General features: G+C 36.5%; 5 protein-coding genes, 1 long non-coding RNA gene and 1 pseudogene across 11 annotated transcripts; 5 read left to right on the forward strand and 2 right to left on the reverse strand.

Annotated features, from left to right (window-relative positions):
* The first annotated feature begins 451 nt into the window (after positions 1–451).
* LOC148293472 (uncharacterized) lies at positions 452–2,232 on the forward strand (annotated as a pseudogene). Its single transcript, XR_015836736.1, has 3 exons — positions 452–1,080; positions 1,165–1,816; positions 2,081–2,232. The product of XR_015836736.1 is annotated as an uncharacterized LOC148293472 (transcript).
* Positions 2,233–9,231: 6,999 nt separating this feature from the next.
* Positions 9,232–15,209, reverse strand: LOC110759649 (Metallopeptidase M24 family protein). The gene is made up of 13 exons (XM_021961731.2): positions 14,775–15,209; positions 13,878–14,003; positions 13,555–13,674; positions 12,941–13,216; positions 12,566–12,738; positions 12,035–12,289; positions 11,338–11,489; positions 10,924–11,114; positions 10,426–10,534; positions 10,172–10,326; positions 9,915–10,007; positions 9,558–9,638; positions 9,232–9,479 (listed from the first exon to the last, which is right to left on the reverse strand). The coding sequence occupies exons 1-13, from the start codon at positions 15,090–15,092 to the stop codon at positions 9,408–9,410; spliced, it is 2,121 nt and encodes a 706-aa protein (XP_021817423.1). The 5' UTR covers positions 15,093–15,209; the 3' UTR covers positions 9,232–9,407.
* Positions 15,210–15,322: 113 nt separating this feature from the next.
* On the forward strand, positions 15,323–17,303 carry LOC110759648 (uncharacterized). Of its 4 annotated transcripts, none has more exons than XR_002527167.2 (4): positions 15,323–15,498; positions 15,887–16,101; positions 16,588–16,659; positions 17,018–17,303. It is a non-coding gene; the product is annotated as an uncharacterized LOC110759648 (long non-coding RNA). The 4 variants fall into 4 exon arrangements; XR_002527165.2 differs by having other exon boundaries at positions 15,887–16,054; XR_002527166.2 differs by having other exon boundaries at positions 15,887–16,004.
* Positions 17,304–19,376: 2,073 nt separating this feature from the next.
* Positions 19,377–22,144, forward strand: AXR4 (alpha/beta-Hydrolases superfamily protein). The gene is made up of 2 exons (XM_021961842.2): positions 19,377–20,750; positions 21,666–22,144. The coding sequence occupies exons 1-2, from the start codon at positions 19,536–19,538 to the stop codon at positions 21,891–21,893; spliced, it is 1,443 nt and encodes a 480-aa protein (XP_021817534.2). The 5' UTR covers positions 19,377–19,535; the 3' UTR covers positions 21,894–22,144.
* Positions 22,145–23,403: 1,259 nt separating this feature from the next.
* LOC110759717 (peptidoglycan-binding LysM domain-containing protein) lies at positions 23,404–24,708 on the forward strand. Its single transcript, XM_021961820.2, has 2 exons — positions 23,404–23,872; positions 23,949–24,708. Exons 1-2 carry the CDS (start codon positions 23,471–23,473, stop codon positions 24,342–24,344), a joined length of 798 nt encoding a protein of 265 aa, XP_021817512.1. The 5' UTR covers positions 23,404–23,470; the 3' UTR covers positions 24,345–24,708.
* Positions 24,709–24,809: 101 nt separating this feature from the next.
* On the reverse strand, positions 24,810–27,922 carry LOC110759716 (vacuole membrane protein KMS1-like). 2 transcript variants are annotated; one of them, XM_088255386.1, is made up of 8 exons: positions 27,655–27,922; positions 27,023–27,222; positions 26,849–26,918; positions 26,452–26,751; positions 25,982–26,139; positions 25,685–25,801; positions 25,416–25,595; positions 24,810–25,293 (listed from the first exon to the last, which is right to left on the reverse strand). In XM_088255386.1, exons 1-8 carry the CDS (start codon positions 27,704–27,706, stop codon positions 25,090–25,092), a joined length of 1,281 nt encoding a protein of 426 aa, XP_088111512.1. In that variant the 5' UTR covers positions 27,707–27,922; the 3' UTR covers positions 24,810–25,089. The 2 variants fall into 2 exon arrangements, with proteins under 2 accessions (XP_088111512.1, XP_021817511.1); XM_021961819.2 differs by having other exon boundaries at positions 26,849–26,927; positions 27,655–27,921.
* A 5,306-nt stretch (positions 27,923–33,228) lies between these two features.
* On the forward strand, positions 33,229–38,082 carry LOC110759647 (putative linoleate 9S-lipoxygenase 5). Its single transcript, XM_021961730.2, has 9 exons — positions 33,229–33,662; positions 34,670–34,959; positions 35,121–35,361; positions 35,535–35,873; positions 35,987–36,072; positions 36,197–36,304; positions 36,397–36,701; positions 36,795–37,058; positions 37,183–38,082. Exons 1-9 carry the CDS (start codon positions 33,299–33,301, stop codon positions 37,934–37,936), a joined length of 2,751 nt encoding a protein of 916 aa, XP_021817422.2. The 5' UTR covers positions 33,229–33,298; the 3' UTR covers positions 37,937–38,082.
* Positions 38,083–51,139: the final 13,057 nt, after the last annotated feature.

Consider the following 51,139-nt stretch of genomic DNA (forward strand, 5'->3'; position numbering starts at 1 on the left):
AGAAACAAAGCAAAATCACTAAGTAAAGAAGGCAAGCAAGTGTATGAAATTATGGACTTATCAAAACAGAAAATGGATTAAAAGCACAAGTTTAACTCAATAACATAACCAAATCATAAGCTAGAAGGGTACAAAATGATATACAATTATGAACCGATCATTAGTTATATTAAAAATTAGGTCAGATAAACCAAGGTGGTTGGTGTGAGTGGTTCGGCACTCTCATTCCTTAAGAGAGGTCAGGGGTTCGATCCCTATTCTCGTACGGAGTCACCACTTTGGCCAACACTTTACCCCTTACGGGCCGACCCGGTGTGAGTGGGGATTAGTCTGTGTTGTGGTTAAGGCTTAAAGGTGCCACCCATAGTTGGGGCCCATCCAAGATCACCTCATGATTCAGACCAAAAAAAAAAAAAAACATTAGGTCAGATATCTTCTTCTTCCCAGCGTCCCTTCTCCTTCCTCTCTCTGTTTCGATTTCATCTCTCTGTCTCGATCTCTCTCTCTCTTTCTCTCCGTCTTTCTTCCTAACAAGCAGCGGCTCCTGCGCGATTCAACCGCCCTTCGTCCGCCTAGACCCGCCTAGACAAGGCTAGACCAGCCTAGGCCACCTAGACCAGCCCAGGCCGCCTAGGCGGGCGCCCAACCCTTGGGAATTGGTTGCATGGACAACATATATGGAAGTGTGGAGAGCTCTGACTCACAGCTTTTCCGAACTGAAGAATGTAGAGCCATGCTGTTACGTCCCTGCAATAGGACAGAATATCTCTTGGACAACCTGAAACTGAAATTTGATGATTGCGAACCCACGCGGTTCTAATCCACATTGAAGAAATTTTCGGAACAGTCTTGTTTTTAGTTATTACCAAACGGTTCGTTGTCATCGTTGTAAGCGTCTGGTGCTGAAGATGGTGAGGTCTTTGTAAAAGGTCCAGCCAGAATTATTTATAATTAGTGATGATTTACAAATTACAAGTGATGCCCCCATTTACTTGTACAAGCTCTTCTATAGTTACGAACCTCGGATTCACGGGATGGAATAGTATTGAGGAGTTGACAGTCAATGTAGGAGTTGATGAGGTAAATGATCTGTTATACCACCAAAGTTAATTTTCTAGTAAGAAATGAAATGCTAGTTTCTGATGATCTTTTCACTTTCTTCAGGTTTTGTAGTTGCTTATGTGCTCATTAGTATCAAAGATGCCTTTGACTGAAACTCTGCTGAAGCATGTTGAATCTCGAATGTTAGGAGACGCCACGAATGAGGAAGAAGAAAAGATTTCTATTAAGCTCATAGTTAGCAAATCTAGGAAGTTTGTTATGCAGAAGCAGGGGAGGAGTTTGTTAATTTACTCTTCAGTTTCTTGACTCTTCCACTCAGGTTGTGAAACAGATGCAGGATAACTCTATGAAAGGATGCATTGGTCAGTTGTACAAAAGTGTCCAGGATCTTGATGAGCAATGCTTGAAGTCAAATCACCATAAGAAAATGCTAGTGAGTCCCAAGCTTCTCCCTGGATTTGGCTATAAGAACCGTCCTTTGGGAATAGAGGAAGCCTCGTATCGGCTGGCTGTTGATACCACCCTTATCCACTCTAATAAACAAGCGAAATCAGTTGAATTCGTAGACCCCAAATCCCACTGTAACAAAGATGATAACGCTCTTGGATTTTTTAAAGGACCGGCGATGTTCATGATAACTGACAGTCTCAATGTAAGTCCGATCTCTGCAATTCTTGGCCTGTCAATTTTATGCGAATTGAACGTACCTGTCACTGACATTGAGGTACAAGTTGCTCAAGTGGGCAAGAAGGAGGTGAGTTATATATCATTTATGTTTATCATTTGTAATTTACCTTAAACTACTCTGGTTGAATCCTTAGCTGTGAGTTTCTATTTTGTTTGAAATTTTAGGCAGTTGGTTTATGATGAATATTCAATAAAGTGTTGCTGCTTGACCACGGTTGTTATTCAACATGGTTAAAGCCCAAGTAGCTAGCATGTGTTGAAAGTGGTTGATCTATTTGTGACAGTTTTATAATCTCTTTCATATGTTGAACAATCTTGTTTCTTACTGCAGGCACTCCGTCTTTTGGTGGCTTCTTTTGTTTGTGACTCTGCTCTAACCTGTGTCTTCCTTAGGAAGCCAAATCAAGGATTTGGATGCCTTAGTTTTCTAATTTAAGAAGAGGATGTATTTTGTGTTGCAGATTAATTAATTTTTAGATTATTATAAATAAACCCAATCCTAGACATGTATTTATAAAAAAACCCACGCACTATTTAAACATAGAAACACACCCAAAAGCAACCCCAAAATCAACAATTGTATATTTTTTGGGTGTGTTTATAAATGGGTCTTGTGTGTGTGTAATGATGGGTTTTGGGTGTGTTTATAAAGTGTTTTGGGTGTTGGGTTTTTTTATAATTTCAACCCCCATTTTTGGTGTTTTAGTGAAACTCCCATTAATTTTCTACTTTATGTATTGTTCTCTGCACACTATTGTATGTTTTGTGTTATACAACTTGAAACGCTTATGATTGTTGGATTGCTGTGAGATATTGCTTTGTATCTGTGTGCCCTGTGTCTTGGTTTCATCTTGCTAAGGAACACTTTGCTAAAGCAATATTAACCATGTATTCTGAGCTATCTGATGCTGTACCGGCAAAACTGTGATGATCCGAAAGACATGGAAGCAGGATGAGAAAAATAACCATTCTTTTCCTTAGCCAAGAAATGAAAGAAAAAGTAACTATAGTATCTATAAATAACTTCAATTCCTGCATTCTTCAAGTGATCCATCACCTCTGCGCTCACTTTAGTATCTATAAATAACTTCGCTTTATCAGTCTCCACAATCCAATATGCATACATCACTGCCTCTCTGCAAAACAAAATTTAGCACATCATTTGGATTTACACAAAAGCATGAACATTTATGAATAATTTTGAATTACAATTTTATATTTGGTTAAAGAATCAAGAATATATGAGAATAGCTGATAAACGGGGTTAACATGCATCTTTGACAAAAAAACCAACCCACAGATAGGTTCAGAGGTATAACTATTGCAGACGAACCAGCATCAGCAAGTTCAGCCCTCAGAGACAACAATTTGGATGCGACATCTACACCAGCATACTTCAGATCATGTACTCTATTGGGTTTGTTTGGAGGCTTCGGTCTTGATTCGTTCCATGGAATACTAGAACCCAGAGCAGAAATGCTAAAACACCCGAGCTATATGCAAAATAAACATAGAACTTAGTGTTTGAAAAATCGGCCGTCTAGGCACCCGCCTAGGAGCTAGTAGCTAGTCGGGTCTTTTTGTTAAAAAAGTAAACTAGTGATTTACCCCTTGAACTTGTACCTAACTTTTGATTTGCCCCTATCCCTTTTTTTTGGAAAATTAAGGATATGAACTCTCTTTTTTCGCCAATTTCCCTCCTGCCATCTAAATTGTCAACATTTCATCTAATTTGCCGTTAAATATAAGGGCAAATTGGTCAATTTATACATTAAAAATAACTAAATACTGAAAAATAAAATAACATTAAATATAAAATACAAAAAATAAAAGAATGTTAATAAAAATCAACCCACCACTTCCACAGCCTTCTCTCTCTCTCTCTCTCTTCCTTTCCTCCTCCCCCAAATTCCATCCAATTCCACTAGCCACTTCCCTAATTCCAACTCACGAAGCCATCAACACCCACCTTTAATTTCAAAAACTCAACATGATTTTTTTGTTTTCACCAATTGAAGCAATACACATTTGTTATTTTAAATACCCATTTGACTTGGCCATTGATAAGCTAAGAGACATGGAGAAAAACATTCTGATCATGTTTATGGGTTCTATATGAGCTTTCCTTTACTCCCATTAACCATTGAGAGAGAGAGAGAGAGAGAGAGAGAGAGAGAGCTGGGGGATGGGGAGGTGGGTATGAGTGGGGGAGGAAAGGGTTGCATCCTTTGGAGGAGGAGGAGGAGGGAGGCGATAATATTGAGTGAAAATACAGCCGGGTTGAAAGAGAGAGAGAGGGAGAGAGAGAGAGAGAGGGTCTGAGGGGCTGAGGGGCTGAGCTGGAATCCATGGGAATGGGCTGGAGTCACTGGGTGTGGGGGAGAAGCGTCGGGGAGAGGATGAGAAGTAGAAAAAAACTAGAGGGGAGGGAGAGGGGCGATGGGTTTGTGGGTGGGGTAGGGTAGGGTTTTTCTCTTGGTTCTATTTTTCTATTTTTTCAACAATAAAAATTATATTTTTAATGATTTAACAAAAAATTGGATGAAATGTTAAGGATTAGACGGAGGGGGGGGTGGGGGTGGGGGGGAGAAATTGGCGGAAAAAAAAAAGAAAGAAGTTTGTATCCTTAAATTTCTATATAAAAAAAAAAAGGATAAGGGGTAAATCGAAAGTTATGACAAGTTTATGGGGTAAATCACTAATATACCCTTGTTAAAAAATAGTATAGGCTATACTACGGATTTTGTTTTTTCAAATAGTATAGTCCACACCCTAAAAAATAGTATAGGCTATACGCGGTTTTATTAATGTTTCTTGAAAAATGGTATACCCGGCACGGCTATACTACGGTGTTTTTAAAATAGTATAGCCGCGCGGGTATACTTATTTTGACACGTGGGCGCTAATCACTAGGCAGGTCCCTTTGTTTTCATATAAATAGTCTAGCCGAACGGCTATACTCGATTTTATTAATGTTTCTTAAAAAATAGTATAGCCGATTGGCTATACTCTTTATATATATACAGTTATTCTCTTATTCGGATGTCCGCACGTTATTATCGTGCGGATTCTATTGTAAATAGGCAGGAAAGTAGAGAGGGGTAGTACAAAATACATGGCGTCCGCACAATAATAACGTCCGGATACGATAATAACGTGCAGACATCCGGATAAGAGAATAACTAATATATATATATATATATATATATATATATATATATATATATATGGCGCATAATAGCTATGCGGGTCCTCCTTTTTTAAAATAAAAATTGTATAGCCGCACGGCTATACGCCATTTATTCAATGTTTCTTAAAAATAGTATAGCTGCAGGGCGATACTATGGCCTTTTTTTATATTAAAAAAAATAGTATAGTCGTGGGGCAATACTTATTTTTATACATGGGCGCATAATCACTAGGCAGGTCCCTTTTTTTTTTCTTTTTTTTCTTAATAGTTTAGTTGTGCTGCTATACTCGGTTTTATTAACGTTTCTTAAAAAATAGTATAGCCGCGCGACTATACAAATTTTGACATATAGGTGCCTAATCGCTATGCTGGTCCTCTTTTTTAAAAAAAACATAGTATAGCCCTCAGTTTTATTAATGTTTCTTAAAAATAGTATAGTTGCGCAACTATACTGTTTTTGACAAGTGGGCGCCTAGGGGCCATTCCTTTGTTTATTTTATAAATAGTAGCCAAGCAGCTTTACTGGGTTTTTTGTTTTAATTTTTTCAAATAAATAGTATAGAGCATTTTCCATTACTATTAGGCCACTCGAGTCTCTATTGTCCCTTTTTGATTTTTTTACTTTTCTAGAGTTATTACTCGTATAAATAATTAAGTGTTTTCAACTTTAATACTCGTATTATACACGCACGTATGTATTTTTCAACAATACATTTGTTTTCTGTACACTTCTTAAACAATCGGTAAAATACACCTTTTTAGAAAAAGCAACTCATATTTTACACATACGCACGTACTTATTTTTCATATTTAATACACATTTTTTACAACGTTTTCAATAATACACACAAAATTCACGTAATATACACATAATTTTAGCATATTATTGAATAAAAATAATATATATTTTAAATTTTAAATAAATTATATTAAAATATTATATATTGGCCGAACTTGTTAGCCAAAATTTTGCCGAATAAAACATGTACATATTTTATTCGTATTTTTCCGTTCCATGTTTTACTAACTATGAACGAATGTAAGAAGCTAAGATTAATTTTAGCAAATTAATATCTATATAGTATAAAGTAATGCAAGAATGAGGGTACTTTAAAATATATATATATATATATATATATAATATATTCAAACCGTATAGCCATGCGGCTAAATTTTGGGCTTTTTTTAATAAAATAAAAAATAGTCTAAACTACTTTTGATAATCGCTAGGCGGGTCCTTCTATTTTTTACAAATTATAAATAGTATAGCTGCACGGCTCTACGTGGGTATTTTTATTATAAATAGTCAAGCCGCGCGGCTATACGCATGTACTTTTTTTTAATATATGAATAGTATTGCCACGTGGCTATACCTTTTTTTTTCTCACACTTTAAATAGTACAACGCGCAGCTATACTGAGTATTTTTTATATATTAAAAACAAGTATAGTATCGCGACTATATTTCGGTCTTTTTTAATTAAAAAAATAGTATAGCCACGCGGCTATACGGCTTTTGACACGCAAACACCTTAACGCTAGGGGGGACTTTATTTTATTTATAAATCGTATAGCCGCGCGGCTATACGTCTGTTTTTTTTTTCTTCTTATTTATAATAGTATATTCGTGCGTCAGTACTTTAGTTTTTTTATTATTTTAATAAATAGTATAGCCGAGCAGCAATCCTCTTTATAATACATACTGGGATCATTTTTAAAAACAAAAAATAAATTTCCTCGATTTTCGTTTAATGATAAGAGTAGTTTAGAGCATTAGGCCATTACTCGCGTCTCTATTGTCCCCTTTTGATTTTTTACTTTTCCCGAATTATTATCTGTATAAAGTATTTAGCATTTTCAAGTTTAACACTCATATTATACATGCACACACGTTTTTTTTCAATAATGCATATGTTTCCTTGCACTTCTTAAAGACTCGGTAAAACACACCTTTTTGGAAAGAAAAAAAAACAAACGTACAATACTCATTTTGTACACGTACATATGTATTTTTCATGTTTAATACACATTTTTTACAACATTTTCAATAATACACACAAAATTCACGTATTATTTATATAATTTTCATATATTATTAAATAAAAATAATATATATTAAAATTTTAAAATAAATTAAAATAAAATATTATATAGTGGACGAACTTTTCAGTTGTAATTTGCCAAAATTTTGCCAAATAAAACACATATGTATTTTTTTCATATTTTTCTTGTTTCGTATTTTACTAACTATGAACGAATGTAAGAGGCCAAGATTACTTATAGCAAATTAATATCTATATAGTATGAACTAATGCAAGAAGGAGGGAACTTTTTATAAAAAAAAAATTAAATATAATACATTCAAAGAGTATACCGCAAGGCTATACTTTGGTCTTTTTTTTATATATAAAAAATAGTATCGCTGTTTGGCTATACTGTTTTTGACACGTGGTCACTTAATCGCTAGGCGTGTCCTCCTATTTTTTATAAATTACTAGCCCCTAGCATGTGCCAATTGGTTTTCTTTTTTCTCTTTTATTTTATTTTTAGAATTAAGAAAAGATAAAGTAGGACCTATTATCTTATTTTGTTTATATATTTATTTTTTTTAATATGAAAAAAAACTGAATTTACCATATTATCCTCATTTAATTAATAATTTCAATTCTTAATATTTGAATTAACCGATGGCATTTTCTGGTATTTTGAATGTTTCACCATTCTCTACCTTTTACTCTATATATATAGATAAATAGTATCACCGCGCGGCTATACTCGGGTATTTTTTTAGTTAAAAAATTAATTAACATAATAGTATAGTAGCCCGGCTATACTACTTTTGACACGTGAGTGCCTAAACGACAGGAGGGACTTTATTTATTTTATTTAAAAATAGTATAGTTTGGCGGCTATACCTTCTTTTTTTTCAAGCTATAAAGAGTACAACCGGTCGGCTAGACTTGGGTATTTTTATATTTAAAAACAAGTATAGCCGCTCGGCTATACGTGGGTATTTTTTATATTAAAAACAGGTACAACCGCCCGGCTATACCGCGGTCTTTTTTTAATTTTAAAAAATATAGCCGCTCGGCTATACGACTTTTGATACGTGGGCGGCCAAACGCTTGGAGGGACTTTACTTTATTTTATTTTATTTATAAATAGATTGTTTTTTTAATTAAAAAAGTAGTATAGCCGCGTGGCTATACAGGTTTTGACACGTGGGAGGCGCTATTCCTCTGTTTTTTATAAATAGTATAGCCGTTTGGCTGTACTCCATTTTTTCAATTGTTTTTTAAAAAAACATTTTTTTTTGTTTTAATTTGTTTAATAAATAGTATAGCCGAGCTGATGTACTCTTTATATTTATACTGGGATCCTTTTATCTTTTAAAAAAATTTCCCCGATTTTCGTTTATGGATAAGAGTAGTTTAGAGTATTATCCATTACTATTAGGCCTTTATCCGAGTCTCTATTGTCCCCTTGTGATTTTTTACTTCAAGAGTTATCACCCGTATAAAGAATTTAGCGCTTTCACGTTTAATACTATATTATATAGGTACGTATGTATATTATTATACGTATTTTTTAATAATATATCTGTGTCCTGTGCACCTCTTTTTTGGGTATGCCGCAACCCCTCTTCTTCTGGAGACCCTCAGAAAGCTGAACAATAGGCACGAAATCAAAAGGATCCAAGAGTCCAGTTGAGAGGTTTTGAATTTGCAAAATCTGTAAGTTTGGTTCTTGAACCTTTCACATCGGAAAATGGCCTGCTTACTCCGACTTTCAAGTAAGCTTCTATTTTACTTGTCTTGGATATCGAAAACGATGAAGGAAATATGAGTTGAAATTTATATATCCTAGTGTCACTGCATTGACTTGAAACGCATTCCAGATCAAGAGGCCTCAAGCCAAGGAACACTTTGCAAAAGCAATATCAACTATGTATTCTTCGCTATCTGATGCTGTACCGGCAAAACTGTGATGATCCGAAAGACATGGAAGCAGGATGAGAAAAGTAACCATCATTTTCCTTAGCCAAGAAAAGAGAAGGAAAAAATAAAACCGTCTTTGATCGGATGATGTGAAAAGAAAAAAAAAACCTATAGAAACGTTTGATTCTTTGTGGCCCATGCTTGGGCCAGACATTTGTTAGTGAAACATGGAAGGAATTTATTTAACAAAGGCTTCCAGGAGAATGCAGAAAAAATTACGGAGGACGGAACCACCAACTTCTCCTATAAATTTTTTTATATGGCCTTTGATGCAAGCGAAACCTGAGCGCTTGCAAAGACAAAATTTTATATGGCATGAAACTTTAAATTAATAGGATTTAACAATCATGATACAAGTTTGTATATATATTTTTATTTATTTGTCTCATCACTGTAGTAAACTGGTGTGCTTGTATACAAAGGGGGTACATGAGAGGAGAATGATCGATGGATGGATGGATAAGAATCACATCACAGCTTAACAAGTGGTCTGGTGTTGTTCCAAAGCCATTCACGAGCACAACCATCCACAAGCGGGGACACCTGTGAGACCTTAAGGTTAGTTATAATATCACAAATGGAAAATATTGTAAATAAGGTGGTTTCTTGATCTCTACCAACCTTCTCCCAAACTCGTGAATGATAATCGTTAAGCCAATCAAACTCCGCAGCAGAAAGCAAAGATAAGTCAATCAATTTAGCCTGCATGGTAAAAAACCACATGAAAAAGAAATCATAAAATGCAGGCCTTCTTTTAAGAACAAATCACTGAATGAACTCATTAGGGCCAATTCTAGCTCAGCACCAAAGTCATGCTAAAAACCAATGTGATAAAGGGATTGCTCTACTTCAAATTGGGTTTTCTTGGTCGGAGGCGAACCAAAACTATTCTTGTAATAACATATTGGTTCTGCACTCACTTTCAAAGGTCATACCCATAACCAGTTAAACTATTATACTACGTCACCATATGCATACCTGAATGGGGACAAATGTGAGTTTTTCAAATCCCAGGTATCCAACTCCTCCAAAACGATTTGGCGTTTCAACTTCTTTCACAACGAGGAGATTCTGTATGAGAATGAACATGTGAATTACTATGGAACAAGAGCAAAAGACATGAGCAGAAAAATTGTCAAAAGGTACAGCAACAAAGAGAATTAGCATCAACATTATTGATAGAGATACAATTAAGTGCACAGAGAGAGAGAGAGAGAGAGAGAGAGAGGAGGTACCTCAATCCGAATGCCAAAAGCATGGTCTTCATAATAGCCAGGTTCATTGCTAACAATCATGCCTTTCTGTAAGGGAGTCATATTTCCAAATCGAAAGCTAATACCTTGAGGTCCTTCATGAACATTTAACGCAGCTCCCACACCATGCCCAGTTCCTACCACATTAGAGAACAAAATACACATACACTGAGCTCATCATCAATTCAGCAAAGACAAAAGTTCATGATGAGTTGATAGAAATTCAAGGAAAATACCATGCCGGTAATCCAGTCCTATCTTCCAAAGGGAAGAACGAGCAAATGCATCCAAGACAAAACCGGGTGTGTTTTCAGGGAATACTGCTTGATCAAGAGCTATATGACCCTGCATTGCAAACTCTATCAGAAAAGTCAAACACAACCAGGGATCTCAAAAACAAAATTGGTCAGTCTAAGGAGTAGAATATCAAAATGCATTAATTATGTAAATTGCATAACTGTATGTGTTGGTTGAGGATCTGGAGTACAATAAATACTATAATACTCTAGTTATGCAAATAAGTATCGGTTAATTAAAAGTACATCAACAATGCAAATAAGCACACCATTGCATAATTGCCTGATATCCCCAGAGAAAAAAACCCAATCTTTAGAAAGTATTGAGACCTTTGGCCCTGCCCTCTTCAGATATCTTTACCCAATTTATGCAGCCTTCAAGTAAATAAATTTCAAAAGAGTTTATTACCCAGAAAACCAAAGGAATGTACTTAGTACCTGTAAAACTCGAGTAAAGCATTCTTTTTGTCGCGAGGCAGGTTCTCCAAAATGTACGGTCCTCGTTATATCAGTTGTTCCATCAACATACTGACCACCACTATCCAATAGGAAGAGTTTCTTGTCATCCACAACACTACAACTATCTGGTTCTGCTCTGTAGTGTATGATAGCACCGTTTGCACCAGAACCTGGAAAAGCATTCAAATTGTGAGTAGAGAAGTTTACGAAACCGACAAAGGAACTATTGACTCAAAAAATAAGAAAAGGACAATAAAGAGAAGAAGCAAAAAGAAAACATCCATGTAATAAGCTTTAACTTAGGGATAAGAACATGCTTATCTACGGTAATAAAAGTAAAAATCCCAAAGAACTGTAAAAAAAGGTAAAAAACAATAAAGGTTTGACATGTACCACTTATGGTGTCAAAGCTTGTATCTAGGAAACCAGGCTGCGCCGAACGAAATTCAAGAAGTTTGTCTGCAACCTCTACCTCAGTTAATTTCACATTCTTTTTAATTTGCTCTTCCATCCAAACCCAAAACTGCACTAGAGCAGCAGCATCCCTGCACAGACATTATCACCTTGACCCATATCCTTAACTTTTAAACCACATATGTCTTTGTAATGAAAGTATAAATAGAATTTCTCCCTATAACAGAATTTCCAATATGGTTTATCGGGAAAGAAAAGCCACATGCATATATGGAGACTATCTTGCTACCAATCCCTTTCAAAATATTCTTCATAGAGTGATTAAAAATATTGTTCTCACCTAAAAACTCCAATGACTGTCAAATTTGACCCCATCTACACCCTCAGGCTCAACAGCACAGGAAAAAATCATGGACACGTAACTAGATAATATAATATCTAATCCACCAAATTTATACATGTTTAGCTATAACTTAGGAGGTATTTTCTTACACAAAATTCATATACATAACCCAAATGAGAGCTTAAATTTTTAAGGCATTCTACTGATCAGTTGTCTGATGATGCCAACAACTAAGCTTCAGTATTATCAACAAAGAAGTCAACCAAACACTGATATGGAGAGCGCGCACATATGATTATGCATCTAATCAAGTTGGAGGGTGGAAATAATTACCTTAAATGACAACTCCGCATGCCTTCTAACTCAGAATCATTTTTCACTGCCTTTGCTAAAGAAATAGGGGACACTCTGTAAATTCCAGTGGGTCCTCCAGACCAACCATTTGAGTCGTCATACATCTTAGTCTTACGTTTTGGTTTACTTTCAAGGCTCTGATAATATCTTTCACAAGCAGAGTTAAAGGTTTTGACAACAGCAGCATTAACAGAAGATATATCCAACCAAACGTTAGCCCCTTGTGCTGCCAGGCTGAAAATGAAAAAAAGGTTTTAATAGTTTGGTGTAACAAAATGAGTTTACCTCTGTATTAAAAATATGAACATCTAAGACAGTAAAATAATGAAAATGAGAAAGCCATCATAATTTGCCTGACCATTACAGCCAAGGGACCTCATATCTGTGTCATTACCTGACAACTTTGTTAGGGCCCCTATTAAAGTTGTTCATGAAATCATTTGCAGAAAATCACAACATTGTGAAAAATATTCCCTATAAAAAAAAAAAGGTTTTAGCTCATAAACTTACCCTTCTACTTCAGAAAGAATGGAATCATATGGCCTCAATTCAATTCCTGCATTCTTCAAGTGATCCATCACCTCTGCGCTCACTTTAGAAGTATCTATAAATAACTTCGCTTTATCAGTCTCCACAATCAAATATGCATACATAACAGGTGAATGTGGAACATCACTGCCTCTCTGCAAAAAAAAAAATTAGCACATCATTTGGATTAATAAATGGAACACAAAAGCATGAACATTTATGAATAATTTTGAATTACAATTTTATATTTGGTTAAAAAATCAAGAATTCTGAGAATAGCTGATAACTGGGGTTAACATGCATCTTTGCCACCAAAAAAAAAAAAAAAAAAACCACAGATAGGTTCAGAGGTATTACCAAGTTCAACAGCCAGGCAATTTCATCAAGCATAGATATAACTATTGCAGACGAACCCGAATCAGCAAGTTCAGACCTCAGAGACAACAACTTGGATGCGACATCTACACCAGCATACTTTAGGTCATGTACTCTGATAGGTTTGTTTGGAGGCTTTGGTCTTGATTTGTTCCATACTTCGTCCACAAGATTTTTATCATACAGGAACACTAACTCGTGATTCTTCTTAGCAATGCCCTGCTTTAACTCCTCCGCAGCATCGGAAGAAAACAAAAACTGCTCCCTTCACAATACAAAGGAGGTGGCATCACAAACAAAGCAAGAACAAAGAATGATTAAAAATTAAAGACACAAATTTTAATGAGGGGGAGCGCAACGAAAACATGATCAAGCTTAATAAGTACAATTATCAAATTACCAAAAAGTGTATTGGTTAAAAAAGGAAAGATGAAACTTGATCAATTACTTGAAATGGTTGAAACTTTATTTTCTGAGAGCTGGTTAAAATCCACATTTCACAAGAAAGCAATTCAAGAAGTCAAGTGCTATTTGACTTAGAAACTTATTAGAAAGAAATGTGAAGCGCCCATTTTAAGAGGCTAAGAATTGCTCACAGGATCAATGCCAACTCTCCCACCAGGAGCCAAAACATCATTCAACCATTCAATAGTTGTAGGAACTCCAAGACTACCAGCCCTCATGAGAATCCAACTAGAGCTTAGCTGCTTTTCAGCCTAACAATAGGAAAGAGTAAACATTATCAGGAGCTGCACCTCAAGCCAGATGATACAAAATCAGAAACCATTCTTCCAAAATGATAGCAATACAAAATATAAAACTCAAAAGAAAAGAGACCATGATGTGCATGTAGTAAAGAAATAACACACAAGAGACGATCTAAAAGCAAAAGTGAAAGTGATTTTGTATCTTTACATACCTGAAGAAAATAGCGCCCATCAGTCCAAAGAGCTGCTTTATCCTTTGTGACGACTGCAGTGCCAGCACTCCCAGTGAACCCAGATATATATGCCCTCCTCATATAACATTCAGCAATGAACTCACTCTGAAGCCAAAATGAAAAGTGCACTTACAATTTACTACAGGCAACATGGAATACTAGAACCCAATGCAGAAATGCTACAACACCTGAGCTATATGCAAAATAAACATAGAACCTAATAGCTAAGACTGTTTGGTCCTTGTGATACATAAAGAAGTGAAACGAAAAAGGAATAATGTCAAAGCTGTTTAGATAAACCTAATAATGAAAAGAATTTCAGCATTTTCTTCCCATTTACTCATAACTTCGAAACTAATAAACAAAACAAAAAACTTCAACGAACTCTTAGTTTTACAATCTAAATGCTTCAAACAGTAAAACCCAGATGAATTGTTCAGCGCACTATCGCATACCACAAACTAAAATTATGATTATAAATAAATAAAACTAAAAGCAAAGCTCGTTACTTTCAAGACAATATCTCAAACTAGACAAATTCAAGTGTATTTTACAACCGACACACCATCACCATGCTGAATCATAAACATGTGGAAATGATCAAATTTTCACAAAGGAAAGAAAATAAAGGATAGACAAAAACCGACAACTCTCAAAATAAGCAAAACCCAGTTGTTTTCTACAACCCACACACAATCTCAGCCGAAAAAAATAATAAAGAAGCAAAATTCGAATAAATGCTCATAATCCTCAGTAGAATAGTTCAAACCAACAAAACACAATTAAATCCTACAGCCAGCAAACCCTCACAGACCACTAAAACCTCAAACGAAACGCAAAGAACAATACAACATTTCAAAAAACTGGAAATTTAACCTGGTGAGCATCCTGAGAGGGAATGATATAGGCGTCGATGCCAACACTGGGCTTCGAGAAGAGCTCGCGGAGGGCACGGAGCTTCTCGTCGGAGTCGGAATTGGAACGCTTGTTTCGGAGCTCCGAAGAGGGCTTGGCAGAGATTGAGGTGCAATTTCGGACTGTCAAGAGCGGGGCTTTCGGGGAAATAGTGAAAATTTTGGGGTGGGATTTGGAGCTGTGGAAAATGGGGAGCGAGAGAGAGAGGAAGCGGAAGTAGCGAGAGTGCGAGGAGGGAGAGCAGAGAGGGCGCGCTACTTGTGACGACAGTGAGTGCATCGTAACAAAACTCGGGGTAGGGGGGGGAGAGAGAGAGAGATCACAGATGAAGCTTTTGTATCAGTTAACTAACACACAGAGAGGGAAGAAGATATGATTTTTGCCGTTGAGAACGAAGATTGACCAAAAATTAACCCAAAAAAAAGGATCTTTCTTTTCAGTGCTCATGGTAACGACGTCGTTTTACGTTACGATTACTTGCTATAAATATTAAACTGGACTAAAATTAAGACCTTTTAATTAACTTACAAAAAAGATAACCTTTATAATAAAATCGTGTTAAGCCAAAATCCGCCTCATCCCTAACCAGTGAGACAGAGAGAGAAAAGCTATTTCAATGGCGATACAGAGCTCGAGTTCGATCAAAATTCATGCTTTAGGCGATACAACTCAAACCCCTTCTCTGGTAAGCTTCCAATTCGCCAATTTCTCACTTCTATTATTTTATTTGGATAGCGAGAACATCAAGCAGTAGAAATGAAAGAATAAAACTCTAATCTTCTCGCCAAATGCAACCATTGAGTATTTCAGATAGGTTTAGCTATACATATTTGGAATTTGAAGCAGTTGAAAACCCAATTGTTGTTTTTATTTTGTTTTCAATAGGAATTGAAGGAAAACATTTTGTTTCTTTATTAGAAAATTTTGTTGGGAAATAAAAGAAATCAGGGTTTTGGTATTTAGTGCATGTATAACATTATGCGTTTGTAAAGTTTTGCATTGTAGAATTGTGAACTATGTATGGAATGGACTTGTGGGAAGGTTGTAAGTAATTCTTTAATCTGTCAATGTAGTTTGAAGGGAGCTTCTGCGGGGAACTATTTCTGGGGCATTTGGGGAAGGAATGACTCATCCAGTTGTCTCTGTAAATACATGCATTCAGAGCCAAGCTAATCTTTGTGAAAGTCAGGGGTATGATCATAGAGTAGAGATGTTATGGATCTAACATTCATGGCTAATGGGTAAAGCTCAATTTTTTGGAAGGCATTTAGCTTGATATTAATTATATGTAAGAAAGTAAATTTCGAGTACTCAATCTGGCATTTTATTAGTGTTTGGTATCCAATGTATGGTCCCTCCTCTTCTTTCCCCCTTCTCTCTGTTTTTCATCATGATGGGGATCAGGCAATTAAGAGTCTTGAAGACTGTTGGCCTCTTAACTCAATTGGTGTGTGTCATCCAAACTAGTTAGTTTGATTTGGTTGTAATCTTTGTTTGGGATTGAGAATGTTAGATGGACGTCTCATTCATCCTCCTCCTAACTTTCTTTCATTTATAACATCTGCGATTGTTATAAGAAATATTAAAAGAAAAGTAGCTTACTCGCAATCCACTTTCACCATGAGGGCAATAGTTCTCTGTAAAATACTGGAGGTCATTGCCTGCCCACCCCCATCAATGCATGCACCTGCACACAACACTGACAGAACAACACATATCAGGCATGCATTTGCGAACATATGAACTAGACCTTAATGTTCTTGCGCAATTGCAGGTTTTAAGTTTTCTCTCATTTGGCATATACTGGTCCACACTTGAAAGGGATGTGCCATTTCCTGGTCTAATGGTATGTTGAATAGTGATAGTTTGTATGTGTCATCCTTTTTCTTTTGGCCTTTACCACAATTGCTTGGTAACAATAGGAAAATACGACTGCAACTCCTAATAGCCAAAATTTATTCTAATAGGTTTGCCACTCCTTGACATGCACTCCCCCACACTTGTTTATTGCCTTGTTTCGTCCCAAAAGGAAAAATTCAGACCTACTGTGTTTTGGTCATTGGTGAATCATAGGCAGTTCGGCTTTTGGCCTCTAAATGATCTTGTTGTCATTATTCTGTTGCTCTTTCCTGAACAAGCTCTCGTTCTTATTTCTAGTATAATAGTTTTGTTTCAAAGTTATGATTTCATCTTGCACTATGCAGGTTATGTTCTATGAAGGCTTGAAAGATCGGATAGAGTATGGGAAGCAGTACATATTCGTAGGGATGTAGCAATACCAGGATTCATCAGGATAATCTAGCTTTAGCGCTTACCTAGAAGGATTGAGCAATGATAACATGCGAGAGGAGAATTTTAAATTTCTTTCCATTTCGATCTTGTTTGTTGAACAGCATGGGGAATTTTTACATATCCAATTAAATCATTTGGACGAGATTTTTCATGTAATCTGGGTATATATGTATAAATAAAAAAACGAGGTTTTGCTTTTTCTTTTCTATTAAATGTAAAAGTCATGGACATGGAACAGGGAAGAGATGATTTGAATAATCTATCTACTTTTAGTGGCGCTATTTCTGTCTGTCGTTACATTGACTTTTAGCAACGGTTAGCGGCGGTTTTATGCGCTGCTAAAGAAACAGGCACTTATTTCGTCACTAAAAGTACACAAACCGGTGATAGAGGTCAAAAACCGTAGCCAAAACACATAGCTGTCATATATATATATTCTGAAAATGGTGTTTTTCTTTCTATTTTCATGGACTTTGTATTACTTCACCTAAAGTGCTACTGGACATTTGGCAAGTCACATAGAAGCTGCAATAAACTTCATTGCACCAGTGCAAGCCACAATTTCAAAGTTAAGAAGCCATGACCAATTGCTTTTGGACTAAATTCCATATTCTGTGAATTAGGTTTGAGGATTATTAAATTGATTCCTGATTTCCATTGATTTTTGTAATAGTTTTTCATAAATATTGACAAATTCATGGGAAGAAACAATAATTTATTAATTAATAATTTTCATAGTATTAAGCAAATAGAGTCGACTTGTTCCTCTGCTCTGCCCCAAGGTATATAAAGAAGAGAAACACCTACGTACATGCTCAGAACTCATACCCCACCCACCTCCTCCTCGTCTAGTCCACTACGTATCAAACATATTATTCTTCTTAACCTCAAAATTTATGTTTTTATAGGTAAAACTCCGATTGTGTGTTTATTGCGTTAATCTCCAATGTTTTGCTCATATTTATACTCGAATTTATTGTGTTGATTCATGGCTTCGTTTGTACTTCTCGAGCAAGATCATATGATAAGTCTTAAAAAGCTGACCCCATAACCACATAATATTGTGCATTGACAACATCTAACAACCTTCTCTCTAACCTTCTCATTTGGACATTCTCCCTTCTCTTCTTAACATGTGTAACTTTTTTTACACATCAAACAATGTCAATGCATCACACAAGCTAAGTTTTGTTTTCCAAATTTACCCTTATTAAATATATTAACTTTTTTATAGGGTTGTTTTTTTAAAAACTTTCTTACCACCTTGTTAAAAAATCAATTTAAAAAAAAAAACGGCTAGTTTAGAGAAGAAAAAAAATGTCACCTTTTCTTACCACCTTTTTACTCTAAAGGTTAGTGTTTTGTTTTTATATATAACAACTAGTTTTGTAAACAAATGTTTTTTAATTAACTATTGTGAAAATTACTATGAATATGTTGTTGCTAATAAAATATTATATCACTTTCTATTTTAAAATTTTATTTTTTATTTTCAATGGATATTGGTATAATTGATATTTATCTGTTACTATTATGCTTTTTTTTTTTGGGTGCTTATCTTAACATTTAAATACCTGAAAAATAATAACTACAACATATCTTTTTGTCAAATGACTATAAATTTGTTATCGTGGAAGTGACATATTTTTGTTGTGGAAAAAAAAACCATTCTCTTTGAAAAAAAAAAAACTTTTTAAAATAAAAAGGCTGCTTTTCTTATTTAATTTTTTTAATAAGGTGGTAACAAAGTTGGTAAAAAAAAAATTTAATACATTTAATAAGGATAAGGCTTGGAAAACAAAAATTAGCTTGTGGGATGCATTAATGACATTATTTTTAGTGTAAGAAAAGTGACACATGTAATGAAGAAAAGGGAAAAAGTCCAAAGGAGAATATTATAGAGAAGGTTGCTAGCATTTCTCATTACAAACCGTCATTAAATAATTTTTACTTAAAGCTCGTTTGGTGTCTATAATTGAATTGGATTAGAAAAGTCACTAAATTTAAGGTATGTTGAACGAAAGAATAAAGATAGAAGTGAATTTCATCAAAAAAAAAAGATAGAAGTGAATGATTTTGCATTTTGGGAATTAGGGACCCTCTCCTGCTTTCAAGGATTGGTTCCCAATTTGGTCCTAGCTGCAAACTATTTCGCAAATGGATCACTAGCGACATGTCGTTTCCTTCTTACCCAAACTCAAACGAGAAACGACACAAAAGGTCGCACCATTCTACAGCCATAAAATAATAAAGAAATCTTTAATAGGAAAAGCTCAGAGCTTTTTCTCCCCACTTTACACACACCCTCTCTCACTCTCACTTTACTTTTCAGTTCTACTCCGTAGATCAAAGTTCAAACCAACCCAATTCCAGTTCCACTTCCTGTTCAAGCTCAAAAATCCCCATTTTAAAAGCTTCAAGCTTTCTTCAATGGTGATCATCACAGAGGAAGAGGAAGACCAACAACGACAAGAGCCGAAACGGTCATCAGAGATCAAACCAATCCAACCTTCAGAATCAAAACCCACTTCTTCACCAACAGAAACACCAGTTGCACCACAAAATGGTCAAAATCCATTCGCTTCCTGGTTCTACTTCACTCTTACAGTCTCTCTTGTGACCTTCTTCTTCATTTCTCTCTCCTCTCTGTCCCCACAAGACCCAAAGTCTTGGTTTTTGAGCTTGCCCACGTCTCTTCGCCAACACTACTCCAAGGGCCGCACTATAAAGGTTCAGACTCACTCAAACCAGAACCCCGTTGAAGTTTTTTCTACTGAGCAAGGTCCTATAACAGCAGAAAATGTTGTTATTGTTCATGGGCTGGGTCTTAGCTCCTACTCTTTTCGCAAAGTTATTGAATCCTTAGGCTCTAAAGGGGTTCGTGCGGTTGCGTTTGATTTACCTGGAAATGGGTTTTCGGATAAATCGGTGGTGGAGGTTGGAGAGGGACCAACTGGGTTTTTAGGGAGGTTTTGGTATGTCTATAGTGAAATTCAAGAGAAGGGTTTGTTTTGGGCATTTGATGAGATAATTGAAACTGGCCAGATTCCCTATGAAGAAATAGAATCTCGGTTGCCAAAACAAAAGGTTGTAAAGCCAATTGAAATGGGTCCTGATGAGGTTGGTAAGGTGTTGGGACAAGTGATTGAGACCGTAGGTTTGGCTCCTGTGCATTTGGTTTTGCATGATTCAGCTTTGGGGATGATTGCAAATTGGGTTTTGGAGAATTCGGAAGCCGTGAGGAGTGTGACGCTTATTGATACCTCATCCAGATCGACGGGTGCTTTGCCTTTGTGGGTTTTGGGAGTGCCAGTGGTTAGGGAGGTTGTGTTGAGGTTTTCACATGCTTATACATGGTTGATTAAGCTGTGTTGCTCAAGGGGGATTGATGTTTTGGAAGTGGATGCGCATAGACTTCTTTTGAAGGGTAGGGATGGGACAAAAGCAATTGTTGGAATGGGGAAGAAGTTAAATCATAGCTTTGATATAGCAGAGTGGGGTGGCTCGGATGGACTGATAGGTGTGCCGATGCAAGTGCTTTGGTCTAGCAGTTGGTCCAAGGAATGGAGTGAAGAGGGAAACCGAGTTGCAAATGCACTTCCACAGGCAACTTTTGTCACCCATTCTGGTGGACGGTGGCCTCAGGTGAGGATTTGATATATTCAGTAGCTACTGCTTGTTTTTCGTGTATGTGGTAAGACTACAAATCTCAATATTTGGGATACAATTGTTCGGTCTCAGTTTCCATAGGATAATGCTGTTTCGAATTCTAAATGGTAGAAAGATATGAAATTTGTCTCCGTTAGGTTCTGAATGCGACTTTGTATTGCTTGTCAAATAGATATTTAGGACTGTAATAGATAGGATGTAATGGTATATTCAGAGAATAGCATCTACATGTGGTCTCTATGTAAGTTTCCATATAGAGCAACAACTGTTGGGTTTAGGAGGCTTACTCTTTGGACGGCCAGCCTTGATTAAAATCAAATTAAAATCAATAAAACCAGTTAGTTCCTGCTTGAAAATGTAGAATATGTTAAGTGGTCTGTGGAAGGATTTATGCCTATGTTACCAATTTTGTAGTCTAAGTCAAGAAGCTGGTGGTTGGTTTGTGGTTTATGTTGATGAATACTGAAACAACACTGCTCTTTGTTGGAATCTGATGTTAAAAATTACTACTGAATGGCTAGGGCGAAAAGGTATTCGAATTGGAAGACAGTTGCAGATAGTTTCTTTTATTGTGTGTGTGTTGAGTTCTTTATAGAATTTGAAGCAACAAGGCCTTCTGTTGGTATAATCTTATGCTTGCTTTTCTCTATTTGTTCTCTTTTATTCATTGCCCTCATGTATGATACTATTAGTGCAATCAAAATACTAATGTTTTTTCCTACTTATATGCTAAAGTAAAGAGTTTGATTTTACTTTCCATTTCATGGATGAACTAAATATTTCGTTGAACATCATGGCAAAGTAGTTCAAGAAATTACTCTGTTTCAAGGTCTTCTTACTCATGGTGTGTGGAAATTCAAATAAGCTGATTTATTTCATCGGGTGATATAGGAGGACGCAGCTGATGAGGTAGCTGAAAATATTGCTTATTTTGTGTCCTCGCTGCCTGCATCTGTCAGAAAGGTTGAGGAAGAGCCCATCCCGGAGCATATTCAGAAGATGTTTGATGAAGCAAAAAGCGGTGAGCATCATGGTCATGATGATGGGCATGACCACCATCATGGTCATGCAACTGGTTATTCTGATGCATACGGTCTCGGCCACAGTCATGGATGGTGAAGTTGATGAGTTTTATGTTGTTCTAAATATTTTTTCCCAAGCCAGCAGTTGATTTAGAAATTAGATTTTAGGTCCCCTTTTTCTCTGCCATGGATGCTCGGAAATTCTTATTTACTGTACAAGATGCCTCGATGAAGACGTTTGTTCTGCTGAATCTTTGAAGCTGTGATGTATTGTATTTTGTATTCTAAATTTAAGAAAAGAAGCTGGTTGATATGTTTAATTTATATCACAACATATATTTCTTTTTCTTTGCAAGTTTTTTATTCATGCAATATAATCTTCTATATATATATAAAGCAAAAGGCAGAGAATGGTGAAACATTCAAAATACCAGAAAATGCCCTTGGTTAATGCAAACATTAAGAATTGAAATTATTAATTAAATGAGGATAATATGGTAAATTCACACTTTTCATATTTAAAAAAACAATTAAAAGAAAAATCAAATAATGAATCCTATTTTTATGGAACACAACTACCCATTATCTTTTTTAATTCTAACATAAAATAAAATATTTTAAAAAAAAGCCTCTTGCAAGCGCGGAAGCGCGTGCGGAGAGGCTAGTATATATAAAGCAAAAGACAAAGAATGGTGACACATTCAAAATACCAGAAAATGCCCTTGGTTAATGCAAACATTAAGAATTGAAATTATTAATTAAATGAGGATAATATGGTAAATTCACACGTTTTCATATTTTAAAAAATTAAAATTAAAAGAAAAATCAGATAATGAATCCTATTTTTATGGAACATAACTACCCATTATCTTTTTTAATTCTAAAATAAATTTAAACTTTAAAAAAAAAAAAGATTTTCTATTTAAACCCCACACTTCTCTTAGTTCACCCCATGTTCTAAGTTCACCCCATTTTTTAATTGAAATTTTCATAATTTCTAAGAAAACCCCAGTGTCTTCCCAAACTACCCTTAAATACACTCCAAACTGAAAAAATGAGAAATAAAAGAGATTTTCTATTTAAACCCCACAATTTTCTTTGTTCCCAGCAGAAAAAAAAACACAAACATATGGAACCCCAAACCCTTAGGTATTGTTGAGAGAGAGAGAGAGAGAGAGTGAGTTTGTAAACAAGAAGTTGGGGTGTGTGTATGGATATACTAGAGTTAATTATTAAGTTGGATGACCTTTTTTGTCTTTTTACACAATAATAAAACTTACAGCTTAATGATTTAAGTATTGGGGTGAACAAAGAGAAGTGCGGGGTTTAAATAGAAAATCTCAAAAAAAAGCCTCTTGCAGGCACGGAAGTGCGTGCAAAGAGGCTAGTCCATATAAATAGGATTGGAAAATTAATGGTTGGGATCTTTATTTAAAATAAAGAACCACCCAAAAATATTTTCACATTTTCTTTTGTATTTTAGTACAAGAAGGGCTTCTATGTTGTGGGCCCTAAAATGCGGGCCACACTGTCTACGTGGCCCAACAAAGGGAAATGGCTAAACCCAACAGTCCAACAACTCAAAACTTGTCTGAAATTTTAGTGCACGTCGTTGATTGTTAGTTCGTTAGCTACAAAAGAACCCCAGCATCTACTCTCAGTATTTAAACGACAATGGGTTGCTGCGGGGACGAAGAAAACGACGACGACATCCTCAACCCTCTCAACCCCACCACCACCACTGAAATCCTAGACTTCTCCGACTCCACCATATCTCCGATGAACTCTCACTTCTCGGCCTTGACTTGCTGCGACACCCTCCGCCTCATCTTCGAGAAGCTCCCGATTCCCGACCTTGCTCGCTCCAGCTGCGTCTGCCGAGTCTGGAACTCGGTTGCCTCCGATCAGGAGATCGTCACCAGAGCCTTCAAAGCCCCTTGGAATCTGAAGCATATCATCGGAAAGCCAGCGTCTGGAAACTTCTGGAGAGACAATTCTCTCGGAAAATTCGCCATCTCGCACCGGATTGTCCGTGGCGACAGCATCGCCAGTCTCGCCGTCAAGTATTCTGTTCAGGTATATGTGTTTGGTCGCCGAGAAAATAAAAAAGTCAAGATTTTAATTAAAATGTTTTGTGGTGAATGGTGATCAGGTGATGGACATAAAGCGTTTAAACAACACGATGAGCGAGCACGGAATATACTCTCGTGAGAGATTGCTGATCCCGATAAGCAATCCGGAGATGCTTTTGCAGGCTACTTGCTATGTTGAAGTGGATACTTGTGCTAAGAGAGAAGTAGCTGTGCTGTATTTGGAAGGCGGCCCTGAGCTCCAGAAAACGACCAGCAATGGCAGCTCAAGCACGTCTTCTTGCTCTGCAACTGATTTGCAGAGTAAGAAGAGGGTGATTGAGTCACTGAAGAGAAGCATGCAAGTTGATGATGCCACTGCTCACTACTACTTGACCATTGCTGATGGTGATCCAAGAGCTGCAATCTCTCAGTTCTCCCAGGACCTCAGATGGGAAACCCACCTGGGCTTTGCTTGATACAGTAATTTCTACTTTGGAAACCATGAAAATTAAATACCCAAGGAGGGTCTCCAAGGCAAACCCTAGTCTTGAAGCATTGCAAGCCTCACTAGCCACTGGTTTTGGGAGATTTGATGATATCTATAAAAGAAAGTGTTTAGATTTATATTGTTTTCCAGTTTATGATGCTCATTTCATCATCAACCAATGGACCAAAATGTGTATGGAGTCTTATGATTTGCAATTGTAAAATAAAGCCTACCACCTACCTACTTGTGCTTTGTAATTGTTTTAGTGTTAAGTCCCCAGTGTCAAAAGTGTTAATATTGCGTTACATGCTATCTGAATTTGAATGGAGAATCTTAATTAGTTTTTACTTGAACGTTGAATTTCTACATTGAAAGTTCAAGAAATGGCCAAAATTCTCTTTGGATGCAGCTGGAGCACAGGAACATCATTCCCCAGTCATGTACTAGTCTAAAATACACTGATATCTAGATGAATTTTATTCCACTGAATTTCCCAGGAGGGTGATATAATGGTACAAATAGGATCCCCTACAAGACATGTAGATACTTCTACGGGTTAACTTATGCTTCATGGCATGGTTGTTTTATGTACAAACTGAAACAGAGATAAGTAGGTTCAAGCTTTGGGCGAAACAATCATGGCTGGCAGATACAAAAAAATTTCTGCCACTAAATTCCAAAACTTTGAATATTAGAAAAGAAAATTAATCAAATCCGAATGACCTTCGGAAAATTCAATCGGATGCTTGGCTGCAACACCCATTATTTTTTTGTTCTGATGTATGCGGCTTGTTCGACAATGCAGTCAACTCCTTTTCATGTTCTTCCTTGAGAACGCTTTGCGCAGTTGCTGTGACAATCTTGATGAAAAAGTTCATGAGCATGAGCCACACAACAGTGTTCCAAATCGAACTAAATGATAAGTCCCACTTTTTCTCCTGAAAGCAGAAAATGGAGAAAAGTATATCTTATATGAAACACTCCAAATAGGCTCAAACACTTGTAATATTAACTTATACATAACATATAGATACTCAAGCCATAACACAGAAAACACTACCTTGCTGTTTGAGGGCACTGGAGGAGAGGCATGCATATACTTGTCTTTCACAGTATGTAATTTGGCGACGAGGTCGGGCACAACCAAACCAAATCCAGGGACAAAGCTGAACGCCCAAATCAATTTATTTTCTACCAAGTCCAGAAGTTGATTGTTGCAAACTGAGATGATGAAAAGTGTCTGCAATTACGGGGCAACATAAACCGTTTGTGAAATGAGCAGACAGTATGAAGCTTCAAAATGTTGAAATATCTTACAAGGCAACAAACCTGTATGTGAGTCTTGATAAATGCCTTTCCAATCAATGTTGATAGGAAGAACGTCCAAAATGGAATGCCAAATTGTCCACACATTATACCGGCAAGGTCAAATAGAGGGTTGGGCACCTGAAAATTATTTCGGATAAACACATCAGGAGGTCCCAAAAGGGAACTAAGTACAGAACGTGCTGAGAGGGAGTACAATTAGCCTTAGGGAAAAGGGGTATCCAAAATACATCTCCAAACCCTCATTTCGGGCAATGACATATTAGAAAAGTTTTGCTAGAAGAGAGGAAGAAAAATTACCGAAGCAAGAACTAATATAGTTAAAAAGTTCAGATATTGTGTATGAGAAAGAAGCCATAATTTGATCCGGTTCAGACTATTAGCTACAATTCCACTATCTTCAGTTGAAGAAGAATCCAAGTCTTTCATGACTTCCAATTTTTCGCCAGATATACGAGCTGCACATAATCATAGATTAGAAGAGATTCAGAAATTCGTTCAGGGAGAAATTAGTTGTTCAACATAGGCAACTCACTCACCCTTACACTATGTAGTCAGGTTAAAGAATCCAGATATACTCCCGACTTACAAAGGGCCATGAAATAAGTAAAAGATGAACATGCGAGCACATACAAACACAAGTGCATGGATAAGTTAGACTAGCTGAAGTTTTTCTAACAGGCTGTTCCTGCCTAGAAATTGTTTACTATGAAGATTGCAGAGTATCGAGATAGTGAGTACAAGAAGATAGTTTCTTGTTTTGTAGTTACCAGCTCTTGATATGAAATAAGGAGGAAGCTCTCCCAGTGCAGTTCCGATTCCCCATAGAATAGCCTCTAACTGAACCTGAGGCAATATGGTGCTAAGTGGAACCCTTGAACCGTGCTGCGATAAAAATATGGGGTCCCCAAATTCAGAGCAGTCTCTGTCCAGCCATGAAGGACTACTTTTCAATTGAATGGTGTCATATGGGGCACTTTTTATGTCAACTCTGCCACACTGCACTGCCTTCATAGTAAACAGAGCTATATGAGGCCCTAAATATAGCACAAAAGTGTGCAAACCAGATCCTGCATAGAAGAACAATATAATAAAATCATTCCGAGTGTTGTCGAAAACAGGTCAACTCTATCCACCAGAAAATCAAAATTTCATGCTATTGCTTACCAAGGCCAATTGATGATGCTACACCAAGAGCCAGCCACCAGAGTCCGAATTGGAGATAACGAACAAGCTCCTGAATATGCTGCAGTATGATTAATTTATAAAATCAATAAAGGAAAGTCCAAAAGTGGGCATAAAAATGCAATTCAATTAAATAAATAATGGGCATAAAAATACCTCTTCTTGAGGTCCACCAATAGTTATAGTAAGCATTCCTATACCTCCTGCTAAAATAAATAGAAGCACAAGCCAACCACCTTTTGCCATAAATTGTCGAAGGCATTGGCCAAAACCCAACATGAAATACTTTAATGTCTTTAATGGCTGCGCTGTAAGTGTTAAGCTTTCTAGTTCCCGGTGCTGCTTCACACGCAGTCCTGAGCAATTAAAAGATTAGAACATACGCTCTGCTAAGTACAACTTACATGGAACATTAAGATATCTAATCTGCAAAAAGAACAAAAATGCAACTAATTTCCTATATTGGAATTTTTTTAAACAATTATATACGGCAGATTCAACGTCAGTTACACAAATTCTTCCATTCCATATGCCTACCCAATAACGGTTCGATTTTTATTCTTATTTGAAACACAAAAGGCCAAAATTTTGAAACCTTTTGTTTCCATTTGATTCGGCCCTTCACGTTTAGCTCAGCTGAGTAAAAACAAAATATGAAAAACAGATTTGTTTTATTAAAAATTACTTTTGCTTGCAACAATTCAAATACACAAGCCCGCGAAATGCGATTGTATAATTATAGAGAAAATTTGAAATCAATTGAAGAAGCTGCGTAAAAAGTTACTCACCGGAGATGGAGGCGTCCATGGAATTTGACGAGGGGGCATCGGAGAGATCCATTCAGAAACTCTAAAAACTGAATCTATGCGCGTGATTTTGGATTCAGGATTGAAGCTTAGGGTTCATAGAGAGAGAATACGAAGAGCGCGAAAATTGGAACCGGGCTGGGACGGAGAGAGTACGGTTTGCGTGGTAACGCTCAGTCTCAGAGAGAGAGAGAAGCGGGTCGTTCGTTGGAGACTTGGGAGAAAATGATAGTGTGCAACGGAGACCACGATAAGCTCCTCTAATCATGATGGTTTTAGTAAGTGCCACGTAAAGTGTAGGCTTGACTTGGGTCGAATTCAGTTTCTTCCGTTGTGCTGACATGGATAGTCGTTTACTCAGTCGGATAGGTTGCAAAAATGAGTCGGGTTGGGCCAGTTCGGTTAGACCCAAACCCAACTAGACCTCAGCCCAAGTGAGACCCTTCTTTACAATGCGAGATTTTAAACTAATCTAGGCAGTGTAAGGAGGATCAAACTCGGGTGTAAGAGGACGTGCACACTGTGCAACCCTCCTTTACAACCTAATCTAGGAAGATGCATTTTTTGCTCACTTACCAAAAGAAAAGATGCATTAACTTTTGTATGTATTAAATTCCATACCATTTTTACCTATTCCTCTCCACCTGTATAAATAATATATACTCTGTAGCAGTAAAACACCAGCACCAATATCATACACATATTCCTACCCTGGCAATGACCCATCAACTCTAATTTCAGCCACACATGACTTGACATGACATGGCTAGCTATTGAAATAAAATTGTAAACCGGACAGAGATTCGTTAATAATAAAAAAAAGGTAACTGTTCTCTTGTTTGTTAATCCAGTTTAATTTATAATGCTTAAAACAAAAATTAAATAAAAATTGGGTGAGGCACTTTGAAATAGGGGTTGGCATAAAAACCGCAGAATCAACGAATTCAATTAAAAACCGATTTGATCAAGTCCAGCAGCCCACTCTTTTTTGGTCACCAAATATCAAAGTTTTAAACATTAGCCCAAAACCAACTTCTCAAAGTTAGGGCTAAAAAAGAGAAATTTTTGAATGGGTACACCACATCATTGGTATACCATCCAATACACATAGGATAATACTAGATAATATTTTCATATGTTACATCTGTATTAGATGGTACACCAGCCACATAGTGTACCTGGAACATGCAAGAATTACTCTAAAAAAAAAGTAATGACACTATTGACTTTTAATAATTCAACTATGCTTTCATTTCAATCGCTCAGTTTTACTTTAGAGAGGTGCTTTTTGTCTGAGATATGGGTTCTTTCACTTTTCACGTGCCTTGAAAGTGGGCTCAATTTGGGCTTTTAAGCCCACCACTGGAAACAAGGAATTTTTTATTTTTATATTGTGAAATAAAAAGCAAAGACATAGAATGGAATATAAGAAATAAAAGAATCCCCCCTCCACCACCACTAACCTTATGACTTGTCCAAGGAGTCATCGTATTTTTCTTTTTTCAAGGCTTTTGGGAGTCAAAGAAGCTTATCATGTTGCCACTTTGCAAGGAACTTCTTCCCTCCTCATGAGAGTCATAGCCCAACCTTAACCAACTTTTTCAACAACGCTTTTGACTTGCAAATTTGCATGAATGATGTTACTTGTATAATTTGGTATGTACAAAGTACATGTAACAAATTGTACGTACATCGATGCGATATGCGTTGTTGTATACAATATACGTAAAGTTGTACAAAATAGTTATTGAATAAAACAAACGAATTTATTAAAGTCAAAGATCCATACGAATGGCAAGTATGAGATTTGTTTATTATTTTTCCTTTTACCCATGTCTAGCCTTATGAGGGTCCATCCATGCGTATGCTAATAGCCTAATACCAATTCCATTCCATTCAATTCAATTCAATTTAATATTATTGGTCACATGACTATCTTATCTATCAATCTAACTTTTCTCATTGACCGTTTGATTGGTGGATGTCACATTCAGTGACATGAAAGATATGGTCCTTCTTTAGCATATATTTATTCCTCGTTCTTAAATATAAAATGGAATTAAAGAATGTTTAATGACGTTACCTATTACTTGGACTAAAAACATATTTTATTTTATTTAGAGCTTACTTTTGTGTAGATTTTAGACCCATCCTTGTTTTAGCAGCCTCTATTCTATTGATCCAAATTGTCATTGTGACTCTATCGGAGATAAGCAGGGGCGGCTTTAAGGGTGTGCAAGTGGTGCCACATTATAGGGGCCCCGATTTGTAAGAGCCTCGAAATTTTTTTATGTGTATATTATATATATATATATATACTTGAGCATGCATCCCAATAACACAAGCAACTATTTGGTTGAGTTGGAAATCAACACCTTGATTTTAGTAGGCAAGTCAAATTTGAGTCAGTCTTGTGTCATTCAAGTAGTTGTATTTACATTTCTTCTATTTTTGTTAACAAGAAAAAAAAAGGAAAAACATGTTAAAAAAACAAAAATAAGGAAACACACCAAAGAAGAGGAAAGCAATATATACAAGCTTTCTCCAATCAACCAAATTTTTTTTGTAGTGTATGTTTTCACCCACTCAAAACAAAACAAAAAAAGTTCATGTCTTCTTCCTCTTCCTTTTTTCTCAAATTGAAACATTAAAATTTTTGTGAATTTGATTTATATTTGTCATTGCATGCTAATCGAAGATGAATTTTAGTTATTAAAAAAATTATCTTATGGTATTAAGTCATGGCAAATTTCTTTTATCATAAATATTTTCATATTAGATGATGTGAGGGCTTTTGTTTAAGTTTTGCACAGGGCCCTCAAAATCTCAGGACATGCCCTGGAGACAAGGTTCCTTTTTTCGTTCGTGGTTGAGAAAGTAGGCTACTTTGGTACACCAATGACCACTACACTTCGTTTGGTGTAGAGTACTCGCCTAATCCTCTAGAACATATTTTTGTTTTTTTGTACTTGTTACTCATTTTCCTCATTAATAAAATATTATTGTTGTTGTGTAAAAAAAAAAAATCTCCTTGTACAAATTGGGAAATTAAAAATTAAAAATAAAACGTAGCCCATTTGAAATTGAAGGACCCCTAATATCTCTGTAAACTAGTATAGTACTTATCCAAATTGTTCAAATCAAAACCAAATTGGTGACTCGCATGGACTATAGACTTGGTCACAATTGTAAAATTTGATCAAATTTTGTTGGTTAATTTCAACCCTAATCTAAGTTAGCTTGCATTCTCGACCTAATAATAATTAGTATCAATATTTATCCACCTAATAATCTAAGCTTTCGGTTGATCTCTTCACAATTTGATCGGGGTAATCCAACTTTAGGTTCTTCAAAACATTGTGGGACAATCTACTTGATTATAATGGTGCAACTATAAATTTGAAATCTAATTCATTGCATGCTCAATTAATGGATGGTAATATAGTTAGGTATGAAGTGCTTCAATTGTTCACGATAAATGTCAATTCACATGAGAGGAAATGGTGCAAATTAATTCAAATTGTAACCCCACGTTACGTATACGTCTTCTAATTTTGGGTACAGCACCAAACTGCTAGCTTTCCTTTCTCTGCGACTGTGGTTTTTGCAGAGAATTTTTCTTGCATGTGAAGTGGTTTTTTTTTCTTAATTAAAGTTCAATCCCTCATATTAGTGTTTTTGCTTTCACAGTTGGCAAATTAATAATTAATCAGTTAACCTAATACTCACGGCATTGTGTACCTAAGCCATTAAATCTTATGTTCAATCTTCAATGTGAAAGTAATTAGAAGACTAATTCCAAATAGTAGGAGACGAAAATTCATGGAATTACACATTAGCAGCTGATTAGAAAAAAGCTATTGTTACCTGCCAGGTTCAGATTAATGAGGTGAGATAACAACTATTTTAATGTTCAAATGATAAGATCACACTCTATTTTTTTTTTCCCCCAATTTTCTCAACGTTCATGTTTGGTAATTGCACTAATGCGCCATTTAACCTTACATGTTAAAATGAAGGATAATACTACTAATTTTTTTATCCCAATAATTTTGTTGTCCCAAATTTCCGTCTCTTAACAAAACCCTAAACCATTTTCGTCAAAGTAGGCATGCTTTACACAATACGGAAGGTTTGATAACTGGGATTATTTTAGGCTTGTGTGATAAAGATTAAGATAGACTAATAATTAGTGTGTATTTCACGCAAGGGTTGTTAATTAGTATAATTGTTATGTATTAACATTAAACTACTAGATCTGAGCTACACACGGATCACGTACGCATCGATTCGATTCACACATAGTTTTCATTGAAAACAATGTGGATGTCTGTTTTGTGTTGTGATTAAACTAATCCCACTAAACCACAAACAAAGTCTTTTGGAATTTGATCTTGAACATAAGAATAAACAAATTATTCCCAAATGGAAAAGACCCGAGAACATGACGTCCGTTCTTTATTAAAATATTAATATTATTACCGAGAACATGTGAAACGTATCAACATATACTATAGCTACACCATTGATTATATATCTTAACACAGAATCCGTATTTTAGTAAAGAACAAACGTGATGCATATAGAATTTCTATAAACAAAGGGTTAATCTTAAAGGGATAAGTATGGGTTAATTTGCATTATGCTCCCCTTGGTCACCATCACGAAGCCATCAATGGCGGAGGGAGCTAAGGCCAACAAGGGTTAGCTTAGGCTCCTCCAAATTATGCAACAAATGCATTTGTTATGTGTTATATTTAATTTAGATTATTATAAATAAACTCAATTCTAGGCATGTATTTATAAAAAAACCCACACACTATTTAAACATAGAAACACACCCAAAATCAACCCCAAAATCAACAATTGTATATTTTTTGGGTGTGTTTATAAATGGGTTTTGAGTGTGTGTAATGATGGGTTTTGGGTGTGTTTATAAAGTGTTTTGGGTGTTGGGTTTTTTTTATAATTTCAGCCCCCATTTTGGGTGTTTTAGTGAAACCCCCTATTTAATTTTCTTGAGTTTTTTTTTAAAAAAAAAAATTTATAGCTGACCCTTCTAACTTTCTAGATCAATTACCCTTGTAACTTTCTAACTCTAGTCAATTGATCTTTCCCCTGTGATTATGCCTTTCATTATTACTCCATTTTTCCTTTCTAACTTCAATCTTTCTATTCTTTCATTTATTGAGTTCTCTTCTATTTTTTGTTATTGAATCGGCCATTAGTCAAGTAAATCTCCCAATATTAGCTATTTAGTTCTCTTTTGAGCAATGCATTATGATTTGATTCATGTCAAATTATTTATGAGTAATTCATCGTGCGATGCGGTTATGATTTTAGAAGATGACATTAAATTATAACATATAAAAAAAAATATTATGTATTGATCCTCCTTGAGAGAATTCCTAGTTACGCCCACTGCAAGCCATCCCTAGAAATATACAGCCCTACAAATAATATCCTTAGATAAAGGTCATGGAAGACTTTTTCCAGAGAAGAGACTGCTGACTTGGAACCAAATCATATATTTTTTTAAAGAAAAAGTAAGACAATTAAATGAACGTGCCCATATATGAAATGAAATTGAACACATGAACTGATTATTATTCTGAAGCTTCTCAGAATGGAGTTGCAATATTGCTCACTTTCTCCCTATAAATACCACCACAACTCCCTGTTGCACTCATCCATACCAACTATCAATTCATTTCACCAACAACAGCTACTTTTTTCTCGAAAAAAAGATCATAAGATTCTTTGCTTACTTCTTGGAAAGCCGAACAAAATGTTGCACAACCTCTTTGACAAAATCACAGGCCAGGAGCAGAATGGGAAAAACAGTAGGAAGATCAAAGGGAGTGTGGTTTTGATGAAGAAAAATGTGTTGGATTTCAATGACTTCAACGCTTCTGTTCTTGATCGTGTGCATGAACTGGTAGGCCAAAGGGTTTCTCTGCAGCTCATCAGTGCTGATCATGGAGACTCTGGTGAGTTTTTTTTTTCTCTCTTTAATTTTCATTAAAAATGTATAGCTTTTATGGCTTCATTGATTGAATATGCATGACATGAAACCAATTTGAGTTTTGCTCTTGTTTCATTTCCTTGTAATTCTTTTTCTTTGAAGCAATTATGACAAGATTAAGAAGATGAACCAACAACTATATCTCTTTCCTTGGTGGATTAGTTGGGTTACAGATTATGTCATTAATCTGTTTTCTTATTTAATGCACACCTGCCTTTTAGGTCCAATAAGTCAGATTTTGAATGCAAGTCTGATATAGGCAGGCAATGGAAACAGCTTTTTGACAATTCAAGGGGCACCTGGGTCAATTAATCTATTTTATTTATTTTATTTTTTATTTTTTATTTTTGGGTCCAGTCATGAGGCATTTAGAATTTATTGGTCTTAAGCTTACCCCTTCCAACTCTCTCTCGTTGTGATTGAAGGTGCCCCAACATTGTTTCTGCCCTGTATGTATGCAAGTGATTCTGGTAACAAAAAATTTGATTAAAAAACCAGTTTAGTATTAAAAAAGTGGCATAATTAAGCTTTTGAAAGATATGGAAATGATTTTTAAATCATGGTGGTCATGTCATGAAGTGATTAGACAGGAGAGCTAATCTTATTCTTATCTGTGAACGCCAACTACCAGTCTAGCTACCAGTTAACTGAAGCTCCATGCAGTTGGCTGTTGGCTGTTGGCATAGCTTTTAAGCCTTTTTCTGATTATGGTTTTTTACTCAGATCCAATTATTTTTGGTTTTCCTTTGAATATTCTGAAGAAACAGCTGCAGGTTCTGTTCCTAATAAAATTTTGAACATGCATTGAAAATTATAACAACTCGCATAAAATGGCTCCAACTAAGACCTGATTTGAGGTGTTTAGAACAAAATTTCGGATGAACTTTATTCTATTGGAAATATTAATTGATTAGTTTATGGGGTACTAGATATGGAATTATTTTCTGAACTTGGAGAAATGTGTTTTTGTAGAAAACGGGTTTAAGGGGAAACTTGGAGAGCCAGCATATCTGGAAGACTGGATCACCACAATCACTCCATTAACAGTAGGAGATTCTGCATTCAAGGTTACCTTTGACTGGGAAGAGGAAATAGGAGTTCCAGGAGCCATCTTGATAAAAAACAATCATCACAGTGAGTTCTTCCTTAAGACTATCACCCTTGAAGATGTTCCTCATGAGGGCCGGGTCCACTTTGTTTGCAACTCATGGGTGTACCCTGCAGAAAAATACACGAAAGACCGTGTTTTCTTCGTTAACAAGGTAACGAATGATTCACACAATCCATTACAATCTGCTGTAGTTTTTGTTGTAGCTGATGGAAGTTTTAAATTCTAAGTGCAAGCCTAGTATATTATGAGAATATTTGTGGCTTGTATCTTAAGTTAAAGACTAACATTCAAGCCTTCTATATGTTTGTGCAGACATTTCTCCCAAGTGAAACACCGTTGCCACTGCGAAAATACAGAGAAGAAGAACTAGTACACTTGAGAGGAGATGGAAAGGGAGAGCTCCAGGAATGGGACAGGGTATATGACTATGCTTACTACAATGATCTAGGAAACCCTGATAAGGGTTCCAAATATGCCCGACCAACTCTGGGAGGGTCTAGCGATTACCCTTACCCTCGCAGGGGAAGAACTGGCAGACCACCAACGAAGACAGGTTAGCCATTTAAATATCTTTGTGTAATTTTTTGTTCCTCAAATCATTTATTAGCAGTCACAAGAGGGATCATATTTTGTATTGTTTTACATTAAAAGTTGATATACTAATTTGGATTTTAATTAACTGATGTTGTAATTATCACTAAGATTTTTCTGATCTTATTCTAACAGATCCTAACAGCGAGAGTAGGATTCCGCTTCTTATGAGCTTAAACGTTTATGTGCCAAGAGATGAACGATTTGGACACTTGAAGTTGTCAGACTTTCTGGCTTATGCACTGAAATCCATAGTTCAATTCATTAGACCAGAGCTAGAAGCCCTGTTTGATAAGACTCCTAGCGAGTTTGACAGCTTTGAAGATGTGCTTAAACTCTATATAGGAGGCATTCCATTGCCTGAAGGTTTATTGAAGGATATCGGAGACAACATCCCTGCAGAGATGCTCAAGGAAATTTTCCGAACTGACGGTGCACAATTGCTCAGATTCCCCATGCCTCAAGTGATCGAAGGTATATGGTTCCACCAATGAGAAATTCTGAATTTAGAGGCTTTAAGCAATAGCCTATGATATCATGTACTATCTCCTTTTATCTAATTGTGATGTTTTAATGATTTGGAGCAGAGGATAAGTCTGCTTGGAGGACTGATGAAGAATTTGGCAGAGAAATGCTGGCTGGAGTGAACCCTGTCAACATTAGTCTTCTCCAAGTAATAATCTTCACAACATTTTGTGTGTGTGATGTTTTCCAATGATAATGGATGAAAACAAACAAAACCTTCGAGGGTCCATTTTATTCATCTTTAATCACATTTGCTTCTAACTGAACTGCAGGAATTTCCACCAGCAAGCAAACTAGACCCAAAAGTTTATGGAGATCAAAGCAGTAGAATAACAGAACAGGATATAGGGAACAACTTGGATGGACTAACAGTGTATGAGGTAATATCTTGGATTTGCTTCCTTTACATTGTATTAGCTTACGTTTGAGTTTATATCATTTCATAATGATGAAAATGAATTTGGTTGGATAGGCACTCAAGCAGAACAAGTTATTCATATTGGATCATCATGATGCATTGATGCCGTACCTGAGGCGGATAAACTCAACTTCCAACAAGATCTATGCTAGCAGAACAATCCTTTTCTTGAAAAGTGATGGAACTTTGAAGCCATTGGTGATTGAATTAAGCTTGCCTCATCCTGATGGAGATCAATTTGGTCTCATTAGTAAAGTATATACACCAGCTGAAGAGGGTGTGGAAGGCTCCATATGGCAACTGGCTAAAGCTTATGTGGCTGTAAATGACTCTGGAGTTCATCAACTTATCAGTCACTGGTACTAATCTTTCAAAGAAAGAAATCTTAGAAAATGAATTCATCATATACTTTGAATTGGGTTTCTGATAATCCTTTTATCTTTTGGCCACAGGTTGAACACCCATGCAGCGTGTGAGCCAGTTGTAATAACTACAAACAGGCAGCTAAGCGTGGTTCACCCAATTTACAAACTTCTGCATCCTCACTTCCGTGACACCATGAACATAAATGCATTTGCCAGGCAAATCGTGATTAATGCTGGCGGCATTCTGGAGACGACAGTTTTTCCCGCTAGGTATGCCATGGAGATGTCATCAGTGGTTTATAAGGATTGGGTTTTCACCGAGCAAGCTCTCCCTGCAGATCTCATCAAGAGGTAAACAAAAATCTACACTTAGTGAGTTAATAGCCTCTGCACAAGTAACTCAAATGAGCAAAAGATAAGTAATAAATATCCATTTCTTATTCTAATTACATTGCATTGCCTTTGATCAATACAGAGGAGTTGCAGTCAAGGATGCAAATTCTCCACATGGTCTTCGCCTACTGATCGAGGACTATCCATATGCTGTTGATGGGATTGAAATCTGGTTTGCAATTAAAACTTGGGTTGAAGACTATTGCTCTTTCTACTATAAGACTGATGACATAATTCAAAAAGACACCGAACTCCAATCCTGGTGGAAGGAGCTTGTAGAGGAAGGCCATGGTGACAAAAAAGATGAGCCCTGGTGGCCTAAAATGCAGACTCGCGAAGACCTAGTCGAAACATGCACTATCATCATATGGACTGCTTCTGCTCTCCATGCAGCCGTCAACTTTGGACAGTACCCTTATGCAGGATACCTCCCCAACCGCCCAACTTTAAGCCGAAAATTCATGCCTGAGAAGGGAACTCCTGAGTACAAAGAGCTCGAATCCAGCCCCGATACAGTTTTCTTGAAAACAATTACTGCTCAGCTGCAGACAGTGCTTGGCATTGCCCTCATTGAAATTCTGTCAAGGCATTCTACTGATGAAGTGTATTTGGGGCAGAGAGACACTCCTGAATGGACAGCAGACACTGAACCATTGAAAGCCTTTGATAAATTTGGAAAGAAACTGGCTGAAATTGAGGACAGGATTACAAGTATGAACAATGATGAGAAACTGAAGAACCGAGTTGGACCGGTGAAGGTGCCATACACTTTGCTGTTTCCTACTAGCGAAGGAGGACTTACTGGCAGGGGAATTCCCAACAGTGTCTCAATCTAAGCCACTCAAGCTAGTATATAGAATAAAGTTAATTAGTATAATGCAAGTTGCAAGTACTATATATAATTAATTAGTATAATGCATTCTTTATGTGTAATAAGCTAGAAACATGACCTACAATATTAATTACTCTTTTCGTTGGTTCATTAGCTTCATTGCAAACCTTTCGGTTAGAAAATTCTGCAGCAACAGCCTAGGCATATGCAATATCAACATTTCATCCAAGATATTGGAAACTATGAAAATTAGAATTTTAAGCCTTACTTTTAATAAGCATATTTGAGAGGGAGCAGCAAAAGCATCTTGAAATCATCCATGACAATATGCATAAGCGCCTAATCTCAATCTCAGCATGCCTGCAAGTGCATAGAATAGTTGCCTCAGTCTCATCTGTTAAAAAATTAAATGAAAATCAGCACCAAGTATAAGCAAAAACAATATAAAATTTAAACAGTCAACTGCTTCCATAAAATTAAGGCTTGAATGTTAAAATGGTCCCTATGTTTTGCATATTTAGTAAATTTAATCCCTGTGCTTTTAATTTGGCCAATTTAATCCTTGTGTTTTACTCCGTTAGCCAATGTTGCGTCCATTATGTTAAATTACCTCAAAAAAATTCATTAAAAAAATTGTGAAGTTCAATTTATAATATTAATAAATAAATAAAAATAAAGGATTAACATAAAAAAACTCCCTGGAGGTTTGGGGTCATTCTCAATATGGGCCCCTGAGTTTCAATTTCATCAATTTACACCAAATAGCTTCCAAATTTGACCAATTTAAGTCTTCCGTTAAGTTGATCGTTTGGTCAAACGTTAACTGATGACTTGTCCACTGTAGGACCCACCCACTACCCAATTCAAAAAATTAATTTTATATAAAATAATTAAATAAAATAAAATAAACTTTAAAAAACCTAAGAGTTGCAGACCCCAACCCCTTCTCTTCAACTCTCAACTTCGTTATCTTCCATCCTCTCCATCTCCAACACTCTTTCTCCATCTCCATAACCATATAATTCCCACTAAAAACAAGCTCAACCCAAATCTCCACCATGGACAGGGCAAAAAAACCCACAACCTCTCCCATGGCTAGTATCGAACCGACCCATTAATGATGGAGGGCAGTGGAGAAAATGGAAGACGTAGATAGATGCAGAAAGAGCTAGGATGGAGAGATGCAGCCCACCATGGATAGATGCAGAGATATTGGGGGAAATTGATTATTTATGATGGATTTTTTTAGAGTGAGATTTATAAAAAAAGAAAAAAGAAAAAAGGATTTGGTTATTGCCATTTTGTTTTGTTTTGATGGTGTTGTGTGTTGTGTGTTTTGGTGATTTGGTTGTTTTATCTTTCCCTTTTGAAATTAGTTGTTGTCTGCAAAGAGAGAGGAGGTTGTTTTGATGGTTGCCACTACTCATAATATCCATGAGCCAACATCGCCAATCGCCAACACCTCCCTCCTGTGCCACCGCCAACGCCTGCCTAAGAGTTACAGATTGTATCGTAGGGGTTGGGCCTTCGGGTGGGGTTCTCCATTTTTGTTTGTTCTGTGTAATTTTGCTATTATGGGATTGTTGCTAGGGTTGTATGGTCAGGGGTAGGGTGGGTTGTTGGTTAGGTTCAGTTGGGGCAGACGAGTGGGTAGACAGAAGAGGTTGAGAATAAGCTGAGGAAATGGAGGGAGTGACGACTGATGATGGGTCGGCGTGGGGAACAGAGAAGGGGTTGGGTAGGTTTTTTTTCTTAATTTTTATTTTATATAATTTGTTTTTAGGAATTGGTTAGTGGGTGGGTCCTATATTGGTCTCTTTCTAACTGTTGTTTGGTTATGAGGTGGGTTCAATGACTGACACGTCAGTATTTAACGTCTGATTTTGACGGTCAATGTAATACCGGGTGTAAATTGGTAATACTTTGAAATATCGGGTATGAAATTGATTTAATTGAAACCTTGGGTCCCATTTCGATACTAACAGTAAATCTCTAGGGACTAAAGTATAGTTTTTCCAAAAATAAAAAAATAAAAAAGAACTTTTGGAAACCGAACAAACTATGTGTTCTTCTCTCATGCTGCTGCCGCTACCCAACCCAACACCACAACCATCAGTTGGTTGCCAATACTAATGTTGAATCTTTTTTTCACTCATATTTTGTGGGGATGGGTGGGATGCAAAAAGGGAGAGAGAAAGAGAATCTTTTTTTCACTCATATTTTGTGGGGATGGGTGGGATGCAAAAAGGGAGAGAGAAAGAGAGAGGAAAGAGAGATGGAGGAGTTGTCTGTGGGTGGGGTGGGATGGATCGAGGAGGGAAGGGAGGGCTCGGACCAGATTTCTTTATCCCTCCAAGGGTTTGTTGGTTCGTAAGTGCCCCTCACTTGGGCTAGGGCCCTATTCCTTGATGGCTACAAGAGATAAACCATCAAGGAAACCTTCAATTGTTGTACTCATGATATTGAAGGGTTGGGCACTTTATTGCAATGAATGTGTAGCAAAGCAAAAGAATCAGCAAAAAGAAACTGAAGAACTTGGTTGCCATGTTGGGATTCGACAATTAGAAAACAGAGAGAGAGAGAATATGGTGGTTACTGAGATTGCTCATGGTGGAGGTGGTTGCATGAGAGAAGGACATAGAGGTTGTTAGGTTTCTAGAATTTTTTTTATTTTAAATTTTGTTATTTTAATTCATATTTGTTTTCTTTGTAAATAGAACTTAATAATTTTAAATAATTTAAATGAATTTTTTAACAGCAATTTAACAAAATGGACAATATTGGTTAACAAAGTAAAACATAGGGACTAAATTGGTCAAATTGAAAATACAGGAACTAAATTTGCTAATTGAGTAAAACATAGGGACTATTTTAAAATACTAAATTGACCTAACATAAAACTTATTAGTCCAAAAACGCCATGTAGACAAACAAAAGTCCACAAACCGCCTAATTGACACCAATGAGTAAAATCTCCTTGTGCTTCAAGACCCCATACCCATAGTAACAACATTTTATATGATATTTGAATAAAAGGTTACTACTTAGACCAATTCCACCCATTTGCCATGGCAAAGGGTAAGGGGAGGTAAGGGCAGATACTATCCACGTGAATAGTGGCAGCCCTTGCAAAAAGTAAGGTGTGTTTCCACCCGTTGCCATGGCAAAGGGCAAATACTATTCATTTTTCATTTTTTACCTAAACAACTAATTTGGATAATATTTTCGGATAAGAGTTTTGGGTTCCTACGTGTCAATATTTATTATAAAATTCATATCTCATAACTCGAATGAATTTTTCGGATAAAATTTTCGGAGAAGATTTTCGATTTCAAATTTCAAATTTCAGATAAGATTTTCACCTTCTAAAATCGCGCCATGTGTCATCCCTATTTGCCTAAATCTTTCTATAAAACCATAGGCTCAGCTCATACCTCTCACACCAAATGTTCTCTATATTTTCATTTCTCATATTTTAGAATTCATACTCCATTCTCAATGTTAGACATGAGGAGATGCTTGGAGAGGCAAGAGTGAGAAACTAATAAAAGAAGGCGAAGACGAGCTGAAGGAAAAAGGGTGCAGCAAGAACAAGATGAACAAGTTGCCATAACAATGGCTTTGCTTGATCAACAAAGCCAAGGCCGCAGCCGTGGTTCACAAGTTGGTCGTGGCTCGAATGTGGACAAAGATAGGCAATCTTGGGGTAAGAATCTTTTGGAAGATTATTTTATCCCAACTTCTTTGTACTCTGATGTTAATTTTCGAAAGCGATATAGAATGCAACCCCATTTGTTCAATAAAGTCATGCATGATGTTTGCAATTACGATGCATACTTTGTTCAAAAGTGTGATGCTGCTGGGCTTTTGGGACTTCTTTCGGAGCAAAAGCTTACAGCTATTATACGAATTCTGGAGTATGGTTCATAAGCTGATCAGGTGGATGAGATTGCCAGGATGAGGTGTTGCGTAGATACAGCTGCACCAAAATGGATTAAGCTGCATCCTCAACTTGTGATACTCGCAAGTGCACGAACCGTTGGTAGTTTAGCGTATGTAAGTGCGAGGTCGATTCCACAGGGATTGGTGATTGAATGATCCAATTTAGTTTCCCTACACAAAACAGAAATGAAAAAGAAAGGAAATAAATAAAACAAGGAAGAAAGAAATAACTAACTCAAGCAAAAAATAAGTTCCCAAGTTCAATTAGATTAATGGATTGGTTCTAGCTAAAGTATGATTAAGCCATGGTGTGTGGTCATAACCTTGTGTTCCTAATTCCCTAATTTGATCATTTGTTGTCTAACCTAAAATTAAGCATTAGGAACCCATTAAGCATAGAAGAACATTTTAAACAACCAAGTATGTATCTAATCCCTATTGTCGAATGTCCATACATACTCTTCCTATTCATAGTTCAATTCGAATTAAAGCATGGTGTATACTCTTAATTCAAATCAAGATAGCTAACATGCAAGCCTAAATGGTGATCAATCATTCAAACTAGCATATTAACTTATAAGCATAATGAATAAGAACAAGAACCATAATTGAAACTTGGAAACTAATTCAACTTGAAAACTTAAGAAAAGAATTTACATTACAAAGAAAAATAAACTACAACTAAGAAGCAAAAGGAAAGCTAGAATTGAGAACTAGAAAGCAAAATTAAGAGAATTCGAGGGAGAGAAGGGAAGGGAGCTCTAGAGAAGTGTTTGAGAGCTCCCCCCCTTGGGGTGTGTTTACAAGCTTAGAGAACCTCCCTATTTATAGGCCTAAGGAAGTGAAAAATCTGAATTCAATATGGCTAATGCATACAACACTTGTTTTATAAAATCTGAAATGGTTGATGCACTTGTATTAGAAAATTTGAATTGGTTGATGCACTTCACCAATAAATCCCACCAGCAGCCCTAGCTCATCTTCATGTCACCATGACCAAGCTTCCAACCAGCTCAATAGCTCATGCCTAGCTCACCATGACCAAGCTTCCAACCAGAAACAATAGCTCATCCTGAGGTCAGCATGACCAGCAACTTCAAGGGCTTACGAATTGGGCTTCCCTTAAGCAAATTAAGACTTTAAGCACTCAAACTTGAAGTTCAGAATGTCTTCTTTCCAGCCATATATCATTTGGGCCAATCCAAGGTCGGAGGAGGAAGTTAAGGCCAAAAAAAACTGCTAACTCATTTTGCGCGCTGATAAAATCCATCCTGAGCATGGCTCTGTGTTTGCTAGGTAACAGACTCCATATTTATCAAATGAGGCTGAATTTTGGATATGTTATATAGTACACACCCATTGGAACAACTTTCATGAAGAATGCTGCCTCATCCGAGCTGTGTAGGTTGCTGAAACAAAGCTTGCAATATGACCTACGGAACTGGACTGGCAAGGGGCTGTAGCCAAAATGAGTTTGTCTTTTAAGCTCTTCATCCATTCATCCAAATTAGGCCTTAACATGCTTGAATTGCATGAATTATGCTCGCTTGCTCTATTTGCCTACAAAACACACAAAGGGAGGCAAATAACTTAGAAATCTAAGAAACTAAGCAAAAGAAGTAAGTAAATAGGGCATGTATATGTATGAAATTATGAGCTTAACATGAGGAAGTCCACTACTTTGGAGAGCTTGGTCAGATTTTGTGATGCAGTCGAAACTCTGTACACCAGGGACTACCTGCGCAAACCTACGCCTAGGGACCTCCAACGGCTTTTACAAAAATTCGAAGCTCGAGGATTTTCAGGAATGATTGGAAGCATCGACTGTATGCACTGGTAATGGAAGAATTGCCCAACTGTCTGGCAAAGAGATTATGGAAATAGGAAATGGCAAAAAAGTATCATCCTCGAAGCCGTTGCTGGATTCGATACATGGGTTTAGCATGCCTTCTTCGGAGTTGCCAGATCTCAAAACGACTTGAACGTGCTGGGTCAATCCCCAATTTTCAACGATGTCTTGAGAGGTGAAGCCCCAAATATCAGCTATGAAATCAACAATACCGTCTACTAGAATGGGTATTATCTAGCAGACGACATCTACCCGAGGTGGACCACATTTGTCAAATCAATTCCGAATCCCCAATCCCAGAAGCACAAATTATTTGATGTCTATCAAGAAAGATACAGGAAAGATGTCGAAAGGTGTTTTGGCATCCTCCAAGTTCGGTGAGCAATTATTAGAGGTGTTGCGCGTATGTTTGATGAGGAGGTGCTGAGGAGCATTATGATGACTTGCATCATCCTCCATAACATGATTGTAGAGGATGAGTATGATTATGATGTAGAGGACATGTTCGAACCGGATCCAATGAACACGGCCTTGACAATAATTTATGAAAGGCCCATGGGGCCAAATGGACAACCATTGGAGCATGAACCGTTTGTTAGGGACGGTCATTTCATGACCCGTATGATTGATCGATATACAAAGATGCAATCGTCTTATATTCATGAACGACGTCAAGTTGACTTGGTGAAGCATTTATGGGCCGTGAAAGGCAATTACGGTGAATGAAGTGAAGTCAAGATTCGGAATTTTTAATTTGTCTTTGTGTTGATGTTTTTATTTATTTATTATGCTTTGGTTGTGGTTTTCCTTTTAATTATGTTTTGTTGATGTATGGAATGTGTTGAATAAAAAGGTATGTTATTGAATGCTTTCTTTATTAAATAAAGAAAACCAATACAAGTCATTAAGAATTACTACGAATTAAATAAAATACATGAATTACAACTACTTTAATACAAAACATTAAAATACAATGAAATAAAAGGCAAGCAAACTAACTTAATGGTTTTGATCATTTAACCAATCCGTGTTGCTAGGTCCATTGTCATGGAAAAGTCTTCTTCTCATAACATCCCTTTGTTCTAGCTTCCAAAATTATTTTGTTTTAGGGGACATATGGCTTGTATCCATGGCCATGGTTTCCCGATCCTTCTTCTCAATGTCTTGTTTGCGTACATACTCCCTCTCTTTGGCATATTCTTCATGAATTGCCCTCTCGACCGCTTGGGTTTTCATGTCTAATTCAATTCTCATGGTGCTGTGCCTTGCAATTTGCTCCAAAATTTTTGATGTATCTTTGCTAGATTTACTCCCTCTCTTCGCCTTCGCCGCCTTTCGACCAATAGGCCTCGGCTCCTTTTCGATGGGTGAGTCTTGACTCATCGGGGAATCCAAAGGCGAATCCGATGCCATTGAATCATGGAGTGGTGTCTCGTTCAATACAACGGTCGGACCCATTGGAATAATTTGGAATCTCAAACAATTCTTCACCATCTCCCAACATTGGTCATGGTTGAAAGTTTTTTTGCCTTGCCTAATAGCACAAAACCACATTTGCGCTTGCATAATCTATTAAAATATATATATATTGGAAATGCAAGGAACATTGGAATGAAATATTGGAAATGCAAGAAACATTTAAAAAATATTGGAAATGCAAGAAACATTAACAAAATGATGGAAATGCAAGAAACATTAAAAAAAAATATTGGAAATGCAAGAAATATTAACAAAATATTGGAAATGCAAGAAACATTAAAAATGCAAAAAATATTAACAAAATATTGAAAATGCAAGAAACATTTGTTTAAAAAAAAATAGGACATTAAAATTAATAAAACGAAAATTACAAATAATTTACCTCATTGATAAGATTTTCCCCGCTTCTATGGTTGTCCCTTGCTTTTGCCAAGGCATATCTCCATTTTCCCAACTCTTTATTGAGAATTTTCCACCTACTAGACAATGCCATTTCCGTACGAGTCGAACTCGATCTTTCACAAAATTCGGCATGAATTTTTCTCCACATATGAGAGAATTTCATCTCATTGCCCGTGACAGGACAATGACTAATCTGGACCCAACACTCACACAACAAAACATCTTCCATGGTGCTCCACGCCCCTCCGGTTTCGATAGAAGAAGCCATAAAATGATCAATAAATAAAAAATTTGAAAGTGAATAAAATGTTGAGTAGAAAGTGAATAATAGTAGAAGGAGAAGAAAATGTATGAGGATTTGGTGTTGAAAGTGAAAAGTATTGATAGGTATTTATAGCACAAAAATTCCAGAATTTTTTTGGTTTTTTTTTCGAATTTTTTTCACAATTTTATTGCAAAAAAAAGGGCAGCCATTGGATTGGAGGAGAAAAACCAATTGGAGCGACCAGAGGCCGCCACGTGTCTTCTAGCCGTTGGCGGAAAGGAAGGGTTGACGTCAGCGCACGGAAGTTTAAATTTTTTTTACCGTTGGCACGTGAAATGCACGCGCCAACAGTAAAAAAATTTAAACTGCCTGCTGACGTCAGCCATGACGTCAACTCCCCCCTCGTGCTCTATTTGCCTTCGGGCCAGCCCGATTTTGTGGGACCCACACCCAGCCCGGGCCAAAAAGGCCCGCTGGAATGCAATTTTTGGCTTGGGCCCCTCCTTGCCCTAGCCCTGGCGCATCGGTGGAGTTGCTCTTAGGTAGCTTTCTTTAATTAGCCCTTAATATGAATTAGTATAATAGAAATTTAGTTATATACCCATTCTTAACACTAGTATTATAAATAAACCCTACATCATTTAAAACCCATAAACACACCCAAAAAACACCCAAAAATTGACAGCTGTCCTATTAACTTATATTGTATTCTGATTTTACCCTTTTAGCATAAAGTATAGAAGAAAACCCATGATCGCCAGCTCACCTTCTTTGAGAAACGTTGAATCCATAAAAGCATGCGAAAAATAAAACAAAAAACAACCTGGAAGCCATAAAAGTTGGTATCCCGAGAAGACCAATTGCTACTTTTTCTCAAATCTCAACCCAACTAGCTGATTTAAAAATTATTCTTTTTTATCATTTATTTAATAACAATTACTTTGTGGATTGAAGAGGAATGAGAAGAAGAAGAAGAACATCGACCATGACGATGCGCGAGCTCATGACTGGTGGAGTAGCTTGTGCGGTTCCAAGCTCATCTTCTTCCGACAATCCTTTCGGTGCTCTAGCCAACGCTCTTATCGGCTCTTCTTCCAAGACGTAGGTTTGTCGTCTTCCTCTTCGCTCATTTCACTTTCAATTTCTCTTCTCCATTTAGAATTTTCAATCCTCAATTTCATCACCAATGGCCTCAACGGCGTCATTTTCTCATGTTTTCGTTCGATTCACGAGCAGGAAAGGTTGAAGGTTGTCTTACCTTAAAACCCTCATCTCTCCTCTGTTCTCTCCCTTCTTCCCTCTCTCTGCCTTCAAAGTAAACCAAACAGTCTCAGAGCCATGGACCAACACAAGACCGACGACAATCTCCGTTACGTCGATGGCCTCACACATGTTCTCGCCGCCGATGCCTCCATTTCCTTTTTAGGTTTGTTCCATCTATTTCAATTCGTTATTATCCTTTTGATTTTTGCTTAATTTACTTGAATTTTGACTCGATTTCAGTTTCTTCGTTGAATTTGGTGCTAATTTCCATTTTTTTTTTTTGATATGAACATAGCTAATGGTTAAGCTCGCGGATTTGAGGTGTCAATTGCCGGATGAAGGCTTTCAGAACGCCAACGCCGGTGGTGATTGCGAGAAGAACGAAGATGAAGACGATTTCTCTTTCACCTGCACCAATCCCGACGGATCGCCAATTTCCACCGACGATATATTCCAAAATGGCCAGATCCGTCCAGTGTTCCCGATTTGCAACCATGATCTCCTATTCGCCGATGCCGACTACAATGATACTTCCAGCAGAGGGGCTGCCGCTTCGTCTTCCTCTCTGCGGTCGCCATTGAAGAAGCTCTTCTTTGAAAAGCTGGATACGCCGACCTCGGCAACGTCGTTTTACAACTCAGGAGGTGAACTCGACTCCTGATCCATGAGATCAACCAGCTTCTGAGTTTGATCATCAACACCTATTACAGCAACAAGGAGATCTTTCTCCGTGAGCTCATCAGTAACACATCTTATGTACGTATTTTCACAGTTTATTCTTATGATGATTTCTCATTTCAGTATTTTTCTAGTGTTTATTGTATGAATCGTTGTGTTTTCTGTTTGTGTTTGGCTTATGAACGTTTTAAATTCAACGACTTAGTTTGTATGGTGATTTCATGGTGACCTCACAGTGTTATTACCCTATATTGGAACTTTATCACTGTAAAGTTCCAGTATAGGGTAATAACACTGCTTGTTTGCTATGAAATCTTATTTCTAATGCATGTCTACCTCTGTAAAGTTCCAGCATAGGGTAATAACACTGCTTGTTTGCTATGAAATCCTATTTCTAATGCATGTCTACCACTATAAAGTTCCAGTATAGGGTATTAACACTGCTTGTTTGCTATGAAATCCTAGTTCTAAAGCATGTCTACCACTGTAAAATTCCAGTATAGGGTATTAACACTGCTTGTTTGCTATGAAATCCTATTTCTAATGCATGTCTACCACTGTAAAGTTCCAGTATAGGGTATTAACACTGCTTGTTTGCTATGAAATCCTATTTTTAATGCACGTCTACCACTGTAAAGTTCCAGTATATGGTAATAACACTGCTTGTTTGCTATGAAATCCTATTTCTAATGCACGCCTACCACTATTAAGTTCCAGTCTAGGGTAATAACACTGCTTGTTTGCTATGAAATCCTATTTCTAATGCACTTCTACCACTGTAAAGTTCCAGTATAGGGTAATAACACTGCTTGTTTTCTATGAAATCCTATTTCTAATGCACGTCTACTAGTGTTATTACCACATACTGGAACTATACAGTGGTAGACATGCATTACAAATATGATTTTAGAGGAAACAAGCAGTATTAATACCCTATACTGGAACTTTACAGTGGTAGACATTCTTCAGAAATAGGATTTCAGAGGAAACAATCAGTGTTAATACCCTGTATTGGAACTTTACAGTCATTAATCAGAAATTTCAGTGAACTAGCGACTAAAATAATGATAGTAAGCAGTCAGTGCAATAATGAAATCCAATATAGTTTCAAGATTTTGTCTTTGATTCGAATCTAAAATGCTGTTATTACCCTAGAATGGAACTTTATATAAATTTATCAACATTACAGTAAGTTCGGTGTTGAATGTCTTACCTTTGATGCGTTTTCGTGTTGAAATCGTTCTCTGAACTTTTCTCTTGGTTTTGAAAGCGAAGGTCACTGTGTCGTATTTGTTCTTGGTGCTTGGTGGTGGTTATGGAGTTTCTGTCTGATTGAAGATGAGGACGCTTTGATGAAGGTGAACGAAGTGACGTTTTGCAGAGAAATTAATAAAAGCACGTGCTGGAGGTTGAGTTACTGTTTTTTTTTGGACAAAAGTTACGATTTTCTAGAGGTTAAAATGTTTGGGCTTGTTTATAAATTTGGGCTGGGTTGATTTTGGGTGTTTTTTGAGTTTTTTTTCTTTTTCTGTTGGACTTATCAATGGCTGCCTTGTAATATATAGGAACTTCAACACTAATTTGTTATTTAATAAATGGGTTTTGGGTGTGTTTATAAAGTGTTTTCCATATGGGGTTTTTTTATAATTTCAGCACCCATTTTGGGTATATTAGTGAAGCTCCCTTAGTATAATTGATTTTGTATTTAACAAGTTGGTGGGTGCTTGTGTTGCAGAGTCTCTACTGGTGCTTGAACCCAAAGGACGGACTACGAGGATGATTAACAACTTAGTAAGATTGCTTATGTAATGACAAAAAAGTAAGATTTCTTATGTATTTTTCAATTATGAAATATTTTGTTCACACCAAAAGAAGAAAAGAAAATTATTTCTTAATGTTTTGCTAAGGTTTTTTTAGCTTGCTGTTTGTATACATGGTTTTGAAAAGAAAAAAGGTGTTGACTTTCTGCTAATATGATATTTTTGTTATTGAGAAAGAAAAATCCTTGTTATTGGGTGAGAATTTGGTAGGATTTGCTTCATATATGCCTAGAGGAATTATGAAAAGTTGAGAACTTTTGATTTTAGTTTCAGCAATTTGGTGAATGGCCTAATGGTTTGGTGCCTAACTCATTTGATTGATTATTGGCATGATGTTTAGTGTTGGAAGCATGTTTTGTTGCAGTCGACTGATCCAATTAGATTTTAGTAATGCACCTTTTGCATTTTCTGTGTGTTTACCTGTATATAATTTAATTTAATTATCATTTAAGTTTTTTTTAATTATTTGGTTAGGTAACACTATTGTGTGCTTCATGATAGGTTAATATTTATGTATCTATTTTAATGATATTTCCTTATGATTTTGTATAGTTAGAATGGTTTTTATGTTCTGTTTTGTAAGCGTCATTTTGTTTTTATGTTTCATTAATCTAGCTGTGTGTTAAGTAAATCCTTGGCCATTTGATTGATTGTTTGGAGTATGTTTAATTTTCTCAACTTGTTTAGTGCATTCCACACCATTGATGCAATTAAATTTCACATATTCAATTACCTGCTTTCTGTCTGTCAATTGCATTTCAATTACCGCATGTTCATCAATGTTTGTTATTTACTTATGACTGAGATATTAACACTTGCAACGAAAGTAAAAGTTAATTGATATGTTAATATTTATATATATTTTTAATAATATTTCCCTTAGGTTTTGTGTGATTAGAATGTTTAAAAGCACTAAATTTAATTGTTTTAATATATTTGTTTCTTTTCAAAAAAAAAAAAAAAAAGATTAACAATTACGTAGTGCATGTTTGTCAATTGGCAACATAATGTGGCTATGTTGTAGCAAAATAAAGGAAGTATGAGCTTGGTGACGTAAGGCATGAGGCTAAATTGAAGATGAGAGTGATGAGGGAAAGTCCTCGTCTTTTCTTTTTTTTTTTTTTTTGGTAGTGAATTGCAGTTCAGTTTTCTTTTCTCTCTATTTCTATTGTTGTTATTCTTCAGCCACGTCAAGTTGGCAAACGATAAATAGGAACCACGTAATTGCATTTTCAATTTGCGAAAACAGACTGCCTGAGTGGCAATTGTACGTGGCCTTGGACAAGGGCGGAACTATGTGTAGGCTCTACTGGGCTCCAGCCGAGTGTTGTTTTTTTATTTTCTGCATATAAGCTTAGTTTTACAAGCCAAATTAGGGTAAATCAAATATTTGCCCACCGCTTTAGGTAGAAATAAGCTCATCAATGCAACCAATCTCTACACCACAGACATACCTCTTCAAACAAACTCTACACGTGTTGGTTCATGATTTAATGGGAAAGCATTTTG

The sequence above is a fragment of the Prunus avium genome, chromosome 6, assembly GCF_965620075.1.
Source record: "Prunus avium chromosome 6, drPruAviu1.hap1.1, whole genome shotgun sequence".
Lineage (NCBI taxonomy): Eukaryota > Viridiplantae > Streptophyta > Magnoliopsida > Rosales > Rosaceae > Prunus > Prunus avium.

Coding starts and splice junctions, on each gene's coding strand:
- LOC110759647 (XM_021961730.2), top strand. CDS start 33,299: ATGGAGTTGCAATATTGCTCACTTTCTCCCTATAAATACCACCACAAC. Junction 36,073..36,196: donor TCAACATTAGTCTTCTCCAA/GTAATAATCTTC, acceptor ACTGAACTGCAG/GAATTTCCACCAGCAAGCAA. Junction 36,305..36,396: donor ATGGACTAACAGTGTATGAG/GTAATATCTTGG, acceptor TTGGTTGGATAG/GCACTCAAGCAGAACAAGTT.
- AXR4 (XM_021961842.2), top strand. CDS start 19,536: ATGGTGATCATCACAGAGGAAGAGGAAGACCAACAACGACAAGAGCCG. Junction 20,751..21,665: donor CTGGTGGACGGTGGCCTCAG/GTGAGGATTTGA, acceptor CGGGTGATATAG/GAGGACGCAGCTGATGAGGT.
- LOC110759716 (XM_021961819.2), bottom strand. CDS start 27,706: ATGGATCTCTCCGATGCCCCCTCGTCAAATTCCATGGACGCCTCCATC. Junction 27,223..27,654: donor CATGGACGCCTCCATCTCCG/GTGAGTAACTTT, acceptor TTAATTGCTCAG/GACTGCGTGTGAAGCAGCAC. Junction 25,596..25,684: donor TTATCAAGACTCACATACAG/GTTTGTTGCCTT, acceptor CCGTAATTGCAG/ACACTTTTCATCATCTCAGT.
- LOC110759649 (XM_021961731.2), bottom strand. CDS start 15,092: ATGCACTCACTGTCGTCACAAGTAGCGCGCCCTCTCTGCTCTCCCTCC. Junction 13,217..13,554: donor GGAGAGTTGGCATTGATCCT/GTGAGCAATTCT, acceptor TGAAGGGAGCAG/TTTTTGTTTTCTTCCGATGC. Junction 10,008..10,171: donor CTTTTGGCATTCGGATTGAG/GTACCTCCTCTC, acceptor ATTCTCATACAG/AATCTCCTCGTTGTGAAAGA.
- LOC110759717 (XM_021961820.2), top strand. CDS start 23,471: ATGGGTTGCTGCGGGGACGAAGAAAACGACGACGACATCCTCAACCCT. Junction 23,873..23,948: donor CCGTCAAGTATTCTGTTCAG/GTATATGTGTTT, acceptor AATGGTGATCAG/GTGATGGACATAAAGCGTTT.